Source organism: Amblyomma maculatum, chromosome 9, assembly GCF_055883805.1.
Source record: "Amblyomma maculatum isolate TAMU_Amacu chromosome 9, ASM5588380v1, whole genome shotgun sequence".
Classification (NCBI taxonomy): Eukaryota; Metazoa; Arthropoda; class Arachnida; order Ixodida; family Ixodidae; genus Amblyomma; species Amblyomma maculatum.
The window spans coordinates 61,013,126-61,085,214 of record NC_139352.1 but is presented as its reverse complement, the minus strand read 5'-3'; the positions used below and the strand labels follow the sequence as shown (position 1 = coordinate 61,085,214).

At 44.8% G+C, this 72,089-nt stretch overlaps 1 protein-coding gene across 3 annotated transcripts; it reads left to right on the top strand.

Moving 5' to 3' along the window:
- Positions 1 to 30,928: 30,928 nt before the first annotated feature.
- Positions 30,929 to 68,285, top strand: LOC146179171 (uncharacterized). Of its 3 annotated transcripts, none has more exons than XR_014700699.1 (3): positions 30,929 to 31,174; positions 31,857 to 32,061; positions 32,945 to 33,843. XR_014700699.1 is itself a non-coding variant. In XM_084578854.1 (3 exons), exons 2-3 carry the CDS (start codon positions 31,988 to 31,990, stop codon positions 66,068 to 66,070), a joined length of 1,506 nt encoding a protein of 501 aa, XP_084434980.1. In that variant the 5' UTR covers positions 30,929 to 31,174; positions 31,857 to 31,987; the 3' UTR covers positions 66,071 to 68,285. The 3 variants fall into 3 exon arrangements, 2 of the variants coding, with proteins under 2 accessions (XP_084434980.1, XP_084434979.1); XM_084578854.1 differs by lacking the exon at positions 32,945 to 33,843 and adding an exon at positions 64,639 to 68,285; XM_084578853.1 differs by lacking the exons at positions 30,929 to 31,174; positions 31,857 to 32,061; positions 32,945 to 33,843 and adding exons at positions 60,565 to 61,128; positions 64,639 to 68,285.
- The last annotated feature ends 3,804 nt before the right edge of the window (positions 68,286 to 72,089 follow it).

Here is a 72,089-nt window from a genome sequence, read left to right as displayed (position 1 = left end):
TAGCAGGAATAAACGCTCTTCGATGTTTCGTCTACGCCGCCCAGTTCTTGGATGCCCGAACATGACAGTTTGAGCTTTCCCTTTACTGTCCCCCATAACCATCATCCAATTAGCGCTCAATTCGCTTCCATATCTTAGTTGTTATAAAGCAGGCGCCTCCATGACACCTGCCGGCGGCGCCACCTTGTCTCATCGGCGACCTCGCCTCAAGCGGTACGGGGCATCGAGGTCGAGATTCTTTTCAGCGGAAACATACTTCCCCGGGGATAATTTTTGCGATCCCTTAAACTTAGACTTTGAGAGCATGAGGTGACCACAATAATGGCTCCCGTCAGCGGCTAGATACCCTTTACTATTTACGTTCCCATTCATGCACTTTGCTATTCGTTATAGTAACACTCACTTAATATATGTGCCCCTTTTTATCACATGAGAACTGAAACACATATAGCGATAAGTAGGAAGCTACCACAATATCTGAAAGACCCCAGATATAAAGCCGCGCTTTAACCAAGCCACCTGAATGCCCCTGCGACTCGGCATCCTATGGTTCCGGCTTCGATTCCCGTGTCAAGCTTTCAGCTGATAACTGCCGAGTTGGCAGCGGGACATTCGGGTAGAAATCTATACTATCGCCACGCCTGCATTTCATGTGACCTGCCAAGTGCACATGGCAGAGGCATGTTCATGATTTTTTGCCCACAACGCCCACCGTCGCCACCCACCCTTCGCTTTCCTCCTAAGGCTTCCACCTTCTCTTTTCCGCCACTGCCCACTTCACTTTCCAGACGCCGCAGCAGTACCATTCGCAATGTTTGCAACAGCTTCAAATGTTTTCAGTAGGGTGCCCACCCGTGGCACGGTATACTGAGTGCACTTAATGGTCGTCTTTAAGGGCAGGACGGGATAGCAATAAGAGGTCCTTCAGCACCCCAAAGCTGCTATTCACCAGACTGTCCTCGGCGTCTCCTTTCCGGATGACCATGACGGGTGGCGGAAGGCCAATAGAATCTTACGCCCGAGGTTGGCCACTGTCAACTGTGAGAGGGCGGCTCAGGGGGCGGCCCCTGAGCCGCCCTATCATTGGCTGCCGGTTACGCATTCCGGCGACACCGCTCAAGCCAGGAATAGAACGTAAGAGCCGCGCTCTTTAATGCTAGGATCAATGTGATGAAGAAAAACTATCAATAATGCAACTGTGCAATGTCCCATAGCGAAATGGGTTTTGGTGGATGTGGCTGCAGAGGGCTGAGGTAAATTCTATCACCTGAGGTTCTTTAACGTGCACATATGTCGTACATTAGCGCTCCCCTTTGTTTTTTGCGTCTATCGAAGCATGGCCGCCACGGCCGGGATCAAGTCTGTGTCCGCGGACGAGCAGTCGAGTACTTTAATCAGTGACCCACCATGCTAGATCGGTCATTTGCACTGAATTGATATAGTTACGGCTAGCATATAGAACACTGCAGAACTCGTCCAACAGGTCGAACCAAAAGAAGGAACAGCTGTGATCCCAGACTTCCTTTGCAACATTGGCGAGTGTTCTAACTCATTCGCTTCACTTTACTGAAGTCGATGTGTGTAACTTGTTTCAACTGCTTCCCTTTCTGAAATATCACGTCCACTATTAATGCTTCTTTCAGTTGAGTCTTTTTCTCGCCGATGATATGTTACGGCCATGTACTTGGATATCAAATGTCCTTGGGAACTACATAAAGGTATATCAGCTAAATAAATAGTTGACTGAATGTTCATGCTGTGGCTGCAGTAAGGAAAGCACACGTTTAAAAAGGGAGCCTTACAAAAGTCGCTTCCATACAAAGGCTGAAATAAATTATGAGAAACAGGCAGTTCAAGCAAGACACAACAGGTACATACATAGCATTGCTGTGTTCCAATTATTTTGTCCTGTGCTAATGACCTTTTTTATCCACAGTTCTCAATCTGCCTCGCGTAGTTAAGCTGAAAAGGTCGCTTATGTGTAGGTGCCTAGCTCCCGGCTCCAAAGACGAGGGTGGTGCCGGCCAGGACGTTCCCGCCGCAGCCGCCGCCCTACGGATCGTCTGGAGAGCCTGGAAGACGGCTACCTCCAAGCATGCGGACTTGGCAATGGACCTGGGCCCTGTTCCCAGTGATGCTGTGCTCTTCGCTTTTCACTGCTGGTTCTCGTGCGGTCCACAGCCTTACAACGAAATGCTTTGCAACGTGCCTGTCAAGCACTCTCGGGAGTTCGCGCAGCTGTACGGATGTGCCAAAGGCTCCGGCATGAACCCCGTCAAAATGTGTCCCATCAGCGTATAGTACTACGCGAATTCATTAGGCCTTTCGCCTCCCTCTTAAGGTTACCCCAGGCGATTTATTTTTGTCTTTTTAAGAGGATAAAATGAAATGTGTGTCTGTAGTCTGACGTTTTTCGTGTTATCATGTGCCAAGGACAGTAGGAGCATCTGGTGCATTCAACACCCCATCACAGTCTCAGGTTAAGCATTACCATTAATTTCTTTTATAACACGCTTATCATCTGCGGTTGGCTTGGCTGTGAGAAAACTGAGTGGGTTTCTCCGATGGTAAGGAAGTTACTGAAGAAGGCCCATTAGGGTTACACGGACATTACTGAGGCATGTCCAAATCCTTCTGTGTCAAGAATGGAACATTTACGTGCCCACATGGGTCTCTGGCATTTTCGGTCAAGGACAGCAGTAATATAGGTTCCATGCCGGAAGCGCTTCGATCCTCATACTCAATTATGGCTGGCCACACAGGATTCCAGTAAAAATGACTAAAAGAAAAGAAAAAAAAAACAAACAACGGCTCGCAAAAAAATTCGCAGCCTGTTAGGCGATTGCTTTTTCTTTTTTTTTTTAACCTGTTGTATTTCACCTACGCGCCGAGGCGCAAATATAACCCGCTCGAAGCTATTTCACGTTTTCTATATCATTGCTACTGAAAAACTGATTTAGGGCAGCCGCTGTCTGCAGCCACTGTTTGTGCGAGAAACACCCACGGCGTGTCTGGCGAGTTTGGATGAAGCGGGCAGCAGACGGGGACATAAAAATCCGTCAGGCAGATGTACGGCCATGTGTACGGCCACCTACAATTTTTTGTGTATCGTTCAGGCCCTCATTGTAAAACTAGAGTGGATAGAAGGTGAATTATATTCAGATATGTGGCGCAAAAAAACACAAACACAGGAGAAGATACACAACACACGCGCACACTACCAACTGTAATTAGAATTTGAAAACACTTCCTCTTCTACCCTCAGGCACAATTCATCTTCCTCTTCTTCTCATCTTCCACTTCTTTGCCAAAGGGATAATGGCACTCTCTTCCTCGCAGACCTTAACATCGTCCCAGAAGTGGAAAATGAGAAGAAGAGGAAGATGAATTGTGCCTGAGGGTAGAAGAGGAAGTGTTTTCAAATTCTTATTACAGTTGGTAGTGTGCGCGTGTGTTGTGTATCTTCTCCTGTGTTTGTGTTTTGCGCCACATATCTGAATATGATCGAGCACCAACTAGCCCCTCAAGCCGTTATTTTGAGAAGGTGAATTTGCCGCGCATTAAAATATTAAAATATAATTCTGACCAGAAAAAAAAAACAAACAAAAATATAATGAATTTATGACCGCCGCTCAACCTAACGGTGCAAAAAATGCCGACTTTATTTTTAACACACAAAAAAAAAAAAAATGAAATAGAACAACACGCGGGATCATTTCGTCGTTTTGGTTGTTCGCGTTTCCGCGGATGAGAAAAGGGAACTGGATTGCTGTTTCTTCCTCTAAGTAAAATATTATTTGCGACTACCACCTGAAGGTTAAAGGAGTGCGAAGAAAACTGAAACAGTTAAGAGCGGCGTTTTCAATACAAACGAAAGGAGATCGGTTTTCGCATTGCTGCCATTCAATTAATGCCAAATCTCATTCCACATAATTCAATATCCTATATAACTATACGACTAATCGACTCGTTAGGAAAACCGTTTCGGCGAATATGAGATATCCTCTAACTTGTTCTGCCATGCACCAGTAACAATCCTGCCAGTAACAATCCAGGCGAAAATCGGGGTGAAGTTCGCTGCACGTGGTTTTCAACGACCGACGTTTTCTAGGTCATCGACGTGATGAACAACCAGAAAATATTAAGGCGCGGGGGTCACATATTCCAGGCCCTCGCAACTGCATTATTCCGCGACAACCGCTTGAGGTCGATGACTTCAAGCGGGAAGACGCGGCTAGATTTGTCAGCGTCCGTTCGTGGCAGATTATAAACAGACAGCACGGGAGGTGTGTTTGGGTGTGTCCACAGATGACCCACGTATATCTGCACTAGCTAAGCGAAGTCAGCCCTTCTCTTGACTACTGCCTACAAAGCCACCCTAACACTCTAAAGTAATCTTCCCGAAAATATGCGAGGGAATGTTGGCAACCCCGTCCGGCAAACATACCTCGCTGGGTGGCCGTAAGAGGGATGCGCTGAACGAAGAGGTGTAGTAAGGTCAACGAGGTTTTTCCCGCACTTAGCGTACATCTTGTTGCACGAGCCCTCATTACTCCGCATGGGCATCCATGTGGGTAGCATATGGGCTCACCAGTTTTCCGGCTTCCCCATGGTGGATGCGGGACCTAAAGACGTCTAATGTGCTCGGCTATATTGCCGCATGCAGGGTTTTTCGAGAGTGCAGCTGACATTTACATTGCATCTGCGCTCATGTACTCAACAAGGGACCGATGCGGACTGGATGTAGGAACGGAGTCAGGCTTAGAGCTTGCAACGCGAGTTGGAACCTATGTGGGACGAACTGGTACACTCTGGAGTGGTAAACACGAATATAGATGCAAAGGGAGAACTGTCCGGGGCGATCGGAATGCCTACACAAAGCAGAGATCTACCTGCATGAGAAAAGAATTAGAAGCGAACATGACACCCTTACCAAAATCTGGTATAAAAAAGAAAAAAAGACTTTTCAGGACCAACTCGGCAGAGATGCGCTTTTGCCTTCTATGGTTTACTGCTGCAGCTTCTGGAAAATTGGTCGCCGTCATTGAATCACATGATTTATGGCTCGAAAAGAAAAACATCGCACTGCAGGCGACGGTTGGCCGGTTTTGAGACTTCATTCGCAGGGGGTGCCGAAAGTAAACGAAACCCATTATTAGCTTAAAGCTTCATTTTAATTGCCCTAATTTTTATTCACCATGCATACATACGTGCAGCCTAGTTGTGAGCTTTTGCAAATTGCAAAATGCGCCAATATCCTGCGACGATTACCTCTCATTTACTAGTAGTAAAACATTTTTTTCAATACAGTCCCCTTTTGTTTGTATTCGACGTACGCTGCAGCTAATACACTGATGAATGGGAGCCTTGGAGTAGGCTTGCCTTTAAGGTGTCACGACTATATAACCTATCACTGGAATGGAGGTTGGATTCGGTGCAAGAATCTTAAAATGTTCAATGTGGATACGATTGTCGAAGTCTCCGGGATGCTGCACGAGAGCACTGCACATTTTGCCGAAGTTGCGGGCATCGCTCTTCTGCTGCTGGCGTGTTTAAGGAAACATATGATTTATTAATAAACAGTCGGCTATAGCGATCAGGTAACCTTTATATCCTTTACGTAGGCTTTCAGTAGTAGAATAAAAATGCGGCGGACCTGAAAGGTAGTATCAGCTCTTCAATAACGGCTTACTAATATCTTTCACAAGAAAAATACGAACCAGTTGTAACTTACCGGCACTGATATATGGGCCTGAAGCTTAAGGGTTGAAAACATTTTGAGCATTTGTTCCTGCTTTTGGTTGTTTTGTGGCTTGTTGCTGCCTGTATTAATACTTATGTTGGTGTATGATGCTTCCCACACTCTGACTTAACTACGTCATGGGTTTTTAAGAGACGTGCATTCACTAGGCGAGTCATTATTAAGCATCAAACGCCGAAGCGTCATGGCGGAGTGGCAGCCTCCCTGTCTCGCTCTCCGCTGGTCCGAGTTCAATTTTCATTGCACAATCTGTTTTGTGGACACTTATTGGTACACTCCCTACCTCAGGCCACTCATGAAGCAAGAAATGCTTTCGCCTTAAATCCTGGAAATCGAACTTGGAGACCGTGCATGTGGTTCGGGAAAGGAAACGACCAATGTAGTGGTGGGAGATGCGAATGCATTTATCTGAATGGGTTAAAAGAATCCACACTAGGGATACTATATATAGCTGAAATTAAACTTTTATTGAAGATTGCGATACTCTTTATACGAAAAATTTAAGCGCTGCTGTCCAGGCATCCTGGGTCTGGTAAATGCTGAAATAAAAAAAAAATTGAGAAAGACATGCGCAGTTTCGACCCGCTCTATATTTTCTTACATTTACCTATACTTCAACTGATTTTCACTCCTTTGACAGTTTTTGTTATAAATGAGGCGCTATCAGAACTGCCGCGCGGCTACCTTGACTCGTTGACCTCGCCTGCAGTGGCCTGTGGGTGATTTTCTCGAATTTATTTTCAGCACATATTTCTCTCCCGAAAAATTGTGAGGAACACTTGAATATTTAAAGACGCAATAAACAGGACGAATGCGAAGTAAAACAATAAAACGAAGGTGCTACATCCTGTCGCGTACTGCATGTTCGATTGTACTTTGGGTCTTTAAATATTCAGGAATGAGCCAAAACTATCTAGTCCGACAGACAGTTCACTTAGACGTTAAAAGCTCCGCCGTTAGGATTATGACAAGACCGCGTGATAGCTCCTGTCTGACGCTCGTCTTTCGAATATACCTGTGGATGTCAGTATTTTGCTACTCGCGTATAGTCAGTACTCCTTTAATATGAACTTGTATCATTACACAATTATGCTGATATCCCACATCACTACACACGAACACAACCTACAGTCGTAATGCAATAACGTTACTAGAAACAGAACCCGGCTTACATAAGACATGTTTTAACTAAGCCGTACGAAAGTGTCTGCGTTGTCCATGGCTTGCATGTCTCATAAAGAATTCAATAGCTCTGGATTAAATTTCAGTATCATTTTTTAATTTTTTCACTAGCACCTCGGGTTGTAACTTATTACGCCTCCGTGTCTGCAATCAATTTGACCCCTTAATAGTCGTATATGTCCGAGGCATGCTAGTGATATTTCGAGCGCAACGCCGTCCGGAAACCGACGGCGCGTTTCCGCTTACTGATGTCCTAAATCTGCCGCACTGTTTTTAAGCATCAGCCAACGCAAACAAAGCATGATCCCTCTCCCCTCCAGCGCATTAACATTCTTCGAAGTTTCCCTCCCCATCTTACGTTTCTCTCTTTGGCGGCTGCCCTCCTCACTCTGAAGCCCCTTCCTCTTTCTGATTCAGGTTGTCTTGTATTTCTGCGGAGTGCATTCCTGCGCTCTCACCACAACATCCTGCTGTCACAGTAGTCTCCCCTCGGCTTCTCTTGCGTATCTTCTCACCACAACTTGGGGTGGGCTACCATGAAAGAAGGTCGTGACGTAGGCTGAAGAATACGCATTCAAGGGAATATATTTAAGGGATTCTAACGTTCCTTTAGAGATATTTATTCCTGCTGGTTCCAATGTTTTAAATTTATGAATTAGATGTGAATTAGATATTCATCTTATTTATTTACGAATTAGATTATTTGCGAATCAATTTGTGTATTAGATTATCATATCTAATTCATAAATTTGGAACATTGCAACCAACAGGAATAAATATCTCGAAAGGAGCTTAAGAGTCCCTTAAAAAGATTCCCTCTACACCATAACTATTCGGGAAAGCAATGACACACAGCATTAATTGTACAGTTTATTCGCAGCAGATGTACACTCTATGCCCCTCCGCAATTGCATAAGCTGCAGGTGTTTCTCCAAACACATTTCCTCCTTATCACTTCCTACTTGAGTTGACCTTTAACTGATTTTGTTTTTTTAAGCTAGGTATGGTTCACTGTGCGGTTAGGATTCTGTTGCTTTGTCTTTCCTGTGCGGTTATTATTCTGTAGTTATCCTGAGTCATGCCTAGACATTGTAGTCATTACCACTCATAGCTAAGCATGTTTACTCATTTCCAGTCAGTTACGGCCATTACAAATCGTCGTTGGACATATTCGTCATTCCATAGTCATCTTTACCCATTGTATGACCAATCTATTATTCACTATCATTATTATTTATCTTTTAACTTTATAGATATCCATCGTAAAACATTTATTCATTACCAATCACCATCAATCGTTTTCTTTCCAATTTCCTCCTTATGCATTCGTTATAAGTAAGTGACACATCAGCGCACAGATCCAATGCACACATCCATGCACAAATCCGACGCACAGATCCAGCGCTCAAATCTCGCGCACAACTATCGCGCACGGGATTTTGTTCCATCAGCCTAGAAATGCTATCGCCATAAAATTGGGACACATCTGTCGTCAGTGCCTATTTAAGAACAATTTTCGCCAGTTTTAGGCAGGATTGAAATCCAAATTAAAAACCCCTGGTTGCCAGCCAAACACGCTACAGGCAAGGGTACGCAAGGTACGGGTACGGCTCTATAACAAACGGAGGTTAATGTTCACATCATATGGTTTTTTTTAAACAAAGTGGTATATAACGAATGCATGCTAATGGTTTTTGTGCGCAAGTGTGTGACTGGATGGGACCACTTGTCGCTGTCGAGTCAAATCTTTATCGCGCATCCTATATCTATGATCCCATTTTGACAAAATTCATTGCAGCCAAAAGATCATGAACTAATGATTCATCCACACTTGCTACCCAGTTTAAACAGATAGAGTTCGATGTGCAAGAACGGTTATCTTCCACATCCGCTGAAATATTGACGTTACCGCCGCTTCGGTTTACCTGAACGCATAAAAGTCAATACGATAGAGTACTGTGTGATCTCAGCTACCTCATATGTTACGTCAACGGCAAGACAGCCCCATGTTTGTCGATACAAGGCGTGCCCATCCCAGGCTTTTTGTGCGTCCCGTGTATCGATTCGTCGACTCGGCAACCGCTGAACACCAGAGTCGAGAATGGGGTCAGTATCTCGTTGTCCCGGCAATGCGTCCGGTTAGCTTACGGGCTTCACCGACCGACGGTGAAACTCTGTCGATTTCGTCTCGCTGGTTCTCGGCAAATCGTGCTTTTGTTGCGCCGTTGTCTTGGCCCTGTTTGTTTCAGATCATCACGGGGACCTGAAGGCCGGTAAGTTACCTCGCGTTATGATATTAGACAACTGGACGTTATGACATCAGTCAGCGAGTCAAGGAGAAGCCTATATGGGATAATACTTTTTTAATGTTCTGTATATTGAAACGAATTAGCAGCGATATCTTTTTTCAGTTACAGTAGAAATTTATGTCATAAAGAGTAATTAAATAAAATAAACACTCTCCTAGGCTTTCCTTGGCCTCGCTAGCTGCGGGATTGTTTTACTTGCGTATCCTAACAAGCCCCTAAATTTTCTTTGAATTGATTAACATTATGTATTGGGCGGTATGGCGACCATGGGATGATATATGACAGTACGGTGCAGTGTGTAATGTGTAAAGTTGTATGGCACGCAACGATCGTGCGTGCTTGTCGCAACTGACTGAATCACGACTTTTCGAGAGAAAAATGTGGTGTCATATGTAATCTAATTTTGATATTCTGACAAAATATGAAAGGTCTTTGGCTTCTGTTTCATGTAATCACAATTACTCGAATCGTTGATCAGCAGCAAGCATGTTTTCCCCAAATGCTGAATTTTTCTCGTCCGCCAAACTACACTATCGTATCACACTGGATTAACAAAAAACGCCACTACGATGTAACATTATAGTATGACGGAAACATACAGAATTTATTTACCAAGCGTAGTTACTGCGCCTTAAAAAGGTCTACACATTCAAGATCGCAAAATGGTTCGGTGAAAAATCACATCTCAGCAGCTCCTTCAATGGTAGTACTAGACCAGAATCCTTCAACGCCACGCAGTCCCCTTCATAATCAACATTACCCGTGAAACACTTAAATAATATATTGCATCTCCCACTCACTTTCTTTTATGACAAAATACCCAGGGAGCTGTCAAAACCGGTATCCAGGGGACATCGAAGCAACCCACTTCCCCGCCCCCCTCTGGGTAAACAATTATAGTGGACCGCTCAAAATTCCCAACTCCAACATTAATAAAAATATTCAGAACTCCACATGAATCGAACAAAATATTAAAAAAAGCCATTTCCCTTATATAACTCATGTTGTTAGGCAAAAAGATAATAAATTTAAGACGACATTAGGGAGAAATTGTGGCAAGGGTTATCTCTGTTAAGCAGATTATAGTGAAAAAGCACGGGAAGCTACAGTATGGCGTCATCTGTGAACAGCCAGGTCTAATGTCGGAGGTACAACCGTAGCTTCCATGACCAGCTTTGTTGCAACGGGGACTACACACGTGTTGTGGCGCCATCTGAAAGTCGCCCCGTCAGATGAGGGATGTTTAACCTGGTTATAGTAAACAATCGAGAGCACTCGCCGCGGTAGGTCAGTGATTAAGATGCTCGACTATACTCGAACCATACGGTTCGAATCTCCTCTGATGTTTTTGCGTGCGCGCGCGTGTGTGTGTGTGCGTGCGCGTGTGTGTGTGTGCGCGTGTGCGTGCGTGTGTGTGTGTGTGCGTGCGTGCGTGTGTGTGTGTGTGTGTGTGTGTGTGTGTGTGTGTGTGTGTGTGTGTGTGTGTGTGCGTGCGTGTGTGTGTGTGTGTGTGTGTGTGAAACCAACATCTCAAACAAACAAGAGCTACAGACAGGATTTTCAGTTGGGGGTGATGAGCATATGAGTGCTTGGCACTAATATTTGGATTCAGCATGGCAGCAACAACGATGTAAACTTTAATGTTACGGAATTATAGAACAAGCACTAAAGCTTGTTATTGAAAACAAGTAGCCAAGGGTAGCTATGCTGCCAGGGCTGGCATTGGTCGACCCATACACCATAGATTAGTGACTTCAGTCAAAGGGTCATTTTCACGCTCTAGTTGGACTAATACAACAGAGAAGCAGGTGAATAGCACGCTTGTCTTGAAAGCTAGGAAAGATGCGAGATCCTAAATCGAGCAGGGATCCTCCTATTCGGTTGCCACTAGCTATTCAAGGCTCTCGAATATAGAGCAAGATAAAAATTCTTACTGCAGTCGCACCATGTCACCCGACATAAAAAAAAAAAAACAAGAAAAACATCGCTCGCAAAGTTCATGTGAACTCTCTCCCCACTCTTTTAATCCTGCGGAAGTTTTCGTACAACACAGCTTACTGGTCCATTTTCTAAGAGATCAGGGCAGATACAGAGTCCATCCTGCAATCACATATGACTGGCATTAGCTATCCTTATTTCCCTCGCCCTCATCTCTTTGCTCGCAGTGCTTGGCTTCATTCGGTCGCGGCAGGTGACAAACAGGCCTGATCAAAGCAAGCACTCTTCTTCACGGGGCCTTAGGATTGACCCTCAGTAAATATTTTATCCTTTCTCGTGACGACTAGAAGCAATACGAGAACGCAATATCGGCTCAATATTAGCAACGCTCACACGCGAGCGCAGCATTTTTAGGCCTGACGAGTCCGAGCCCGCTTCTTAATATCTCTTATCCGTGCACACAACAAAAAAGTATGATTGAGTCCTTATTCTTATCTTTATGTAGTCCTTGCTATATTCCCGCGTAATGCAGCCCTATTATTCATAGAACCAATGTCCGTATCAAAGCATCAGTCGAGAGCGCATACATGTTAAAACCAAATCACTCGACGAGCTGTCCTCCATACTTGTGCTTTAAAAAGGACCTGTGCGCACTCCGATGTAAATATGAGGCCCTGTAATCACGGGAGTTTTTATACCAGAAATGATCTAAAGCCTGCAGCAGCTTTTAACTAGACCCACATTATTCTTTGTCATATTAGTCTTGACTTAATTTTGGCTACATTCTTTGTTTTCTTTCCAGCTGCTCTCAAGAAACGCTCGGTCGTGAAACCGGATTATGACACGACTGCTATGGATGGTGTATCTCTTTTCCGCTTCGGCTGCAGCCGTATGTATTGAAGAACTGGATTACGCTTCCTTTAATGTATGCGAGGTGCCGTGGACAGTGCCGAGAGACGCTTACCCGGACCTTCCGGACAACGTCTTCGACACTCTGATGGACTGCCCAAACCACTACCATGGTTGTTCCGACCACCTCCTCAGTTGCGACACGCCAGACAGTTTTGTGGTTACTTGTTCTTGCGCGCAAAACTGTAGAGCTTACGGAGACTGCTGCTGGAACGTTGAATTCTACGATCCTCTGGGTGCCGACATGTCTCAGAGTTCATGCGTACAAGTGGAAAGCAGGCGCTCAGCTCTCCCTGTCTCTCTCAAAATGGTCGTTGGATGTCCGTCGGAATGGCCTGATAATGACGTCAGAAAAAGATGCGAAGAATCAGAGTTGTTTAATGAAGCCTTCTACAGCATTCCGGTGACAGGCAGACACGACGTTACGTACAGGTAAGGAGGGCTGAAACGCGCTTGGAGAAAACTTTTCTCTCTCCCCTCTTGGTTAATTTCAATTGCTCACAATTGTTTTGCGACCAGGTAAGATGCATAAACGTGCTGTATACTACGGTACTTCATATACACGATCACTACACATAACCTTCTCTAACCGAATGAACACGCTCAACAATGTTTATCGAAAACCTCTCTTAATTACCTATCTTTTACTGAGCAGAGACGAAAAAGAAAGTAATGGTGCTGGCCATTTGTGACGGACCGCGCGCGCGCGCGCGCGCACGCACGCACGCACGCACGCACGCACGCACGCACGCACGCACGCACGCACGCACGCACGCACACACACACACACACACACACACACACACACACACACACACACACACACACACACACACACACACACACACACACACACACACACACACACACACACACACACACACACACACACACACACACACACACACACACACACACACACACACACACACACACACACACACACACACACACACACACACACACACACACACACACACACACACACACACACACACACACACACACACACACACACACACACACACACACACACACACACACACACACACACACACACACACACACACACACACACACACACACACACACTTAAAAACTGAAATAAAAAAGTGTAATTTGACGGAAAAGCGTCTTTTTAAAGAGGATGGTAAGTAAATGGCACTTTTTATTATGTCAGGATTCTCACCGGGGGAGGCAAAAGTTAGGATCTGAATCCCCGCCAATGACGTCGTCACGTTGGTACAATGAGATTTTCATGCATGCTTGGAAGACTGGCGTCAAAATCTCATAATTGTTTTTCTGTGCAGACAGTATATATTCTCGCCGAGGGATTAAAATACAATATTTGTTCAAGTTTTTGAGTCAGAGGCGCTTTGAGAAACGGCTGCTGGCATTGTGATCCAAACTCACAAATTACTCATTCTGGACACCTGGCGTGGTTGATCCAAGGAACTGCGTTTTCTTACAGTGCATCGGATCGAGGTGACAAATAGCGGTTACTGTGGTCGCCTTTCACTGCAAGTGAAAGTGGAGACACATTTGCGTACTACGCCATGTTTGTCCGAGCGCAGATGCGGGATCTTGCCGTGCAGTATTGTCCGCAGAATGAATGTGTTTTCAGTCGGACTCACGACTACGCTTCTGATTTAGGTAAAGCTATAGGGTTATATTCATTGTCGAAGTTCACTGAATGCAGTGGTTTTTAATCATGCGAATTAGTCCTAGACCGAATTCATTTAGCTCGTCACAAGACTGCCAGCAGGAGATGGACATATGCATGAGTGATACTGTGGAAAAGAATTGCGTCCCATTATCATGTTTGTTTGTTTCTTTCTTTCTTTCTTTCTTTCTTTCTTTCTTTCTTTCTTTCTTTCTTTCTTTCTTTCTTTCTTTCTTTCTTTCTTTCTTTCTTTCTTTCTTTCTTTCTTTCTTTCTTTCTTTCTAATTCTCCTCTTTCCGCATGAGGTAGCGATGGTTTCTCAGCTGTAAAGCCAGTTGGTAGGCCCGTGCATTTACTTTTCTTCCTTGGCACAGTCGCGACAACAACCGACTGATGAGATAAATATTTATTTCCATTGAACATGGTGGAGACGAGGTAAAAAGCCGCTTTCGCAGCTTGACTGGACCTCGTCCCCTACAAACAGCAGCGTGTCACGCTGTACAAAATACCCAGCCACAACCTAATAAACAGCACAAAAATGTGTGGGCATAACGTATCAAAGACACTTTCTAATGATGACAAAAATAACGCAAGAAGTACGGTGCATACCCAGCCACAATACACAGCCACAACCTAATATACAGCACGAAAGTGTGTGGGCACAACGTATCAAAGACACTTTCTAATGATGCCAAAAATAACGCAGGAAGTACGATGCACAGGCACAGAGGAAATAAAAAAAAAAGAAAATTCTACTCATCTATACATAACATGACAGCTCTGAAAGTGATGGTACAGAAAATAAGTTAATGACACTAAGAAACATGATATAAAAGGAAAATTTATTGAGCATTGTAGTTTTTTAGAAGGAAAATTTATTGAGCATTGTAGTTTTTTAGAAGGAAAATTTATTGAGCATTGTAGTTTTTTAGAAAAAACACAAAAACAGCTTAACAAACAGGGGGTCAGGCATGCTTAAAATTGAATTGAAATGGTTGACAACAGTCATTTGTGTCGCTAGGATCATTAGAACGCAGCACTCTTCACAAAAGTATCTTTAAGGCGTTTCAGGCTCAGCTCGAAGATGTCAATGTACATGTTTAATAAGTGAGGGATATTATAACGTGCAGTTTGCATAGCGACATTTGTGCGGTAGGGATGGATCTTCCAGTGTTCCGGATTTCGCGTGTCATGACGGGAGGTTTCTTTGATAGAAAGTTCTGCTAGGCTCGCTAGAATATTACTGCTGGCTTTGCGTTCTTTTATCAGAGTTGCACATAAATTTAAGCTGTACATATCTTCTATTCGTATTAATGCCAGCTTTAGAAAAAATTCATCAGTGTTGGAATCATACGGCGAGTATGTCATGACTCTAATAATTTTACGTTGTAGCCTGGCAAGTTTTTGTATATTGTTATTTGTAGTCGTTCCCCAGACCATAACGCAGTAGCTTAGGTGGGATAAGAAAAGGGAATTGTACAGAAGGAGCAATATGTGTTTTGGGAGAAAATCTCTGTGTTTAGGATAGGATAGGAAATACGTTAGTTGCTCTAGGAAGGTCTTGTGCTAGTTAGTAGCAGAAGAGGTCCATCTTCCGTCTTCTCACAGGGTCGGTGCCCCTATTCCAGGGCTCCGCTGAGCTTCGCTGCTCGCTGGGCATGCTGGATTAGACCTAGTTGGCAATCCAAATCGCCGCCGGAGAGCCGGCTCTCCCACTGTTCCGCACTCGGGTCTTTGCGAAAGCTATCGTTATTTCTACATTGCCACGTGATGTGGTATAACGAAGGTTTGCTACCACACCATGGGCAGGTTTCCCGATATTGTGACGGGTAAATTTTGCTTAGGATATGCAGGTTAGGGAATGTTCCTGTCTGCAGTCTTCGCCAGTACACTGCCTCTTGTTGTTTTAGATCCCGATGAGGCGGCGGATAGCGGATCCGTACCCCCTTATAGTAGTTCAGAATGTCTGAGTACGTATGGCCGACTCGCTCGGGTAGATCGTCCGATTGGGAGGAAGCTCGGCTCGTGTACCCTCGAGCTACCTGATCGGCGCGTTCGTTCCCCGCTATGTCGGTGTGTCCTGGCACTCAGTAGATGTTGTGTTTGACTATTGATGGGGTCGCGCTCTGGAGGAGCCTGAGCGCCGCACGACCTATGCCGCCGTTCATGTAGTTACGGCACGCTTCTCTCGAATCTGTAAGAATGGTATCTCTGTGTTTTAAAGAACGCCTATCACTGACGCAAGTTTCGACGATACACAATCCACGTGCTTGTCCCAAGACATATTTTCCGAAAATACAACTCCCAGAGTTTTAAATTCGGTAACGATTTCTCTGTTGTTGTTGTTTAGGGTAAGTGCCAGAACTGGTGTAACATGCTTTCCTTTGGAACGAACGATAATAGCTTTTGTTTTTGAGTGATTAACTAATAAATAGTTGTGATCAGCCCATGCACCCAGTTTAGATAACAACGAATTACTTAAAGAAATCAGTTCTTCGCAAGTATCAGCAGTGCAAAAAATACTTGTACCGTCAGCGTAGATTGCAAACTTAGCCCTATCATCGATGCTAACAATGTCATTCAAATATATGTTGAATAAGAAAGGTCCCATAATGCTACCTTGGGGAACCCCAAGGTGTACCTCTGCTTTATACGAAAAAAAAAAAAAACAGTTGACATCAACATACTGAAAACGTTCTGAAAGATATGATTTAATAAGATCAAGTGATTTACCACGAACACCATAAGATGCTAATTTTCCAAAAAGTATATTTCGGTTCAAATAGTCAAAGGCCTTGGTGAAATCTATAAAGATACCTAGTACAAACTTCTTGATTTCCATATTTCTTAGTATGCATTCCTTCTGGTCCAAGAGGGCGAGTTGTGTGGAGCGAAATTACCGGAATTCATACTGAGCATCAGTATTGAAGGCGTGTTTTTCAAAGTAGGATTGAAAACGCACAAGAATTAGCTTTTAAAGTCCCTTAGAAAATACCGGTAAGATCGAAACCGGGCGATAATTATTTAGCCTATTTCGATCAACTTTTTAACGCGGTAGCGTTAAGGAGCTCGTGTCGCAGAAAAGCCGGTGTCGTCGGCGGCGTTGGCCGTGAGCGATAAATTCCGGCATGCACTTCATAAACGGCAAACACAGAAGAACCCCTCCTCGCAATGTGCGGCGCTGCCCCGACACGTGGCGCGCCATTCGCCCCTGACGTTTCGCCGTGCACCCTCACGGGTTGTAAAATCAAGCGTCTTTCCTTTCTTTAGATCACTATCTTCACTCACCCGCTTCTCCCCTTCGGGCCGCGCGGGTACCGGTGCGAGGATGCCCCAATACCCTTGCGTTTAATAAGTTTTCTCGCTCTCTCCCCTTCCAGCATCCAGCGTGCGTCACTCGAACAGTGGTGTTTAGGCGACGCGGCTCCTCTTTCCGCTCACAGCGCGATTGCTAGGTGCAGCGTCTGATGCCGGACGCCTCTGACGTGATCGCTGCGCCGTAGCGCTTCTGCTGGGAAAGCGTCCCCTGCGATGTGTGCCGAGCTGCTTCCGAGGAATCATGCTTCTGCGTGGTGCTCCCAAGCGAGATAGAGGACGATCCCATCAAGGCGTCAGCCCCATGATCGCGTCCGCCTTCATGGCACGTCGCTGCCCGGCTTTCTCCCTCCGAGACACCGAGTTCTTTAGTTCGTTCCGCTTGCTCAGGCGCACGTTTCGTTGCCGCGCCGAACACTGTGTGACTCAAGAGCATACCGAGCGAATGAGTGGGCGGTGCGAACGAGGTGCAATAAGGCTATCGCGTTCCACTCTTGAAGGCGAAGCTTAAGCGTCCTCCAATTTTTTTGTATATGGGTTTAACTTTTGCTAATTGCATATCTTTAGGAAATTTACCAGAGCTGATACATGGGTTAAATATGTAAGCCAAAACTGGAGAGATAATGTCCAGAACAAACTTTACCGGTTTCATTTGAATTCCCTGTGCGTCACACGCACTTGAATTTTTTAGGCGCATAAATACCGCGTACACTTCGTTAGCGTTAGTAGGAGAAAGAAATAAACTACTAGATGACATCGTGCTAATTGAATAGTCACTGCTATGTCTCGGAGAAGGCACTGGAAGATTTGTGAAATGGTCGTTAAAGGAATCAGCTAAAGCAGTGCCGTGTACTATTTTACCGTTTATGGTAAGCTCTTTAATAGAAGCTGGTGTGGGTGACCGGCCAAGGACTTCATTAAGCCTTCTCCACGTAAGCTTGCTGTCGTCTTTAACTGCACTGTACTTGTTTTCTAGATAATACGCCTTACTTTTCCTAATTTCTTTGTTTAGACAGTTTCGATATTTCTTGAACTCTTGAAGCAATGCAGGATCCCGAGTCTTTAAAAACCTACTAAATAAGTCGTTCTTGACTTTAAGTTTCGCCAACAGCTGTTTGGTTATCCAAGGCTTCCTAATATTTTTAGAACGCCGAAATGTTTTGAAAGGGAAGTGCTTCGTGTACAACTGGGTGAACTTCTGCGGAAATAACTGATACGCAGCGTTGGCGTCCGAAGTTCACGTGCTGTTGGCGGCGCTGACTACTTGCTTTGTTCCATTTGAGGTCCGTCTGTGACAACGAAAACTAAACAAGAATAACTACCCCTACACAGAGTAGAGATCTATACAGGCAAATGAATAGTCCTTAAATCCAGCCTCTCGTTTAAAGGGCTGCTAACAATGTTTGCACGTGTAGTTTCTCTCGTGGCACATAATCAGGCACTGTTTCCTTATTTTTCCTTTTTTTTTTCTTTTTCAGAAACGGTTTCTGCGCTTTATGCAACAACGACATTGCAAGCGCCATTTTCTGGAACACTACAAAATATACAGGAGAGCAAAGGTTTATGGTCGACTTTCCAAACAATGTCATAGAACATCCCGAACTCTACCTGAGGTCATGTTTACAAGATGGTTTAACAGAAACATGCCCGCAGCATGCGCCAGAAGATATTGCGCGTAAGTGTATGTTGTACTATGCACCTGTAGAAGACAGGAGTGGGAAAGCATTCAAAAACATCTACTGCGCCATGTGCAATGAAGTTAGCGAGTCCACATTATCATGCCGCAAAACGCGCTATGACAAAGTCAGTTCTATAAAGATTCGTGTGCCTAACTTAGCCGCTATTTTCAAGCTCGTGAAGAGGACGCCAACATGCTTAGCACACTACGATGGCCGCTGCTACATCAGCTCAAAGGCAGATGCGAAACCACTGCACCAAAAAGGCCTGGACGGTTCGCTGATGCCTCTCACATGGAGAGAAGGAGACGAAGATGTGTCTTCTAGAAGCTACGAAGTGGAGCACTACCTTACCGTGATCTGTATCTCCCTGTCCATAGGCTGCCTTCTGCTCAAAATTGTTGTCTTCTGCGCCTACGAGAAGTCGCGGAGTTTTTCTTCAAAGTGTATGCTCTGTTTTGCCCTTACTTTGCTGCTCACCCATGTTTTGTTTCTACTGACCAACTGCACCGAACTTCCATCTATTGGATGCATGTTCGGTGGCGTGCTCATTCACTATGGATTCTTGTCAACGTTTTTCTGGACAAGCGCGCTGTCTTACGACATCTACAGAAGTCTGACATCCGTAAAGCTCTCCTCGACTCGCAACAGTAAGCTAGCCGCGTATGGACTTTTCGCTTGGGGCTCACCACTAGTCATCACCGCCTCAGCTTACACCGTGGACCGAACGGCACCTGGAACAATTCTGTCTCCGAGCTACGGCAATCCCATTTGCTGGATAGGCACCTTCTGGGGCCTCATCGTCTATTTTCTCATTCCTGTAGCGGTGCTCTTACTATGCTGCCTTTTCTTCTACCTGAGATCTGTGTCATATATTCGCCAGACATCTTCTGCTGCCGGGCGGGCGGAACTGCCTCCCAACGCTGTGGAAGAAGTAAGAAGTACAAATCAACGTAACCACGCAGTTCTCTTTATAAGACTTGCCGCGGTTATGTGTTCTCCTTGGATAGTTGCCTTCGTTGGTATTTTCGTCGCCTCCAAGGCCGTTGACTGCATAGTCAACGTTCTTGTTGGTTTGCAGGGTGTCTACATGTTCTTTGCTTTCAAGGATTACCTGTATCTTTTATCGTCTTTGAGGAAACGGGGAATTTCAATATACATAATCAAAAGGGCCAGAACGTTCCAAGAACAGGCGGCTGTCTCAATAAAACCCATAGGACGACTTGCATTTAAGGTTAGAAGTGCATTGAAATTAAGGTGAGCACTCATATACAAAGGCTTAAGAGATACGGTCCGCAAAAAAAAAAAAGGACCTATTTTACACTGTAAAAGAGCGCCTTGAAAACGGCAGACATAGTACTCATGGTGTCAGTGCCGTTGCTGTTGTGTGTTTCTCTGCTGTGCATTTGCATTTAATTACTCTTATCTCGCTCGAAATTTCTGCGTACTTAAATAAATTTATTAATTTAATAATGGCCTCTAAGTCAGAAAATGTATGCAATAAACAAATTGTTGTAAGTCGTCAGTAATAAACAATCACAAGCTCAGCACATGGTGCCATCTGGGAATTGCTGCCAAATAAAGCCCTACAATTGCCTCTTGCTATATTTAGGAAGTGTGTGCATGCCAGCATTCCTGCTTTTTTCTGCAACCGCCTTCGCGAAAGGATCGCTCATATTTGCTTTGTTTCTCAGAATTGTGATCAGCAAAAACCCTTACACGACTGTAGATTTGACAAACGTTTTGTTTTCAAAATTTATAACATTTGTACGAAGTTGTCGAATGCTTTCGATAAGTTTCAGACCTACAGAGCTGCTGGAAGCACTGAATATGCTCTTCTAACTTCGGTATATTTTAGAGATACTGAAAAGTTCACCGGTAAAATAGCCAAGAAAGCAGCCGGCTGTTAACTAAGTCGGCCCACATGCGGAGTAGACGCAAAAGAATTCGACCTTCATTTCGCTTTCGATTCGGGGCTAGCGTTTCAAGGTCCGCCTCCAAGGCAACGCACTAGTACAATGTACAGGGGTACCCCAAAGCACCGTCCTGGGGCCCCTTCTTTTTCTAATATATATAAATGATCTGCCTACTAACATTTCTTCTAACATTCGCACGTTCGCAGACGACTGTGTCATCTATCGCCCTATAAATAACAACGCTGACCTTATGCTTCTTCAGTCTTTCATCCAACGCGTACTAACGTGGTGTAAAACATGATCGATGCCATTGAATGTGAAGAAAACATCTCTCTTATCATTTTATCGACGTCATTTCCAATTATCTTCGTGCTATGTTATCGGTGACACTGAAACCACTCCAGTAACAACATACAAATATTTAGGCATCCACTTTAACACCAGATCTATGCTGGTCTTCTCACGTAACTCACGTCACTAACAAAGCCAATCGTATTCCCGGTTATTTCCGTCGAAACATGCGGCAAGCACCCCCATCAGTAAAATCCCTAGCTTACTTACTACTTATTCGCCCCAATCTAGAGTACGCTTGCACCATCTGGGACCCTCATTACAATACCCTTTCAGCTACTCTTGAAGCAGTACAAAATCGCCCTGTTCGATTCATTTCCTCAGCCTATTCTTATAACGTTAGTATCTCTGAACTAAAACGCAATGCTAACCTGTCAACCTTAGCTAACCGCCGAAAAATGGCTAGTCTATGTTTGTTCCATACAATTTACTACCATCCTTTCCTGAATGCCATTATCAACCCCACCCACCGCATCTCTGACCGCACAAACCACGGGAAGGCTGTCTACCCTCCCTCTGCCCGGACATCTGCACATTTATCATCCTTCTTTGTCAAGTCAGCAACGGATTGGAATGACCTGCCAGATGCTATCGTGGACGACACCGACCCATCATCATTCAGATCAGCAATAGGAAATTTCACGTGCTGAATGTACCACTCCCTCATGTAATACCCCTTCAATGGGGCCTTTGAGGTATTCGTAAATAAATAAATATATTGTTACGTACTTTGTACGCGATGTTACGTACTTTGTACGCACGGGGGGTTTATTTACAGGGATCGGTACAAAGACTGCGGCGAAGCGTACAAACGTTCCTCTGCCCTTGCTCTTTCTTCTTCTTCACCGATCTACCCGACCGCTCTTTTTCATCTACCGTCGACGTTCTACGAAGGCGCGTGACATTTCCCTCCTCGCAGACGAAGCCCGTCGAGCGAGTTACAGAGATCCTCCGGAATGAAATCGCTTGAGGCGGGCTACATGCACCACCTGCGACTGCCGTGACCGTCGACCATTCGCCGTTATGCGTGCTATGACGTAATTCAGGTCATTGATGCGTTCTAACACAACAAACGGTCCGGTGTAGTGTGAAAGCAGTTTTTGACAAAGACCACGCTTACGGAGAGGTGTTCACAACCACACATAGTCACCAGGAGCATAGGAAACTTGTTGGTGTCGGGCGTCATAGCGGTTCTTAGAACGTTCTTGTGAAGATAAAATTCGAACTCTGGCCAGCTGGCGGGCTTCTTCAGCTCTGCAGAGTGTGGTAGCAAGAGAAGGTTCGTCATGAATGAAAAATGGCAGTATGGTGTCGAGGGCACAGCGAGGCGTGCGAGCATAGAGAAGGTAGAAGGGACTGTAGCCTGTTGTCTCATGTTGCGCTGTGTTATATGCATGCGTAATGAACGGTAGAACGCCATCCCAGTCCTTATGGTCTGCAGCGACGTACATAGCCAACATGGTGGTAAGCGTCCTATTAGTTCGTTCTACCACACCGTTCGTTTGGGGATGATATGGCGTGGAGTGGCGAAAACTGCAGGCGCTGAGGCGAAGAAGTTCTTCGATAATGTCCGCTGTGAATAGGCGTCCACGGTCACTAATGATGACTGCAGGAGGGCCGTGCCGAAGAATGACGAGTCGAAGTAAGAAATTTGATACTTCAGACGCAGTAGCGGATGGTATCGCGGCTGTCTCACAGTAGCGGGTTAAATAATCAACGCACACAAGAATCCATCGGTTTCATTTAGAGGACCGTGGAAAAGGTCCAAGAAGGTCAATGCCAACTTGCTCAAACGGGGCTATTGGAGGTGTGACTGGCTGCAGTTTTCCATGTGGGCTTGAAGTCGAAAGCTTAAAGCGCTGACATTGCACACAGCTGGCTACATATCGCTTGATCGTTGAACGCATCTTCGGCCAGTAAAATCGCTGCTGTGTGCGGTGGAGTGTTCGGGCCACTCCCAGGTGACCAGACGTGGCGTCATCATGCGTCATTTCTAGAACTGTGATACGTAGGCTTTCCGGAACGACAAGAAGCATACGTGCTCCCCCAGAGGCGAAATTTTTCTTGTAAAGCACTCCTTCGCGAATGCTAAATGTGTTCTTCATAGGATCGTTGGCGGAATCAAACAGTGAAGTTAATGTTTTGTCTTTGCGTTGCTCGGTTCGGAAAACTCGGAGATCGGGGAAGGTTTGTGCAATTGGAGCCAAATATTAATCGAAATTGTCTGAGTCATTATCAGTCGTTTGAAGCGACAAACGCGAAAGACAGTCAGCATCTGAGTGTTTATGGCCGCTTTTATGCACCACAGTAAAATTAAACTCTTGTAGGCGTAAAGCCCATCGAGCGAGCCGCCCACAGGGGTCACGAAGACTCACGAGCCAGCAAAGGGAATGGTGGTCGGTCACAATCGTGAAAGCATTCCCGTACAGATAGGAACGAAAGCGCTGTACAGCGAAAACAACGGCTAGGCATTCTTGCTCCGTAACCGTGTAATTTTTTTCACATTTACTCAACGAGCGGCTGGCATACGCTATCACGTGCTGATCGCGTCCATGGCGTTGTATAAGTACAGCGCCGATACCGATACCACTTGCGTCAGTGTGTACTTCAATTGGAGCTGATGGGCAGAAGTGGCGGAGGATTGGGCCCGAGGTCAAAAGAAACTTGAGATGACGGAAAGCTGAGTCACATTCGCTGGTCCAATTGAATGGTGTATCTTTATGCAGTAGACTCGTAAGTGGGTAAGCGATGTCTGCAAACCTTGGTATAAAGCGTCGAAAGTACGAGCATAGCCCCAAAAAGCTCTGCAGCTCTTTTACTGATTTGGGCACGGTAAAACTTTTGACGGCTTCAATTTTCTTGGGATCTGGTCGAACACCTTCTTTGTCAACTAAGTGACCGAGGACAATTGTTTCACGATCGCCAAAATGACATTTCTTTGCATTCAGTACGAGACCAGCTCGTTCCATGCAATTAAGTACGATATCCAGATGGCTGTTGTGCTCACTAAATGTTTTGCCAAAAATTACTACGTCGTCCAAATAACATAAACAAATTTGCCACTTTATGTCCACGTAGAATTGTATCCATGAACCGCTCGAATGTGGCAGGTGCATTACATAACCCAAAAGGCATAACGTTAAATTCGTAAAGTCCGTCTGGTGTTACGAATGCCGTTTTTTCTTTATCTGCAATGTGCATGGGGATTTGCCAGTAACCGGATCTCAAGTCAATAGAGGAAAAGTATGAAGGTGAGTGCAGACCGTCAATTACGTCATCTATACGTGGAAGCGGGTAGACATCTTTCTTCGTGACTGAATTTAAACGGCGGTAGTCAACACAAAACCTTCATGTGCCATCTTTCTTTTTAACAAGGATAACTGGAGCTGTCCAAGGACTACAGGACTCTCGAATAATGCCGCGCTTTAGCATGTCTTGAACTTGCTCATCTATTACCTTACGTTCAGTTGCTGAGACTCGATAGGGCTTCTGACGTATTGGAGGGGCGGACCCTGTGTTGATCGTGTGATGAATACGACTGGTAGGCAGTGGCATTGAGTCATCCTTGGCAAAGTCGAACACTGTCACGTGTTTCAGTAGTAGTTCCACTAGAATACGACGCTCAGTTGTAGAAAGAGACTTACTAATCATAGCCGTAACTTGGGTCTCAATGCCTGGTCGCACCTGCTGCTCAGTGACAGAGCTGTTTAACGCCGCGACGGAACCGGATATGCCTTCCTCGAAACAGGCGAGTTTTAGGCCCCGAGGCAACACAGTTGGCTATTCGGAGTGGTTCACTGTCCATAGCTCAGTGCGGCCTTTAGTCACGGGAATGACGCAACGAGGCACAAGGATACTCTTCTTAGAGCAGGTGAATCTCGTAGGTTCTACTATAGCCTCAAAAGATTCGCACTGGTTCCGAATAGAGAAAACCCGCACGAATGCTGCAGATAACGCTGGCACAATTGTGTCTTCTTCCACAGCAAATGCTCCAAAATCAGGTGTCGAGTCATCCACAAGAACCGAAAGTAGTGAAGGATTCAAAGCAATCTCTCCCGTACCACAGTCTAAAGTTGCACCACACTCTTGCAGAAAATCAATCCCAAGAATCACATCATGCGTAGACCGAGGCAGTACTGCAAATTCTACTATAAACTTGAGGCCGCCAATAACAACATCCGAAGCACACACACCAAGAGGAACTAAAGGTTCACCACCGACACCACGGAATAACACTGCACGGTCACCACTGAACATTACTTTTCTACCTAAACGGTTCTTAAAACTCAAACTCATAACAGATACTGTAGCACCAGTGTCCACAAGAGCCATTGTTTTCACACCATCAACAAACATTTCCAATTTGTTCTTTAACATAAACACGGGCAGAGGTATGGACGTCATCGACTCGCCGGCGGCCTCACCTCCATCGGCCGCGCCCCCTAGTTTCCCGGAGGCGGAGGGGTAGAACGACGTCGAGGGGAAGGTGACCTGCGCGGGCGCTGGGGTGGCGGCGTCACACTACGATCAGATGCAGGAGATGAATTCCGCAAATGTGTCGAATGGTGTGAGTCCCCAGTAGGCATAGTCGGGGATCGTTGTTGTTCGGTGTGCAGCCGTCCGTGAATGTTCGCGTGGGGTCGGTAATCTTGTACAGTTGGAAAACGACGGCGGCAGTATCTAGCGATATGCCCCGCAATGCCACACCTGTAGCACACAGGTTGAGGGCGCCAGCGATCAGCATAAGAGTCCTCACTAACAAAGTCGCGACGTTGGTTGTAGCGAGGCTCTCGCTGCGGACGAACCACATTTTCAGAGTAGGCGGGCCTCTTTTCCATCGGCTGGTGATCATAACGTTGAGTATAGCTGCGCTGATCGTCCATATGCGAAGCGCCGCTAGGTTGAACCTACGGAGTGGACAGGGCGGCAACATTTGCCTGCGGTGCACAACTATGCCGCACATAATCTTCACTACAGATGGCGTCCCTAGATCTTGACAATTCCTCGCGTACAATCTCTCGTATCATATCAGCCATGGAAACTGAAGGACAGGCTTCAGCACTGGCTACAGAGGTGACATTGGCCAGTCTTCCGAATTTAGGTGTAATTCGTCGCAGCTTGAGAGCCTCAAATGTTCTACAATGCTTTATAACATCAGCGGTGGTGCTCAGGTTCTCTTTGCTAATAAGAAAATTATAAACGTCTTCCGCTATTCCTTTCAGGAGGTGACCGACTTTGTCTTCTTCAAGCATAGTGGGGTTGACGAGTCTGCATAGCTTTAAGATGGCTTCGATATATGCAGTACAAGTTTCTCCGGGTACTTGTGCCCGGTGAAACAAAGTTTGTTCAGCGCGCTTCTTCTTTGCAGGTTCATCTCCAAAATTTTTCTTGATTTCGCTGGTAAAGATAGCCCATGTACTTAATGAATCCTCGTGATTATCGAACCAGTCAAAGGCAGTGGCGGCAAGGAAGAACACCACATTAGCCAGCTTAGTAGCGGCGGTCCAGTGATTGTATTTACTCACTCTTTCGTAGTGCTTCAACCACTCATCAACGTCCTCCTCAGGTTTTCCGGAAAAAGTACGCGGCTCTCGATAATGGGGCCAGTTGTTCGCCGTGGATGGTCCTGGCTGCTCGGTACTGCCGTCTTCAGCCATGTCTGATGGCATTGGTGGTAGGCCAGCAAGTCTACGGCTTCTTCGGTAGATGAAACGCTCCGCGGTCGCTACCCAAGCACCTCTCACCAAGATGTTACGTACTTTGTACGCGATGTTACGTACTTTGTACGCACGGGGGGTTTATTTACAGGGATCGGTACAAAGAGGACTGCGGCGAAGCGTACAAACGTTCCTCTGCCCTTGCTCTTTGTTCTTCTTCACCGATCTACCCGACCGCTCTTTTTCATCTTCCGTCGACGTTCTACGAAGGCGCGTGACAATATAAATAAATAAATAAATAAAATTTCGGGACCAATTAGCACTGCTTAAGAAGGTAATGTGATAGCCATGTGTTTGGATCTATTGCGCAGAGCCCAGCCGCGGTGGCTCAGTGGTCAGGGCGCTAGATCGCTGAACCCGACGACACGGGATCAAATCCTGGCCGTGCAGCCGCTTTTCGATGAGGTAGTGCGTGACGTCAGTGTAGTGCGTGATGTCAGTGCATGCTGAATTTGATGACGATAACATGCAGTGTGGAGTGCGTAAGAGCGTAATGCAATCAAGCCGAGTTGAACGGCTGCAGCGGTATACCTACGAGGTTCCGCACTCTCTCCCTACCAGATTACTTGCTTATCACGCCAACTTCGTGTTTTTTTTTTGTTTGAGAATGTCAGGAAGGATCGCACAGGCGATGCTACGCAGTACAAGCCGGGCCCAGTAGGACCGTTGCACTGTCGCCGTCGTCTGCTCGAAAACTCCTGCACGACTGTGACGTCATCAAGCACAGTACTGGGCGAAAAAAATTCCTGTCTGGCAGCGAGAGTCGCAGGTCTCGGAGAGGTATCTTTAAATTTACTTTGCGGGAGAACTAAAGCGTCTTCACTGCGCTTTTCGGAACATGTAATCTTGACGTTGAGAAGAACGTCCGATGCAAATTTCGTTGATATCTGTGAGCATCGAGAGATCGCCGGAGTTGACCTCTAAGACCCGATCAGACTAATCGTTAAATAACATTCATGCCGAGCAGCGAACGGTTTTGAAAGTTGTCTTTTAAGACACTAGAAACATGACCACTGTCCGATGGTTCATCGTCTCGGTATTGGACATGCAATGTCAGAAAGCCAGTTGTTGTTGTGGCTGTAGGAAGAAGGAAAAGAAAATGCACGGGCCTGCTACTGGCTTTTGTAGCTGAGCCACCTCCGCTGCCTCGTGCAGACAGAAGAGATTCATTGATTGATTGATTTATAGGAAGGGAAATGCGCGGTAACTGTCTCACTTGTTTTCTGTGGACACCTCAACCGCGCCGTAAGGGAAGGGAAGAGGAGCCTTGTGGAGGGCTTCGGAGTAATTTCGACCCCCTGGGGATCTTTAACGTGCACTGACATCGCACAGCACACGGACGCCTTTTCGTTTCGCCTCCATCGAAACGCAGCCGCCGAGGTCGGGTTCGAAGAGGCAGAAGAGAAAATAGAGAAGAAAGAAAAGGAAGAGGGAGAGAAAGACGCGCCCCGCAACAATAGCCGTCGTCCACCACCGAAACGGTGGCGGGTGCAATGACGGCCTACAATAGATAAAAATTCTGTGGCAGGCTAGCCCCCGCCGCAAGTGGCGGTGACCTACTTGTCCCAGCCCCATCAGGGGAGCCAGAGTGCCCGCTGCAGATATATGCTACCATGATCACAATTTCATAGGATGCGAGTGTTGTAAAAAAAAAAAAATATTGATGCCTACGCTCTAAATTTTGGTTCCACATAAACGTGGCCGCTACATAAATCACTTTTTGTACCACGGCGGCTGCGTTTCGATGGAGGCGAAACGAAGTGGCGTCCGTGTGCTGTGCGATGTCAGCGCACGTTAAAGATCCCCAGGTGGTCGAAATTACTCCGTAGCCCTCCACTACAGCTCCCCTTTCTCACTTTCCACTTTCACTCCCACCTTCATCCCTTCCTTTAGGGCGCGGTTCAGGTGTCCACAGAGCAAGTGTGACAGATACATCTTCTTTCCTGTAAGCCAATTATTATTATTAAGATAATTTATCAGGAACCAGACGCTATCAGGTTGCTCTGTGTGGAACGCTGCACTTATGTCGCGTCTCTGGCCCTCTCTTTAACTGGAACGAGCGCATTTTAATTGGAACATACTCTATTTAAATGGAATAGTCGTTTTTCCAACTTCAGCGCGTTCCACTTACCTGCAACGCGTTCGAAACACTGTGGGGTTCCAGACAAACCCGACGATGTCGAAAAAGAAACAGTTGATACCACTGGAAAATTTCCACTCGTTTTTTCCCTCAGAGCAGTTGGCACCATTTGGAATATGGACCATGCCCACTGGCGCAACAAAAGGAGCAAACACAATTGGGAATTTCCCATTTTAATCCAGATGTCGTTTTTTGACTGGGTGGCTACAGTAGAGCACAAAACGTGTTTACCATTACACAGCGCACTGCATACATTTGATTCCAAGTTTGACATTTTTTATTATTAGCTTGACATTTAGAGCAAATACATTTGCATAATATTTTACACTGACGAGGGCTATAGCAAAGGAGATGAAAATATTAGGTTTGATTTGGATTTCTTCTTTTTATCTTGATTATTGGTACCATTCTAATTCCGTACACTGATGTCGTATATGTCTCGTATATTCTGGGGCTGCAGATTTTTATTACATAAATTTTATTTTTATTTTTTCCGCCTGTTCGTAACCGGAAAAGGAACTCTGCTTTTAGAGAAGCCGCTTCGAGTGCTGAATTTAAAAAAAAAAAAAAAAAAAAAAACGTTTTCGTCTTCCAATATTACTGTCAGACGACCCGCAATGCTGTGATGATTGAATGTCGAAGAAGGCCAAGTAAATATAAATAATTCAAAGAGAATTGAGGGACAGAATATTCGTGCACATAATTTCATGCACTAAAGAAATGATGTTTGGCGGTTGGCCACTAACATTTGAGGGTCACCATTGAATTGCCAATATTAAATGTAGGTTGAACACTCATCATCATCAGCCTGAGTATACCCACTGCAGGGCGAAGGCCTCTCCCATATTTCTCCACTTAACCCGGTTCTGTGCTAGCTGCATCCACTTGACCCCTGCGAACTTTCTTGATCTCATCCGCCCACCTAACTTTCTGCCGTCCCCTGCTACGCTTTCCTTCCCTTGGAATCCAGTTTGTTATCCTAAGCGACCATCGGTTATCCTCTCTTCGCACTACATGTCCTGCCCATGTCCATTTCTTCTTCTTAATTTCTACTAGAATGTCGTTGAATGTGTTGAACACTATTTTTGGTTAAATTCGGACGAGGTCAAATTTCCGGTGTCCATGCGGCCGAATTTTTAGGATGCGGGCAAACTCCCTGATGACACGTTCTGCGGAAAGATTCTGCATATAAGGTCCGTTATACTAACAAATTAAAATAATTAAAATAATAAAAAGCATTGCATGGGCGCCGCTCATGTCATCGCCAGGGTTCGGTATATATGCGCGCAGACTCTGTAGAGCCATGGCATCTGCGGTCAGCTGCGAACACGCTGCCGGAGCTAACCGCGGAGACAACGGCACAGCACACCGGTGCCATTTACGTTTCGCCTCTATTTGCGACTGGGTTCGAACATTAATTGGTACTCCGGTTGAGGCACTCTGAGAGTTGTGTACGACGCCCTCAATATCACATTCGCCGCAGCGGCGATCTTTCTCAACATCGATAAGGCTAAAGCAAGCCGCCGCGTGCGTGGGTGGAAATGAAACCCTCCATTTTACAGGCCAAGGTGCTTTATTGCTGACACTCATAAGCAAAACCAAATAAAATTATTTGGCGCAATACGCCGGCGAGAACATGGAATTTCTCTATTCCACAAGTTCCTGCTCAGCACGCTGCGCAAACGAACGCTTGGTAACACGTTTTTGCAACCGTGTGATTCACGCTACAAGCACATGCGTGCCAGTCACCTTACCTATCGTACGTGAGTGAGCCTCGGCTTCGAAAAAGCTCGTCACGACGCTTGCCACATAAAGTTCAATCTCCCTAAGCACACTAAACATTCAGCATACCTGCCACTATCAGGTAGACATGACCGTGCGCTTTGTTCCGTGACGCCGAGCCCGAGCTTCGCCGAAGTTTGCAAGATAGCGAACGAAACTGGACAGTTCACACGCAGTATACGCATCAGCAGGAGGGCGACACGCGCGTGATAACGAAAGCGGCGCGAAGCGCTTCATCACGATAAGCAGTGGGCACGTTCCCGATGGCCACGAATCAGGGCGTCTTGTCAACCACGCGACTTCGTTTTGTTGCGCTCCTCAGTGCTCTTCCTTTCTTGTCGCACCTAAATCAGAAGAAAGCTCACTGATTTCGAAGCTCCGTTAAAATGAACTATTGCGACTTCGACACCCAGTTCCTATGGTTCAGAAGGCAGCGGATAATTGATGTCAGAAACGAATGAAGAACACGCAAGGTTTGTGCCTCCACGACACCCTGCAGCCGGCCTAGTGCCTAGGTAAGTGCTGACTGCTTGAAAACGTTGGGCTTTGTTTGAAATCGCGATGGCTCGTCACAAACAGATAGTATCGTTTCCCTAACTGGCGCAAACCAAGACTTCTTGCACACATTCATGATATGCTGTGGGATGCAAGTCGGTCTGTGATTTTTGCTCGTTGTTACAAACTTTTCGCAAAGGCAGCCTTACAGAAAGCGCAGTCTGTGCTGTAAGCATTGAACTAAAGGCTACCGGATGCAAATGCGCAGATTCTGTCCTGGTCGCGGCGGCCGCTTTTCGATGGAGGCAAAAATCATGCCTCCCATGCGCTGCGCGAAGTCAGTTAAACCCCTCATGGTACAAATGCACCGAGATGCCCACAAAGGCATCCCCCATAGCCTGTGTCCCGCTGCTGAGTTAATCCATATAAGAGAAAAAGAACACCGAATTGTGCAGACATATTACCTATGCTGTTGGGCTCATTTTACTCTGATTAACTTACTATTGGGTCTTTAGGATCAAAGTTGTACCCTGTTAGGATCTTAGTCTATTTTTGAATTGGTCATTCTTATACCACTCAAGTACAAAGTGTCATCTCCTTGGTAACTCCTGATATTAGTCGATAAGTGATATTATGTACTTGCGTGCATGTGGTTGTGGTTATGTATGTACAGTTTCAAAGCTGTTTTATATCTCGTTACAGTCCGTTACCCTAACATCATTCTTCAAAGAATGTATTGGCCAAGTTTGGCAACGAAGTGGGTAACGAAGAGGTCGCTGCACTGAATGACACACATGCATGGGGCTTCAAACGCACCGTAGAACGGTTGACCAATGCAACATTGCCCTTGGAACGGTGTATTTTATGAGGACACTCGCCTACGTAGCATGGAACTTTACCAGGCGAGGTAAGTAATTTTTGAGCGATAGCTTATATAACTTGTTCGGCCGAAAAGCCATCGGCGTTGTAGTTGTCGGCAACGCTTGTCGGAAATAACCGGGGGCTGCGTTGAAAAAAAAAAAAATGTATCGTAGTAATTTATCGTTGTATTGAGTAATGGTTGATTGTTTTGTGATAAGCAATGGCGATTTAATGAAATCATTATAATGAAAAAATTAAGAAAATTAAAAAGTTATCATATTGAAAGGGATTGTTCAATTGTGTCGAAATGCCCAAAATAAAACGCGATGATTGATGATGGTAATCATGAATATTTGTACTGTCTAATTGATTAACAAAATAATTGAAAAAGATGTATTCGAAGCTGTCAAGTTGTCAAAATGTTCATAATGAGAAGCCAATACTTAATGATGCTAAACGAAAAAAATTAGTGTGTTTAATTAATTGTTATAGCTGAAGAAATGAAACCTTTAAAAAATAGGGATCAAAGTTGTTCAATATGCTTACAATGAAAAGGCAATGCTTCATTATGCTAATGAAGAAAGTTTAGTGCGTAATCGATGAAACAACCAATTTAATTATTCAAATTCGAAACATTGCTCATAATGTCAAATTGCGCAGAATGGATAGCTAATGGAATTCCTGATGCTAAGTATCGATGGACAAAAATTAATAATATATAATAAGAAACAAAATTTATGAAGTACAAAAAAGAAAGGTACACAATTATGAAATATTGTTTGCTAAATGGAGACTTGTTGTAAACATGGCCAATAGGTGATAGCAGAGAGGTGTATGTTCTGCTGTGAGTAATGAATAAATATTTCTACTAGAGAACGAAGGATTCAAAAGTTGGTACATTGCTGTTTATGATTATTGTTCGATTTCAGCTTACTTTTGAGCTAAAACTTCGTTTTGAGACTACGGTGGACATACTGGAAGCCAAGCTCATCGAAGGGAATCAAAAGCTACAGTTTGAAGACTTCTTTTTGACAGCTACCTTTGCCCCAGGAGAGCTGCGTTCCAATGATGGTGGTGCAACTATCGCTCGCAGAAACATACGCGGCTTGGGTTTGTTCCATGTTTACGACAGTTCTTTCTGGCTACGAAAACATGCTTATTGAAGTTCAACAGGGGAGAGTTTTGGCCAGTTGGTTCGAGACATATTTTGGGGGTGGGGTGAACAGTGTTTGTTTGTGTCGCGGTTCCTGTTTCCCCCGCTAATACGCTTCTTGAAATAGAAGAGTGATTGACTGCTTACAGTGCTCTAAAACAAATTCCATAATTGGAAAATTTTGAGGAAAAGAAATGCAGATTGTGGGAAACATGGCATGAAACCACAACTCACTCAATTGGGCCCATTGATACCGTATTGCAGGTACTTTGCGCTGTCCCGGACGCGTGAACCTAAAGGTTTAATTTTGTCGCAATTGCATCACTGTTATGTTTTTTTTTCTTCGCATTTTCACAGGTAATAATCATACGGGTGCCAGATAGGCAATATAGTGTAACTACGAGCGAGTGCATTTCTCCTTGCGAAATGCCACTTTAGTGATCCGGTGTTATATTAAGAAGATAATTGTCATCAATCACAGTGTGCTTTGGAAACACAATGTTCACTACTTCATATATCAGTTAAGGTCAACCTGCTCGTCCGCTTGAACTTCAACATGCCAGTGGTCACAGTGTGGCTATGTAGCTTAACCGTGGTACCACCTACGATGATCAGTTCAGTCGTTCAGTCGTGTCCGACTCTTCGTGACCCTAAGGACCATGTCACGCCACGCTTTCCGATCTCTCACTATCTTCCTAACATCCCATAACTTCATCTGCAGTGCCTCGAGGATGCCATCTAACCATCGCGTTCGCTGCCTACCCCTTCTCCGGCGACCCTCAACCTTTCCCAATATCAAATCTTTCTCCAGCGACTCCTATCTTCTCATCAGATGACCAAAGTAGCTGAGCTTTAATTTTAGAATTTGACCCTCCAATGAGCAGTCAGGGTTTATAGGCGACAATATCGACTGATTTGATCTTCTGGCAGTCCAAGGAACTCTCAAGAGTTTCCGCCAGCACCACAATTCAAACGCGTCAATTCTTCGGCGGTCAGCCTTCTTCACAGTCCAACTCTCGCATCCATACGTCACAACTGGAAATACCATAGCACGAGTTATACGGATCTTGGTTGGCAGTCTAATGTCTCTGCTCTTTATTAGGCGGTCAAGGCTAGCCCCATGGCTCTCTTTCCCAGAAGCAGGCGTCTCCTAATTTCATGGCTGCAGTCTCCTTCCGGGGTAACCTTGGAGGCCAAGAAGAGAAAACCTGTCACAGCTTCCACTTCTTGTCCCTTGATGCTCCAGGACCTGATAGGGCAAGACGCCATGATCTTTGTATTTTTAATATTCAGTTTAAGCCAAGGCTTCTCACTCTCTCCTTGTACGCGCATCAGAAGTCTCTTGAGTTCCACTTCACTTTCTGCCATTAAATTGGTACCTATGATGATATTGATGATATTGATATCAATATCACCTATGATGATACCACCACTTAACCCTTGACATTTGAGAGTTGGCCCTCGACTTTTCACGTCAGATGCACCCTCTGGTGTTCTGTCTTGTAGTTGACGACGTCATCGACTCCGTAGTATCTGCAATCGAATCGCTGCAAACCGATGTGCGCCCATGTCTAAACCTAAGCTCAACAAAAGCCAAGCCAAGCAAAACTACGCTTTCGCTTCACCTGGCTAGGTTTAGCAAGGTTAAACTTAAGCCAATTTTGGGGAACAACGCAGGCGCGTTTGCTCGTCCTTCTCTATGTTCTCAAACCGATGCCACTGTTGCTTCCTTCCACATCAGGCACACTGCAGGGCACGATAAGCGTCAAGACAACATTTTAGTGTCTTGTAAGTCTATGCAGATGGAAACGTTGAACGTTGAATTTTGACCAGCCTTAAGGAAGAAGACACGCCTTTGTTCGTTACATCACCATTTACTTGATGTTTGAGCTGTACTTCCATTCGGGTTGGGCACAGACTGTGGGTGCACATCAACGCCGGCTTGATAACGCCGGCACTGCTCCGAATAATTACCAAAAATGGCACCACTCCGGCAATGTACAGGGATTCTCGCGCCACAGGAAAACTGACTGTTAACGTCTAGAGATCCGCGTGGAGACAGTTTGCCGCTCTCAGTACGAGGCGCATCTTACAAAAAGGCAGCAGAGCAGGCAACAAAACAGAAGCACACAGAGACATAAGGACAATGCTGCACTGACAACTATATTGATCTGAACACGCACATCTGTTGTTGTTGTTGTTGTTCTCCTCTAATGTGATGGCACATACCCACACAGGGGGATCGGCCAAGAATTGGGGTGCAGAGATATTAGATTTTGAGATGTCTAACTACATCGCAAAAATAAAAAAATAAATGCTAGGGAATAGAGAAAGAAATGTCAATATGATAAACCAAAATATAAAAGAGTAAATACTAACGCACGCAGTAGGAGAATAGTAATATTTATATGTACAGATTGAAACTTCAAAGCATATTAGCAAGGTAGACGTTTTGTTTCTATTAAGAAGTTTTGAATGGCGTTGAAAACATACCTGTGGCTGTACCCAAGCATGGTAGCACCGAACGATAATAAGATCTGGTTGCTCAGATTAGGTCCCAGCTGTTGCATTGGCTTCTCCAAATACCGTCTTCTCATCATGGTGAAACTGCGGCAAAAAGGCAAGAAATGTTCTATTGCTTCCGGTTCCCCGCAGAATGCGCAGACGGGAGAAAGCGCCAAACCAGACCTGTGCATATAGAAATTTAGGGGCGGAATACGACAGCGTAGCCTTGTTAGAGAGACCTCAGTCTGCCTTGATTGACATGATTTCCTATTCCAGGAATACTTGAGATGCAGGTAGTCATCCGATGATAAAATAGATCCAGACTGCGTGCTTAATAAGGCACGCCGCCGAAATCGTGCTGCTGTTATGTACGCTGTTGCCGGGAGGATGGGCAATACAGGGCCATTCAGAGATTCTTTAGCTAGTCTGTCAGAAACCTCATTGGCTGTCACATTGGTGTGTCCTGGTACCCACACTATATGCATGAGGCTCAAATGTGAGGGGAGCAATGAAAGAAAGGTGTTTAAAATTGGCGTCCATATTCGAAGAAAGCGACAAGCACAAGGAATAAGAGTCTGTAATTACAGCCACTGTTGAGTATGTTGGGTCTAGTTTGCGCAGAGCAAGCACCACCGCTAGCAACTCCGCCTGGAAAATTGGAGTAAAATTCAGAAGACGGACTGAAAAAGCCCAGTCTAAAAGCGGACAGTATATTCCAACGCCGGCTTTTTCATTAAATTGAGAAGCATCCGTTGCTATCGTTATGCTAACGGTAAGACTTTGTAAATGATCTTCTAATAATCCATTTAAAATGTGAGGTGATAAGTGTTTTGCATTATTTCGGAAAATGTCATCATAGACAATTTGAACCGACGATGTACTTACTTTTGTTGGAAGGATGTTAGAAAGGACTACGTGCAAAGGTTGTAACAGATTTTGCACTAGAATTACCTGCGGGGTATGAAACCGAGGCCATCCGACTCCAAAAAAGGAGTCTGGCTCGCAACAAAAAATTGATATGGAGCGGTGGAATTGTGATTCATATATTTTTAGATACGTCTGGACAGTCAAGAATTGTAATCTAGTTAACAACGGTGGTATTCCGGCTTCAAGGTATAATACATTATTAGCCACAAATTTGTGGAGCCCAAGGCATAATCTAAGCGCTTCCCGCTCTAAAAGAACAAGCGGACGAATTTTGTAAGCAGGTGAACCAGAAAATAACACAGATCCAAATTCTATAATTGGTCAGACATACATAACATAAATCATTAAAAGTGCGTCTCGCCGCATCCCGGACCTTGAATTGCTTAACCTGCGCAGCATACCCACAGCACGTGCCCCCTTCGCTGCAGCATGTTCAATGTGATCCCTCCATGCCAGATGGTCATCGTAAATCACCCCTAGATATTTCAAAGACTTAACTTGAGGAATCATTTCCTGCTTAAATGTTAGAGAAAGATTTACCGGATCCTGAATTTGGAAAACAAGGAATGCGCACTTTTTAACGTTTAATGTAAATCTCAAGTCACATAACCAATTTTGAAGGGAGCTTAGGTACGATTGCAGGCGCCTGTTGAGGGATTGAATGTCAGGTGCAGCCGTAAAGAATGCGATGTGATCCGCATAGACATACGTGCGAACCTCCTGATGAGTGGGAATTGAACTCATTAAGATGTTAAAGAGCACGGGCGAGAGAACTGCCCCTTGAGGGACACCTCTGGTTTGTTGATATTTGCCAGAATGCACTCCATTCAATGAACAGTAAAATTGTCTGTTTTGTAGGAATGTAGATATCCAATCAATTAAGTATTGTGGAAAACGTAGAGATTCTAATCTGTGCAATAAAATTCGGGGCTCTACACTATCATAAGCCTTCTCTATATCGAGAGTCACCAATGCAGCATGCATTTTTTTGTGCCGCGCAAGAAGAATTCGACTCTCAAGGTCGGTATGTGCATTTCATATTGAAAATTTTGCTCGAAATCCGATTTGACAGGGACTAAGAATACGTTTTTGTTCGACAAATTCGGTAACCCGTTTGAGTACGATCCTTTCAATTAATTTTACCAAGTTTGATGTTAAAGATATTGGTCTGATATTGTTCAAAGTATAGCCACCACCATTATGTTTCCGTAAAGGAATCACTTTGGCTAGTTTCCAGTCACCAAGTATCCAAGAATGAATAATTGAATAGTTTACCAATTCTAACAAGGAATTTGGAGACACCTCAAAGAGGATCTTTAACATTTTTGACGTTACTCCATCAGGGCCAGGCGCAGCAGTTGGCAATGCCATTACAATCGAAGAAAGCTGGGAAAATGTAATTTTAGGGACATCCTTAACCGTATATACTGGGCCTACAAACATAGGGGATTTGGGAAGTGTTGACAAAAAATGCTTTTCTAATCCTTTAGCGATGTTTTCTGCTGTTTTAAGAGCTTCTTTAGGAGTCGAAACACATGAGGGTAAATTTTCTGAGATAGGAATCTTTTTCCGTGATTTTAAAAACCTGAAAAGTGCACGTTGGTTATTAGATTGTGAAAGGTAATTGAAATACTCAGTATCATAATTGTCTTTCGCTTGTGCGACTGTGCGTTTAAATGCAGCTGCAAAAAATTTATAATCATGCCAATTTTTGGGGCACTGGTTGTGAAGGAGCTTCTTCCATGCAGCCTTTCTTCTTCTATAATCGCGCGAACAATCTGCATTCCACCATTTTGTTGATGTATTGCCTTTAGATGCACCTACTAAGAATTCGCACTTCTTACGACAGGATGCAATAGCCTGGCATAATGTTTGCGATTTGAACTCTTCCATCTCCTCAGCCACTGACTCAAGAGACGAACTCAAAAATGAGTGAAACTGGTTATAATTTACGTATGATCTCAACTGAGATGTCGGCGGAGTTAAGTGGCAGTTAACCCCAAAAACAATAGGTATATGGTCGCTAGAGGTGCCACCATCAATTGTCGACCAATTTAGTATAGAAACACTAGTGTTGAAAAAAGTTAAATCTATCACAGATTGACTGTGAGCACGAACAAAAGTTGGTAAGCCAGAATTCATGCAGTTAAGGTTATTGTCTGAAAGCCAATCCCACAGACGCTTGCCGCAGGGATCCGTCTTGTAACCCCACGAAACATGGTGCGAATTAAAATCTCCAGCCAAAATAACCGAATTTTGACAATCAACTAGTAGGTGGTCTAGAGATCTGGTGTCATGAACACCATGAGGGAAATAAACATTCGCTAATGTAAACGGACTGAACCCTGGAATTTCAAAATCTAAAGCCAATAATTCAGAATCTAAAGTAGAATATTGAAAAGAAATCTTAGCCCTATGACAAAATTTTGAAGAAACTAGAATTAGTAATCCACCACCTCTTGACTGCCGATCTTGTCGGAATGATCGATAATTTTGTAAGTGAAAATGTTTTTCAGTTGTAAGCCAAGTTTCTTGCAAAACGATTATTACTGGATTATGTTTTAAAGAAAGATAAACTAAATTTGTAGTAGCTGAAAGAAGAGATCTACGGTTCCACTGAAGAACTTTTAACTCTTCTATGGTTATGTAATTCGGGCAGCAGCAACAGCCTGACCCAAAATGTGTTTCTTTGGTTTAGAGCCTAGCTCTTGCTTTTTTTTTATTTTGCTTGTGGGCGAGGTGATGACGGGTTTGACAACGGGGATCCACTGCGTTTTAGAATTCGCGTATCTGTCTCTCCCATATCTGCATCATGAGCCTCGTCTGACTTGTGGGAATTTTGCATAGTTGATGCGGAAAGAGACTCATTTTGCGAACAAGACATTGCAGCTAATGAGTGCTGCAGCACTGATAGTGAATGCCCAGGGGCCATAGGAGAAACCATAGCAGTTTGCACAGTCTGAGAAATGTGAGCTGCCAGAACGTTGGATATGCATTCTGTGACTGTTGTCACAATCCTATCCACCATTTTGGTCATGGTTGCTTCCACAGCAGTTATTATGGTTTTAGACATCGTGGAATCTAATGATGCTCCTGAAAGGGCTGACACACCTGCATACCCATGAGCTCTCTCTTTAATTTCTTGAATTGCCTCACGCCTCGAGCAACGTTTGCGGTCAATAATCTCCAGAATTTTCATTTCATGCGGTCTAGAAGGACATTCCAAAGAATTTGCTGAGTGAAGTCCGCCGCAAAGACAACATTTGACAATTTGATCAGAGCATAAGTGTGCTTTATGGGCATCACCGCATTTGCAACACCGCAAAGTGGATTTGCAACCGCCTGCAGTATGGCCATAACGCCAGCAGTTGTTGTTGCACTGCAGAGGCTTTGATGGGAGGGGATCTACTCTGAATATTAAAGGCCACGCTTTAATCTCCGATGGACAGACTGTGCCTGCAAATGTAGCAATAACCGATTCTGTCGGCACACGAACATTATTGACCTCCCAGCTACAGCGATAGACCGCAACAACGCCTGCCGCGGAAAGAAGGTCAAGGGTTTCTTGTGGACTTAATAAGGAATATACACCTCGGACTAGACCTTTTGTGCAGGCCAGGTGTGAAGGGATAAAACTGCTTACCTGATGAGAGGCAAAAGTAGAGCATTTTAGCAGGTCCTTTATACATGACAGGTCTGGCGAACGGCAAAGAATCCCACCGCGACCAAATTGGCGCACCTCGGCTATTCCTTCGTAGAAGGAAGTGGTTTCCTGAAGGGCAGCTTGAACAGCTCCTGGGTTGTTCATTTTAATGGTGCCCCCATCCTTAGGTACGAGTGCCACAGGTATGTTGCGGACACCGGAGCTCTGAAAAGCTTTCAAGGGCAGATCATCGGTCAGGAGGAAGCCGACCAAGGGGAGCGCCCTTGGCCGGGGGACTGCGTCGACGTTACCTTAAATTGACAACGTCACCGCGTGCGTTAGTCAACAGAGAACAAAAGAAGCACAGGGGAAAGACAAAACCAGGACCAGCAACCCAATACTTAGCCGATCGTCAAGTGAGCTGCGCTGGGGGCTCACTCACTCCCTATACTTTGCCTCTGCAACTAACTTCTTCCTTAACTTTAACGCCCTGCCGGTAAGCGTAAAAAATCTATTTCCATTTTCAACAGTACCACCGAAGGCGAATGCTTTTTGCAGCCAATTTCCGTGAATTTGACAGTGTTACGCTGCGCCAGTTGGACTAAAAGCGAATATAAAGAAAGACCACAGGTACAAAAAAAAGTCGCGGAAAGTGGAGTGGGAGCGGCCATCGTGAGCAGTTTCTATAAACAGAGATGTTCTGCCTACAGTAAACGCTGGCAGTGAAAAAGCTGACAATATTACCACTTCTACGTTTAAATACTCGGCCTCTTTTTACTTGCCAGGCAAAAAAGATCACGCAATGCCGATTTCTTGACCAGTTGCAAAAAAAAAAAAAAATCCCAACTGTCAAGCATTGACTCAGTTGTTAAACACAGACCCGCTTACCACTAAATACTAATGAATAAGCCCCCAAACCGAAACGTTCTGCGCGTATGAAGAAAGCACTACGAGTGTGTACAGGCTAAGATCTTGCCATTGTAAATAAATTATTGTATAGTTTGGACTGCGTTGTCTTTGTAATTTCGACATGATTACAAGCATGGCATTCAAGTGTATATAGATTGCTAAAAAAATTGCTCAAAGGGGTTTTGTCTATGGCTGTCAATTCAAGTGAGCATCTCGGCGCTTGGCGTTGGAGCAGGCATGATGAGTCGATCTTATGAACCATAAATAAGCGCCAGCGGCTCAGAAGTCAACATGCTCGCGCACAAGGCGACCATGACTGCATCCTTCCAATTACCCAATTCTGAACCCCATTTCTCTGTTTGCAAAATTCATTTTGACTATTCCAAGACATTTATTCAAACTGATGTTTAGACATCAATAAATTTTAGGGCTCTGCGTTGTCTCCAAAGCCAGCCAGGAAGGTCCTTTCAAACAGATGGAGCACGAATATGTTTGATAATTGTATGCTTTTTATTCGCATGCTGCGTTTGGACGCAGATTGTTTTCTCCCCTTTTTGCGAATTCGCATCCAGGAAACTTTGCTGGGGCACAAATACAAAAAAAAGAAGAAAAAAAACTAGCGACAGGAACCATCAATGCTTTTGTGTGCTTTTTTCTTTAGTGTAACTTTCCGCAGTGTCTTAGCAATACTTTCACAGTGTCGCAAATCGTATTGCACGCAGCCAGAGCCAGGGATGTGAAGGGCCGGAGGCGCGCGCGCGCCGAATGGAGCGTCCTCGCTGCTTTCCGCAATAGAGACTTTTAGTTTAGCGCTACCGTTTGCAGCTACCGCCTACCGCTACCGCGCGAGTGACAGTACGCATGCGCAATGGAGCGTCCTCGCTGCTTTCCGCAATAGAGACTTTTAGTTTAGCGCTACCGTTTACAGCTACCGCCTACCGCTACCGCGCGAGTGACAGTACGCATGCGCAGATCACCCTGATGCCGACAGATGGCGCCACATTCCTGGCGCGACATTCCTGTGCAGGCGCAATCACTGTTCCTGAAGCTCTGGGGTTCAGAGGTAACAGTGGCCGGGTGAATAAACCGGCGATGGAAACTAGCAAAAAACGACTGGAAGATTGGTGGCTTAAATGCAGAGAAGTAACATAATGTTAGTAATGTAGGAACAAAATTTAATAAATAGAATGATGGTTTAGTTAACCATTCTAAATCAATAATTAAGATATAGGGAGAAAAATGAGCATGATAGCTACTGCTACCACCCCGTTTCAAAGGGGACGCTCCTATATTCCATCTATCCATCCAGTCAAATATCGGCGGACGCCGCACGCGGGGACCAATCAGTGCGTGCTGTGCTGACGGTGCGCGGTAGCGGTAGACGGCAGCGGTAAGCTGCAGCGCTAAACTCAGTCTCTAATGACACCCTATCCGTCCGAATGGGACGGCCGCAGCAAAAAACCGCTGCGCGCTTAGATCTTGCTGGCGGCCGCGAGAAATAACAAGGAATAGCGCAAAACTGGCAAATGAACGCAGTGAAGCCAGCTATTTAAAATATTAAATTCAGTTAAGTAGCCCTGCGGCGGTGCTGACTTCATGTTCGTAATTCATCCCAGCCATGTACGGGCCATTTTAGCGAACTAAACCCAGCGCCAAAGTTGAGACAAAATACGTATTGGCCATAAAAGGGGCTCCGTTTTTAATCAGCCTGTAAGAAATAACAAATTCTCCCTCCCTTCACGATTGAATCACTTGTCGCTGTTTAAGAGCTGGGCACTTGCAGTTTCTGCACCCAAAGTTGCCTTGTCTTTAGGCTGTTAGTAAATATGGAAAGCAATAGAATGAATGATACCTCCCAGATTTTCCGTATCGTTGACGTGATGAAAGGAAGCAGTAGTGCTGCCGAGCTTCCTTTTGATTGGCAGGTGGCAAAGGAGAGGAAGAAAATGCATTTCCCCAGTCAGGGAAGAGAAAAAAAAGAAGGAAGGACAAGAACCGAGAAGGATTAAGAAGGATGATCCGGCGCAGCTTATACTGCCCGTATCAGAGTAACCTATATATATATATATATATATATATATATATATATATATATATATATATATATATATATATATATTGTAGTAATCCCGATCGCCGAAGAGGTAGACGAAGTGGAGCCGGAGCCTTGTTGGCACTGCACTGTTGATTCGAACGCTACCCCCGTCGCTTTGGTTTGCGGACGTTGCTTACGGTCTTGGTACCCCAATAAACACCTTACACTTGGTGGAGGTGCGGGGTACCAAGATCGTGTCATCTATGCTTCCAACCCTTTTCCCTGCCCAACGGCTGTTCTTCGCGGGGAGTGCCTCGGCTACATTGAAGAGCTGGACCCTGATCGCACTTACATGTTCTCCGAACCTGAAGTTTTTCCTCACGTCGCTGCCCTGACGTCATGTGCTGTTACGAGTGATGAGCTTCCTGTCGACGCCCTTCATCGAGCTATCGCGACCGACCTTCCGTCCGCCCAACGGGACCAAATAGTCGCCCTCCTTCAGCGCTTCAGTGCATGTTTTGACGTGTCCCAGCTTTCCTTGGGCCGCGCCTTGACCGTTTCTCATCCAATTGACACTGGTCCTCATGCTCCCCTGCGGCAGCGACCATATCGCGTGTCGCCCACTGAGCGCCGCGTCATTCGTGACAATGTCGCCGATATGCTTCAACGGGGCGTCATACGACCATCTAATAGCCCTTGGGCCTCCCCCGTAGTGTTGGTGACGAAGAAAGGTGGCACAATCCGCTTCTGTGTGGACTACCGGCGTCTGAATAAGATAACCCGCAAAGATGTTTACCCACTACCACGAATTGATGACGCGCTAGATTGTTTGCAAGGAGCGGAGTTCTTTTCGTCCCTAGATTTACGCTCTGGCTATTGGCAAATACCGATGGCTTCCACTGACCGCCCGGAAACAGCCTTCATCACTCCCGATGGCTTGTATGAATTCAATGTGATGCCGTTCGGACTGTGCAATGCCCCCGCCACCTTCGAGAGAATGATGGATAACATTCTCAGTGGGCTCAAATGGGAAACGTGTCTTTGTTATCTAGATGACATTGTCGTTTTCTCGAAAGATTTCCCTTCCCACCTTCTGCGCCTTCAGCGTGTCCTTACGTGCCTTACTAAAGCCGGCCTACAGCTCAACTTGAAGAAATGTCACTTTGCCGCTACCAAGCTCACAATACTTGATCATGTCATATCCAAGGACGGCGTTCTACCGGATCCTACCAAACTTCGTACCGTCGCAGACTTCCCCAAGCCCACAACCTTGAAAGAACTTCGCAGTTTTATCTGTCTATGTTCGTATTTCTGCCGTTTTATCCGCAACTTCGCCATTATCATCGCCTCTTTAATGCAACTTCTCGCCGGAGGCCCGAATCTCTCCTCTTGGTCACCAGCCTGTGATGCTGCGTTCAGTACACTACGCCGTGTACTGGTCTCTCCCCCTATACTCCGCCATTTTGACCCTGCCTGCTCGACCGAAATACACACTGATGCAAGCGGCGTAGGTCTGGGCGCTGTTCTTGCTCAACGGAGAACCAGGCTCAACAAAAGCATAACCGGGACCCTACAAATCCAGCGCCTTCATATCCCTCAGGTGCCCTCGTTTGGCTCTGGGTGCCTTCCTCTGCACCCGGCCTCTCATCCAAACTCTTATCGTGCTATCATGGACCTTGCCGCATTCTCGAACAATCTTCTCCCGTCAATTACGTAGTAGAGCCCTTGAACCCATCTCCAGATCATCGCCGCCGCGGCCGAGAAACTGTACATGTCGACCGCCTCAAGCCGTATTATGATCCCCCTACCCTTTTCTCACCATGAGTCGCCAGGATGGCTCCTTTTCCGCCGGGGGGTATTGTAGTAATCCCGATAGCCATCAGCTCGCGCGCCAACCCGAAGAGGTAGACGAAGTGGAGCCGGAGCCTTGTTGGCACTGCACTGTTGATTCGAACGCTACCCCCGTCGCTTTGTTTTGCGGACGTTGCTTACGGTCTTGGTACCCCAATAAACACCTTACAATATATATTGTCACGTACAAAAGGTGATTGAGGATATCAAGAATATCAAGGGGTTAGCTCCGATACAACAGCGGTGCTGTTGTATCGGAGCTGTCTATGTGGCTAGGTGGCAATGCCACCTAGCGTTGCCAGGTGGCGCATGACTGAGTGAAGGACGACGAAGTGTCGCTTGTGGGTTTTGCGTCTGTGCTGCTCACCGCTGTTGTATCGGAGCTAACCCCTTGATATTCTTGATATCCTCAATCACCTTGTACGTGACTATATATATATATATATATATATATATATATATATATATATATATATATATATATATATATATATATATATATATATATATAATCAAACCCTCTCCCCCCCCCCCCTTCTTGCTTTTCTGTGTGTTCACATCGATAGCGTGGGAATATGGGCTAGAGAAATAAAAGCATTACTCGGGACTTTAGCGACTAAAGTAGTAAAAGGCGAATGCCTGAGAAATCTCTTGTCTAGCGTTCCTGCCATCTGCAATCCCACAATTGAACGCGCGCCAAGGAACGCCACGCGACAACCGCCGCAAAAGCGGGACACACTTTGTCCACGACAGTATGAGCCATTAAAGGCTTTCGTCTTAATATTTTATTAGGCAGACAAACCAGGCAGACATCATCGACAGCTCCCTTGACGGTGAAGCTGTGGCAGCTTCTTTGAAACTCGTGCCGTTTTTGGTTATAGCCGTCCAACAGCTGACACAAAAATAGCAACGCGAACCCGCGATTTCAGCGAAATCTGTGAACTTGGTCTAATGGCCGCCGAAACTAGGTCAACATGACAACGTACCGATATTGTTATCGGGGGGGTGTCTTTCGGCCGGATATTGTCGTCGCGTACCGCCAGCTGTCGTGTAGTGTCGCAAAACAGCTACACAAGAAGCTGGATATCGCGCCGCGGTTGCTGCACCACCTTAGGACTCCGGAGGCTCCGGCTCGACGTCTGAGTGAGCAAGCACGCGTTGGCAGCTGGAGCCTTGTCTGTACGATTTCCCTCCCCAAAAAGGAGGTTCTTAGAATCCCGAATATATTCATTTTATATATATATATATATATATATATATATATATATATATATATATAGTGTCACTTAAAATGTAATTCCTTTCTCTCTATCCACTTTCACTCCCACCTTAATCCCTTCCCTTACGGCGCGGTTCAGGTGTCTACGGAGCAAGGGTGGCAGATACTGAGCATTTTCCTTCCTGTGAACCAATTATTATTATTATTATTTTAAGCTACCACCAGCCTTGCCAAAGGCGAATGCATAAACATTGAGAAAGCATTGGATATCGCATACGATAAAATGTAACAAAATTCAACAAATACTAAATGGATTTTCTGATGCCTATTCCTTAGGGGAAAGCCACAAGCAATAGTATGAATACAAACAAGCACACTGATTTATTTATTTTTATACTTTTAGTCTACAATGCAACACTTCTTTAGTACCTGATATTTATGAAGTACTGAGGATTGTGTTTAGGGGATCTCAGTGAAAATCAAAAATGATGTTGCTTTTTGAATTTGGGTCAAATTTGTCTATTTTTTTATATTTTTTAATATGGGCCAAATTCGAAGTAATGTGGAGAAAAAGAAAGACCTACAAAACGTTTGCCAGAATAAGGAACATGGGCTGGCGCAATGGAGAAAATAAATTACAAGGGCTAAAACTTATTGCGCAGTGGCAAATTGTTGGGCAAAATACTGCCAATTTCACTACAAGCAGTCAGTTCTATATAGTGATACTGATAATTCTTAAGGTATACTTTTAATGAAAATTGAAGAGCTTTTTTTTTTTTTTTATTGGAATCAGTTGTCCTTTCTGGTATCAAAATTCTAGTCGAATTCGTTGCTTTGCGGAGAAAACACCTAATGATTTAGAGCCTCACATTATGCCTGAAATTATAAACATAACTTGCATTATAAAGGCAAAAAGTTTTAGTGACAACAACGACAATGCTTCGTGCCATAATTGAGGACAGAAAATCTGCGATTTTGCCGTGCTCGCTCCTGGTGCAACGTTTGCGATTTTTTACTAAAAAACAACTGCGACAAAAAAAAAAAAATAGTCTTTAATATCTCTCTTAAATGTAAATGTTTCTGTACGCTTATTATAAAGAACAATCTACGGACAAAGTTCAGTGCGCGAGCAGCAAGGCTACAAATTCGCAACTTTTTGGAATGGCAAAAACTGCGTTTTCCACCTCTATTGATTTTTTCTTAGAAACCTACAGCGTATCTCGAAAATATAAGGCTCCTTCCTTTGTGTCGAGACATTTCCCACCACATATAAAATCTTCTTTAAAAAAAAAAAAGAAATGTAATGACACCTCGATTATCGTTCTGATCTAAACACGCACATATATAATCATTAGCTAGATTATGCCCTCTGCAGGACGGAAGTTTCTCCCATATTACTTCATTTAACCTGGTTTTGTGCTAGCTGAATCCGCCTGAATCCGCCTGAACCCTGCGAACTTCTTAACGTCATCCGTCCGCCTAACTTTCTGCATCCCCTGATACACATGCCTGCTCTTAGAACCCAGTTTGTTACTCTTCGCGACCATCGGTTGCCCTCTCTTCGTACTACATGACCTGTCCATACCTATTCTCCTTGATTCCCACTAGGATGCAAATAATACGAGTTATTTCTCTGACCAAGTCTGCACGGTTCCCATCTCTTAACGTTACGCCTAACACTTTCAGTTTAATAGCTCTGCCTTGACCTCAGCTTAAATAGAACTCTTTTCGTTAGCCTTCACGTTTGAGTCTCACGTGAGTACAGGTAAGATGCAACTGTTATATAGTTTTCTCTTGAGCGATGGCGGTAAGCTGCTAGTCATAATCTGCGAGTATATATATACCCGCCGGGGTGGCTCAGTGGTTACGGCGCTCGACTACTGTTCCCAAAGACGCGGGCTCGAATCCGGCCTCGGCGGCAGCTTTTCGATGGAGGCGAAAGGCAAGGCGCCCGTGTGCGTCAGTGCACGTTAAAAGAACCCCAGGTGGTCTAAATTACCGGAGTCCTCAACTACGGCGTCTCTCATAGCCTGAGTTTCTTTGGGACGTTAAACCCCACAAACCGACCAAACAAACCTATATATATATATATATATATATATATAAAATTTAATGAAGCTCACAGTCTACAAGTCCAAGGCAAACGTTGGGGATAATACTTTTTTTTATGTTTTTGCTTTTCGTATTGACAAGAAGTAGTGTTACGATGATTTGAGGACTAACGATTATTAAATGAAAACGCACACGCACGCACGCACGCACGCACGCACGCACGCACGCACGCACGCACACACACACACACACACACACACACACACACACACACACACACACACACACACACACACACACACACACACACACACACACACACACACACACACACACACACACACACACACACACACACACACACACACACACACACACACACACACACACACACACACACACACACACACACACACACACACACACACACACACACACACACACACACACGCTATATATATATATATATATATACTCGCTTTCTTTTGAGCCTGGAAAGAAAGATACACGGGAGACTTTCTTTATCGCAATTAATGAAATGGGGGTTTCTGAAGGTGCTCTACAACTTTCCAATTCACATTTCTGGTCTAAGATGAATATCTAAAAATCAGAAAAATTAACATAATTAGCTCATTAAGTAATTGCAAAACAAAAAAATTGCCTGTAGTGCGCAAGGAGGCTGGCAGTTGCATGCAACTGCCACATTGACCTACCTAAAATATATTATTTTGTAACCCTTGGTTCAAGTTAGCTGGGACACCCGGTATATATATATATATATATATATATATATATATATATATATATATATATATATATATATATATATATATATATATATATATATATATATATATATATATATATATATATATATATATATATATATATTGGAAGCAGGTGGGGGGCTAGAACCAACAACTGAAGTTGCCTTTGATGCACACTAACCTAGCTGAATTATCTTATCCTGTCGCATTGAAAACGTGCAAGAGTAATTGCTGGCCACTAAGCTTTTTTTCCTTCAAAATGGAGCTAGATCCAAGAACGCTCCTTCTGGATATCAAGCTCGTCTGCGCGATCCATCACGCGTCTGCATCTGCACAGGTCGGCCAGTGTGACCTGAGCCTGACAAGCATTCACGCATGCAAATGGGCCCCATGGGAGTGTTTCTATGTTTCTGCTGAGTCCAATGGGACCCCCTCCTCCACCACTTCCTATATACGTGGAGATACAAGGACTAATGGTTGAGGAGCAAATGGAGTGGAAATAAAAGTAAACATTGTAAAATGCGGTTTCTGAGACACTTATTTTTGCGATGGAATGAGCACGGATTCGACCTTTCAACGATGCTTGGCAGCTAGATCGAGTCTGCGAACCAGCTAAGAAACTAAAATCACTGCCCTTTAAGGCGACGCGATCTGAAGAACGTGCGATAAGCTGTCGAGTGATAGGAGCCCGGTGTTAGCACAGTCTTGAAGTACTCTGACGGTAAGACGTCCCAATATTTGCACAGCCCGGGCAAAACTTCGGTTGGCCAACATAGCCTATCCATCGTCCCGGTGTCCATTGAATGTCAGATGTCACATATTTGCGTCTTAAGATTGATTTATGCAGTCCATTTTCTCTTTGTACTGGTGATGCTGGCACTTCGAACACATGCTTAAGGAACACATCACGGTAATACGTCATCCATTTTCTCTCTCTTTCTCTGACACTGCAGCATTCGTGAGCCTCTTTAGCAATTCGTTCAGGCAATATCTGTCGGCTCCTTTCCTGGACTTGGAGGATAAGGTTGGTATAGATGAAGAGCATTGGACGCAGACACTTGTGGCTGTTTGGAGGAGGGCTTGCTGAAGGGTGTGTTATCAGGCTGATCTTCAAGGAAACTTTATGTCGTGAGCAGAAAGCTCACTATCTGCACGCTTCTTTGGACACGCTTTTATCCTGTAGTCATTATATTTCTTACGAACTCCGCTCTAGTAACAGTATTGGCAGGCACAGTGAACGAACTCTACTGTAGGTGTCCACTAAGTCAAGTCGTAGCCCGTCTGACAGAAGGCAGAGTAAGGTAAGGGGTTTAAAGTGCATTGTCTCAACTGTTCCATCCAACAGTGATGTTAATGTAAGAGGTTTTTAGGGTAGCTGGCTGTGGCCTTGACAAACCAGTCGCTCTACATATGAATGATTCGTAGAGGTTCTTGCTCAAATTTTTGATACAAAATAGAAGGATAGAACAGATTTACATAGTGCAATGCCCACTCGCTGCAGCGGTAATTCACACATTTATTTGTTTCATTTTTAGAGCAAGCTGAAAGGGAACCATGGATGGAAGCATGGAGGCATGAACTCTGGTTTGTTTGCGGTCTAAGGCACTTTGTATACAACTATCATGATGCGACTCTAAGAATTAATATTTTATAGTGTCCGCACAATTTGAGACGGAGTGTTCCCGTTCCCGTTGTCGCCAGTTTGAGATTCAAAACCCTGTGTTTGCAATTACTAAGTGGTGTGAAAGACTCTAAAAAAAATTGCCGGCGATTATACGCTGCTTCCTAATGCGAAGATAATAAAATTAAATTACCAACACTAAGAAACTCCCCACCTGTGGTACGACGCAGGACGAACACTGTTGCCCCAAGTTCTCATTCCCTTCGCTTTTAATTGAAAAGCATTAGTTGTACCATTACAAAAAAAAAAAAAAAACGGTGGTAGCGCGCGTGCTGTGCTTTTAAGATAGTTCAAATGATCCAATGGATAGGAGGAAAATAAGGCGTGGTCTTCAAGCAGCCGCATGACACATGTAGCAAACCGAGTATCCAAGTCGACCCGTTCGCGGTTGAGGTCCGCCCCACTTAAAAAAGTAATCTATATATATATTCAGTTCAGTTCAGTCGTTCAGTCGTGTACGACTATTCGTGACTCTATGGACCATGTCACACCACGCTTTCCGGTCTCTCACTATCTTTCTAACATCACATAACTTCATCTGCAGTGCCTCCAGGATGCCATCTAACCATCGCGTTCGCTGCCTACCCCTTCTCCGGCGACCCTCAACCTTTCCCCACATCAAATCTTTCTCCAGCGACTCCTCTCGTCTCATCAGATGACCAAAGTAGCTGAGCTTTAACTCTAGAGTTTGACCCTCCAATGAGCAGTCAGGGTTTATGGTCGACAATATCGACTGATTTGATCTTCTGGCAGTCCAAGGAACTCTCAAGAGCCAGCACCACAATTCAAACGCGTCAATTCTTCGGCGGTCAGCCTTTCTCACAGTCCAACTCTCGCATCCATACATCACAACTGGAAAGACCATAGCTCGAGTTATACGGATCTTGGTTGGCAGACTAATGTCTCTGCTCTTTACTAGGCGGTCAAGGCTAACCATTGCTCTCTTTCCCAGAAGCAGGCGTCTCCTAATTTTATGGCTGCAGTCTCCTTCCGAGGTAATCTTGGAGCCCAAGAAGAGAAAATCTGTCACAGCTTCCACTTCTTGTCCATTGATGCTCCAGGACTTGATAGGGCTAGACGCCATGATCTTTGTCTTTTTTATGTTCAGTTTAAGCCCAAACTTCTCACTCTTTTCTTGAACGTGCATCAGAAGTCTATATATATATATATATATATATATATATATATATATATATATTGTTACGATGAAATAGCAAAGGGGTGTTTATTTACAGTGATATGGCAGTGGGATAAGGTGAAGCCTACTAGCCCCAGGCACCAACGCTTCGTCTTCTTCTTCTTCTTCACCATCACCATCCCTCATCGTCGTCATTAGCGTGACATTTCCCCCCTACTCAGACGAAGCCCTCTGGGCGTGTTCGTGAGTCGTGCGAGGCTGACACGGCTTCAAGCGGGCAACATGACACAGTTCGGTTTTGGCAGACCGGCGACCCGATGTTGTCAGGCGGGCTATCCCATAAGTTAAATCACTAAGGCGTTTGATAACCACATATGGGCCGTCATAATGGGCCAAGAGTTTTTGATGTAGGCCACGGCGCCGAATTGGACGCCATAGCCAGACTAAATCACCTACAGAGTACGTGACCCGCCGGTGACTGGAATCGTATCGCACTTTGGAACGTTCTTGTGAAGCACCAGACCGTAATCGGGCGATTCTCCGAGCTTCTTCGGCGAGACAGAGGGTCTCAGCCAGGCAGGGGTCTTCACGGCTTGTGAAGGGCAGGATAGTATCCAGAGAGTAGCGTGGCGGTCTGGCGTAAAGCAGAAAAAATGGACTGTATCCAGTCGTCTCATGCGTGGCGGTATTAAACGCATACGTGATGAAGGGCAGTATGGTGTCCCAGTTCTTATGCCCTGCGTCCACATACATGGCTAGCATGTTGATAAGCGTTCTGTTGACGCGCTCAGTCAAGCCATTTGTCTGGGGATGGTATGGCGTCGAGTGTCGGAAAGTTACGGAGCATAAACGCATGAGCTCTTCAATAACATCAGCAGTGAATTGTCGGCCCCGGTCAGTGATGACAATTCGTGGCGGCCCGTGTCGTAAGATGACTGAGTGCAGCAAGAAAAGCGACACCTGATGCGCCGTAGCAGATGGAAGAGCGGCGGTTTCACAGTAACGTGTGAGATAGTCCACGCAGATTACAATCCAGCGATTTCCATCCACGGACTTCGGAAACGGACCTACGAGGTCAATGCCTACTTGATCAAACGGGGCTGTCGGGGTCTTCACAGGGTGCAGCAAGCCAGACGGAGTTGCAGTTGGACGTTTGTGGCGTTGACATTGCTTGCAACTGGCAACGTATTGTTCAACCGTCGAGCGCATTCTGGGCCAGTAAAATCTTTCTTGAGCACGGTGGAGTGTTCTAACCGATCCCAAATGCCCAGAAGTTGGATTATCATGCATAACACGCAATACGTCCGTGCACAACGTCTTGGGAACTACGAGTAGGTATCGCTGGCCGACAGGCGAATAACTCTTTTTCCATAGGAGGCCATCATGCACACAAAAACGGCTTGTAGGTACGTTGGCTTGGGCAAAGAGAGGCTGCAGACTGGTATCATTTTGCTGTTCCGTTTTGAAAACATTCGTGTCGGGGAACGCTGGCTCGAGGGTCGATATATAATTGTCGAAATCGTCGCTTTCAGGTCCAGTCGTGGCCATTGGCATCCTAGAAAGACAATCTGCGTCTGCATGACGCCTCCCGCTTTTGTAAACCACGGCAAAGTCATATTCCTGTAACCGGAGGGCCCAGCGTGCGAGGCGACCACATGGGTCTCGAAGGTTCCGCAACCAACAGAGTGAATGATGGTCAGTTACGATAGTAAACGAACGTCCGTACAAATATGAACGGAAACGCTGCACAGCGAAAACTACAGCTAGGCATTCCTGTTCGGTGACTGTGTAGTTTCGCTCCGGCTTGCTCAGGGTACGACTTGCGTACGCGATAACATGCTCTCGTTCATTGTGCCGTTGGACAAGGACTGCACCAAGACCGATTCCACTAGCGTCCGTGTGTACTTCTGTCATTGCAGTAGGATCGAAGTGACGTAAGATGGGTTTCGATATTAAAAGAAACTTCAGTTGACGGAATGACGCGTCGCAGTCTGGTGTCCAGTTAAAAGTAGAGTTTTTGTGGAGAAGGCACGTCAATGGGTAAGCAACGTCAGCAAAGCGATGTATAAAGCGTCTAAAATACGAGCACAACCCTAGAAAACTGCGCAACTCCTTCACTGTCTGCGGGGGTTTAAAAGACTCAACAGCGGCAGTTTTCTGGGGATCCGGCATTACACCATCACCATTGACAAGGTGTCCTAGCACCAGCGCTTGGCGCTCTCCAAAGCGGCACTTTTTGGAGTTCAGAATTAGGGCGGCGTTGTGCAGGCAATTCAAGACACGTACTAGACGGTCATTGTGTTCTTGGAAGGATTTCCCAAATATCACGACATCGTCGAGATAGCAAAGACAAATGTCCCATTTTAAGCCGCGCAAAACTGTGTCCATAAAGCGTTCGAATGTAGCTGGCGCATTACACAGCCCGAATGGCATAACATTAAACTCATAAAGGCCATCTGGCGTTACGAAGGCTGTTTTTTTCTTATCTGCAGGGTCCATTGGAATTTGCCAGTAGCCAGATCTGAGATCAAGACAAGAAAAATAGGACGCACCAGGCACCAACGCTTCGTCTTCTTCTTCTTCTTCACCATCACCATCCCTCATCGTCGTCATTAGCGTGACAATATATAAAATTCGCTAGCACAGTATGACGGCTATGTTATGGAATAACTTTTCCGGTGCTTCGTATCTAAATAGTGATGCAAATGTTCATCATAGGGCGTTGAGATGGGTGTCATATATGATTTCTTGTTGGTTATACTGATCCATATATTGTGAAGGTCCAGGACAAGATAGCCTAAAGAAAGTTAGGAAGATGCCGGAACCATCAAATCGCTTGTCTTCAAGCTTCACTCTGGTACCCTTCCTCTAAAAACGTGGCTCAATGATAAAGGTATATTTTTAACTTGGACCCTCAACTGCGCAATCTGTAAAAAAACCACAGACCACCAATAACGTTTGTATGGACTGCTGTGATCCTGTTTTTCACTGAGATATATTGCAAAGAACCGTAAGGAAAGAACTACCCATTAATACTTACGGCATCTGCTTTCTATCCGTGCGAAGTGACGAGGTCCAGTACGACATGATGCTGGGCATCCACAGCATCACATCATCAAGAAAACTCGGATAGCATTTAGGCATGCGGAAGATAATGTATGCTCTGTCGGGAATAAATTCATTGAAATTGTAACGTTTCTTAGAGATCTTCTCCGTAGTCGGCCTGAGCAGTCTCATTGGATGGATGTGGTCGAAAGATTGATAAATATGAAAACGTTTTAATACATCGTTTTAGCCCAAGGTAGGATAGTGATTTTTATGGCTGTGTTTACTTTGTTGACTGGCACTTCAGAAAACATAACCGTAATGCCGAAGTGGTTAGGGCGCCCGACTACTGCGCCCTAGGATGCGGGATGGAATCCCAGCCGCGGCGGCCGCTCTTTGATGGAGGCGAAAAGCAAGACGCCCGTGCACTGTGCGATGCCAGTGCACGTTAAAGAACTCAGTGTGGTCAAACTTTCTTTTTGCCGTTGATGAAAAAATGTACAATAAGCTTGTCGAGCATTCGATATGACCGATGGGCTGCATTTTCGAGGATTTTGATAAAAATCTCCACGACGATATGCTGCATTCCTCCGAACTGACTCTGTAGTGCAATGACTCCTAGTTTGGACATCTGTTATCAAAATGCCCGAAGTCCTCGGTGTAAAGGAGCTAATTTTTTTTTCTAACGTTTTGGCCTGTTGTTACACCGCTGTAGTAGTTACCGAAACCCGGCTGTCAAGTGATATCCTTTCCAGCGATTTCTTTACTAATATTTACTCCGTTTTTCGAAGCGACCACCATGAAACAGGACCCAAACAAAGCGGAGGGGAAGCGTTCAATTCTACTTGCCGCTCTCTGCACTGTGTTCGACTTTCCAATCCGGAAACCGTTAAACAATGTGTGTGGCTTGCGCTCACTTTAAATTGACGTGGAAAACTTTTACTGGCAGCTTTCTGCATTCCTCCTAATCTGCCTCCTCCTACCTACGATGACATTTTTCTCTCAATCGAACATGTTATAACTTTCGCAGCAAACACAAACTATTTTAGGCGATTTTAATACTCAGTTATCTACTAACTCATTGACCTCTTCTCACAACAATCTTTGTATAGGAAATAAGTGCAACATGCTACCTGATTTTATAGCTTTTAACTCTATTCATTAACACAATTTCATTGAAAACTGCTTTTGAAACTGTTTGAGTCTCGAGCTCCAACATACCACTGACTCGTTTAAGCCTATCCTTCTAGATACTACTTCGGTCTCTGCCTCACGTTTTACTAATTCAGATCGGGCGGGGACCGACATAGACGCACGGGGCGACTATGTCGGTCTCTTCACTTTCTTCTCTTCTGTCGACTGGTCTCTTTTGAACGAAATTAGTGATGCCGACGAACAAGTCAGTCCCTTCACTAAAATAGTTCTTAATGGTGTGCGTCAGCACATACCTCTGCATAAGCCTACTCGTAGCAAGTTTCCTTTCCGATTTTCCGGGGAACTAAGAACGGCAATAAAACTTAAGGAACGTGCCATCGTAAAGCGAAATGCTCTTGGTTTGACAATTGGGCAGATGAGTTTCACCTCTTGCGTTCCATTTGCAAACGTTTATACAAACGGGACTATGATTCTAATCTTGAGTCCTTAGACAGGAGGGCCTCGAATTTTCCTAGTGAGTCCTGGCGATACGTTCGCAACCATTCTAATACATCGGATTTACGTATCAACTTCTCCATCAGGACCTCTGTCAAGCTTGCGAGCTTTTAGTCCTGTCCCCTTCTCTAATATAGAGAAAATAAAAGGCTGATTGATTGATTGATTGATTGATTGAGCTTAGTTGATTCTCACGGGTGTGAAATTCGGGATGTTGCCGACAGTTTTGCTCAAAACTTTTCCTCCGTGTACAAATCTCCACATTACGATTCCGTAAGCCTCCCATCTTGTGCATCAACTAATTTCGTTCTTTTTGACGAGAAGTTGATAACTGCGAGTTTTAAGCGTCTGAGACAATTTTGTTTCCTGGTCCTCACGGCATTCCAGCGGCAATAATAAAAGCCTTCAATTTGTACCAGTATCAGCAGTTTTATTTAATAACTTTATGAAAAATTCTGCCTCTCCTCGCGTGTGGAAAATGGCACATGTGTTTCCTGTCTTCAAGTCCGGAAACCAATCTGATGTTTCCAACTATTGTCCGATTTCTCTTCTATATGCAACTTCTTAACTTTTTGAATTAACTTTGCAAAACGTACTCTCCTTCCATCTCAAACATGTCATCATTCCCAACCAACATGGCTCCATATCGGGTCGCTCTACTTCTACCAGCCTAGTCACTTTTATGACGTATGCCTCTGCAGCAGTCCTTCAGAGAGTTCAGGTTGACACTGTGTACTGTGATATGAGAAAAGCGAGGTTGTTACTCACTCACTACTTCTTGAAAAGCTCGTACTCTCCGGCGTCGAAGTCTCACTCGTAGCCCTCCTAGGCAACTATCTCCTTGATCGCTCCTTCTTTGTCAGTGTCAATGGACAGACTTCCTTCGTTTATCCTGCAACCAGTGGAGTTCTTCAAGGTTCTCTATTAGGCCAGCTTTTTTTCTCTCTTTAATAATTCTCATTTGTGCTGATGATATAAAAATATTCAAGATAATACATTCTTTTCAAGATTGCTTGTTGTTGCACTCCGACATATCTGCTTTCTCTAATTGGTGCGCGAAAAATGGTCTTACCCTCACTTCTTCCAAAACTAGGGTTGTCTCTACTCGTAAAATGCATAGCTTTCTCTACCCTTATTCTGTGAATTCTGTGCTGTTAGGCAGGGTTGATGAAATTAATGAGCTTGGTTTACTTTTTGACCACACCCTTAGCTTCTCTTCTCATACTAAACGCAGTGCTCAGCGGGCTATGCCCGCACGTGGTTTCGTCTGCAGGCTTTCGAGAGAGTTCTGTGCCCTACTCCTGTTCTTAAAGCTGTACCTGCCCCCATGCTTGCCGCTTTTGGAGTACGCGTCGGTTGCTTGGAATGGCACTTGCAAATCGAACTGTGACAAGGTCGACTGAGTACAGCGAAAGGTTTTACGGATATATCAATATCGCTTTCCTTGTGGAACTTACTCCTTTAGCTTACCACATCTGCCTTCTCTTAACTGCCGTCGTATCAGGGTAGATATAATTTTCCTCTACACTCCTTCACGGCCACATTATGTGCCCTCAGCTCATAGCCTATATCATACTGCGCGTTCCGCGAAAGAGCATGAGGGAATTCAGACCATATCAAGTTTCTTCGCTTCTGCTTTCCCGCTTCCATCAGGACTGAATGCAGAATTTGTTTAATTCTTTCTGTCCTCACCTTGACATTTACAAAAACTCACTCTCTTCATTTATATTGGATTATATTCGCAAGCGTTGTACTCTAAACATTATGTATCACATATAACTTCTCCTTTCTAGCCTGTATTTACTTCAGTTTTGCTTTTCTCCTGTTCAATACTCCCTTATATTTAACTGTTTTAAAACTTTATATTCGAAACTTACTGTCCAGCGTTCAATAGCATTTCTTTATTGCATTTTTCTGTATTTATAGCTTGTCTTTCAGGTAGCACACATTTGCTGCGCCTGGAATAGTTGTTTATTTTATGTATATTTTCTTATTACTATACTCAACGACTGTTGTTTGGTCTTTTACTCTATTTATTGTTATATAGTGATGTGCTCTACAAAAAAATGCTAACTGATTTCATTCTCTCCCTGACTCTTTGTCAATGTTTCGTTTGATCTCGGTTCTTTTTTTTTTGTGTGTGTGTGTTCTATATGTGTGTGTAAAACGTGCGTGTGCATTTGTTGTTCTTATTTGGGCTGCAGCACAAAGATCACATGGTTGTTCCTGCGCACATAACTAAAGGTTGATTGATTGATAATTATTATTACTATTCGAGCTATATGCGAAGCAATGCTTTTACAGAGTTCTCAGTCTATAGCTCTCATCACATGGTAAGTTCATAATATAAGCAGATGATACTAGCATGTCTTTCCCATGCGTTTCAAGCACTGATCTTCCAGGTAGAACGAGAGGAAGATGATTATACGGTATGAAAGAACCCTGAACAAGAGTAGAGGGGAGGGAAGCCTCAGCTCGCAGGTCGAGCCAACGTTTCGACAAGTGGACTTGTCTTCGTCTGGGCAGAGCGATCATCACTAGCAGGGGTTTAAATACGCTTTTGCTACCGAAGAAGCACAGCTGGGGAGGGGGAAAGAGGAGGGTGGATGAGAAAAAAGTATGTCAAGGAGCGAAAAAAAAAAAATGTTTCTTCAGTATATATTTATCAGCCTGGAACGGGTAATCCTGTGGTCTGAAAAAAAAAAAATAAAAAGGTGAAGCAGCAGGAGCAGCTTACAATGCGGGGTCTATGATTAGTCAACATCTAAACCAGGTTCGGTGCAGACACACCTTTCTTGAAAAGGGACAGTCATTCCAAAGGGTCCTGATAAAGAATACAACTGCAGGGGAACAATTGCAATTCAAGCTATATAATAGAACTTGAAATGAAATTAACGCTTACGCCTTAAGCAACTATTTGCAAAATAACGTTAATACAACTAAAGCTGGGTTGTTTCACCCCCGCCATAAACATTTTGAGCTACCCTTGATAGAACTAGACAGTACCAGGATAGAATTTGTGCTTTCTTATAAAACATTAGGCGTATAATTTAGAGACGATGCGTCGTAGAACGACCATATCGGTTACTTAATATGCAAGCTTTCTAGAACAGTTGGTATCATGCGTCGTCATTAATTTAATTTTCCTATGACTGTTAACATGCTACTTTATGACTTTTTGTTCTGCTTATAATTAACTACGGATGTCTCGCATGGGCCACAACAACAGCTTAAAATAATAACAAACTTACTGTTCTAGAAAAACGGGTCGTACACATTGCATGTAATTTTGCATATTTTTATCCCACCGCTGGCCGTTTTCAGACGCACAACATTATACCAATAAAATCTATATACAACTATAGGCTGTGCTTGGAATACAAACTTGGAATAATGAAAAACGGTGACACCCTGATCGGACTCGCAAGGTTAGAACAAAACAAAACATTGTATAATGTCCGCGAAGCAAAGCCTTGGAATGTTCAGAAATTCTGTACCACTTATGGCCAACAACCGATGCTGTACTCGTTACCGACACTTTTAAACGAACTGTACGGCCTTGATAATCTTGTTCGGCCATCAATGACTTTCAAGCAACTCCGCGAAGTGTTAATTCATATTGTAGTTTCTGGTTGCTAATGCCATTTCGCCTACTCGTGTCCAGTCATTGTTTGATTACCTCCTTCCCCTTAATCCTCTTGGGTATTCCTCTTCTAATATAGGCATAACATGGAGAAGGGGTATTCGTTGTTCTTTTTTTTTTTTTAAGTTACATATAATCATTTAAGGTTTTTTTTTTTCTACCGGCCTACTTTTGTTACCGTCAATGCTGCTTTCCAAAGAAGAAGCTTTTCCCCTGACTTTCTCGCAACTACTGGTCGCAAATAAAATTTGAATATGGCATGATCGTCTATGCGTTTTGTTTCCATCGATACGTATTTTTCTCTGGGCTCTTTTTCTGCGCAGATCCTGGCTTTCAATGCACTTCCGGAATATTGAGCAATGATGCAGATTTCACGAAAGGTGTGGTTCGTCTCACTTTGGACAGCGGCGTATGTCTCAGCGTGGGAAATTGCTGTTGGCAATATCCGCCCCTTGAACTGGACAATGGTTGCGAGCGATCACCAGGACCTCCCGCCCAGCGCCTTACCGAACCTTTTGCAGTGCCCCGAAAACTTTCATGAATGCTCGGATGACCCTAAGTTCCCGAGAATGTTCCAGCTACCCGGACCCCTTTTTCGCTTTCTTCGGAACGATGAATTTCTGGTAACTTGTTCGTGTGCACCAAACTGCAAAGTCTTTGGTGACTGCTGCTGGAACGTCCACCTGTCTGAACTGTCGGAGGCTGACATTCCGCGAATTGGATGCGTACAAGTCGAAAGCCGCAGCACAGTAAGACCTCTTCCTCTGAAAATGGTCGTTGGATGTCCGCCAGAATGGACAGAGAAGGACATCAGACGAAAATGCGAAGAATCTGAATCCTTCCGTAGTATTTTCTACCGTATTCCTGTGATTGGCACCAACCACGTTATATATAGGTAAGAATCCTTGTTGCTGACTCGAAAACAGACTCTTTTAGAACGGGAGCTTTAATTCTCACATGCCGAACCTGGAGGTCATGTCCTTTCGGGGAATGACCTCAGATAAAGGACGAGGAACTGGCGCCACTCGCTTCTCTACCGCACGTGTGGCGCGCAGTGTCGGCTACTTCTACTTCTGGTTCGCTTGTTCCCTACTTCGCACACCTCCCAAACTTATTCGTACAGGTACATATGTCCACAAATACGCAGCATTGCCTGAAACAATGAAACAGCCTTCCAGTCTCTTTCCCTCCACTGCCCTCTCTGCCGATCTGGCTCGCCTCCTGAAATCTCGTCTACACCTTTTTGCCTAGAACAATGTTGCCAGGGTGTGGTCTACTTGGGGTTCGCAGATAGATACGAAGCAGACACGCGCTGCATTTTTGTGACGCTCGCAGACAGCCATGGAGGAGTTACTCTACCGTAAACCGTGTCTGACCATGCTTAATCGAGCTTACGCTCTCTAAGCTAGTTTCATCCGGAATGAACCACAACAGTTGCTTTATTCAAATCCCAGTCTCCAACACATCGCCGTTATTTGGGGAGGATTATACAGCATTGGTGAAACTGCAGTGCCTGTTTTGCAACGTCCGAGGAAACGAGACCCTGTAAAAGGATGCTCACCTGTGGTCCTATCCACAGATCTCCGTTATTCGCAACAAAGTAAAAGAAACGATAGCAGCACTGTCAGTCTGAGCACCTTACAATCCAGCCTACATGCCGACACCAGTATGTTCGCATTACTGTATCGCCACTGAAACTTTAGGAGAAAAAATTGCCGACAATTACGTTACTTCCTAATGCGAAATTTGAGCGCAGCTCATCAGCTGTTTCACCTTTTCGATAGGCTGAGGCAAAGATTTCGAGCAAGACACGTATGTACAATTAAAGACGTTTTTTTTTATTTTGCACACGTATTCCTTCAAGAAACACTCCACTAACAGTTTTTGGATATCATGAAAGAAGCTTTGTGGTCGGAAAAATGAAGAGAGCAATTAAGTTATCGGGAGGTTGCGGGAGACAGCGCGTGAGCCCATAGGAACGTTGCGCGACGAAAATATAGCTGCGACTGACTGATGGCGCTGACGCCGCTAGCGAGTGAAGAAAACGTGCCTGTGCGTTTCGTCTTGGGATGCACGCGCCGTGATCCGCTGATAGCGAGCCGGCATTTCGGCAACCGGAGAGCACCCTCGCCGCCACACAGGAAAAGGGGGTGGGCGGATGGGGGGGGGGGGGGGGGTATACGCAGCCGTATGTAAAAGTACTGGAATATATACGTATATATATCACAGTGCTGCTTAAAGAAAGTAACAAAATTCTAATAACGAAAGGTGTTAGGCAAGGAGTCACCATCTCCCCAGTGCTATTCACAGCTTGCTTAGAGGAAGTACTCAGACTTGAAATGGGAGCAGTTAGGGATAAGGGTTGATGGAGAATACCTCAGCAATCTGTGATTCCCTGATAACAATGCGTTGCTAAGCAACTCGGGGGATGAAATGCAAATAATTATTGATGACCTAGACAGGAAAAGCAGACAGGTAGGCTTGAAAATAAATATGCAGAAGACCAAAGTAATGTTCGAAAACCTCGGGAAGGAATAGCAGTTTACAGTAAGTAGCAAAGCAGTGGAAGTGGTGGGCGAATGTGTCTACTTAGGGCAGGCAGTAACCGCAGATACAGGCTATGAAAGAGAAATAACTAGGAATACAAATTGGGATGGAGCGCATTTGGCAAATACTCGCAGACTATGGCTTGCATCTCACCTATGGGCCTAAAACGTGGAGGCTAAAGAAAATGATTCTACCTAAGTTGAGGACAACGCAGAGGATTATGGAACGAGAAACGTAGGTGCAACATTACAAGTTAGGAGGCGTGCACAGCGGGTCAGAGAAATAACTCAGGTTAATAAAATTGTGGTGGAAATTAAGAAGTGGGCATAAGTAGGGTATGTATTGCGAAGACAGGATAACTGATGGTCGCTGAAGGTAGCAAATTTCATTGTAAGTGAAGTAAAGCGTAGCAGAGGGAGGCAGAAAGTTCGATGGGCGGACGAGGTTAAGACGTTAGCAGGGCTTAATTGGATGCAGCAAGCACAGGACCGGGTTAATTGGAAGAACATGGCAGAAGTCTTCACATTGCAGTGGGGGTATAGTCCGGCTGACAATGATGATGAAGTATAGTGAAACATAAGCCATTTGTCGTGGTGGTTTTCAGATGGTGACACATCTACAGTTGAAACTGCAGTTCCCGAGATTTCATAATATAATCATTTCAACAGCCATACCCAATGAAACGTTTTTTTCGTTACTAGAACATGAAACCCGTTCTTGTCTCATGCACATTTACAAATTTTACTAATCCTTTCGATGGTTAGAGTTACAGGGGAAGTGGAGGATGTTTTGCGCAGCTCACTACGGGAGCTATACAGCTTTGTATCATAGGCTTGACGTTCATGGTCGCCGAGGACAAAATAATTTCGGTCATATAGGGAGGCCGGAGGACTGGTCGCCGTTCCGCTGAACTCTTGTCAACCAACTTTCCGACCATTGAGGCAATTTCGTGACCAGGTTGGCTGGTAGCATTGGCGTGCGCTGACGTTTAGGCTAGTTTTGCATCGGGACGACATCCCTGGAAGCTGGCATTCGGAAAATACGCTGATCACGTGACACGGCCAACTGGCCTAGGTAGTCCGGATTCAAAAGCTTTTACGAATGATAAGAAAAGCGACAAGCTGATTGTGCTGCGTCTAAGAAAACCTTCAGAGACAAAATTGCTTCAAAAGGTATTGTATTTCACTCGTGAACTGGTTTAAGATTCTCAACAATTTTCTCATCAAATATATCCATGTCCCCGCCGAAAAAGTACAAGAACTCACAAAGGGTAGTGACGAATCCGAATATAACAGAAAAAAGAGTAAAATATGTGTGCAGGCAAAAAGAAGTTAATCCATGCTTTTTTGGGGGTCAGGCTTGTTTTCATCTCTACGAATATTATTTACAGCGCGATCAACATTACGCTTGACTAAAAGCAGCGGTGTCGCATTCTCCGCCTATCAGCCTTATGTGACATCAGCCTTGCAACCGCTGTTGAGTTGACAACGAACCCGGCAATGAAGTCCAACCTATTCCATCGACAGCTGGCGGATTGAAAGTCACCGCAATCAGTCTGGGCAAACTTTATTGGATTGCCTAGGCAGTTGTTCATGGCAAGCGACACTAAAACATCTACATCGTGATGTGTCATGATAGAATTGTCGTTTATATGAGCTCCGCGATTCGTTCTATTCACATAGTTCTCTTTTTTGGAAACTACCACAGCGTACCTTCGATTGTAAAATTTGCGATAGTCTACGAAGCAATGCATTTTGATACGGCTAGGCTTAAGTCACAACGCATGCTGTCTTTGCCGGCATATGTTTCGAGGCACTCACTCAAATTTACATTTCGTTCTGCTTTTTTCTTCTTTCAGGAACGGCTTCTGCGCCCTCTGCAACAATGACGCTGCCAATGCGACTTTCTGGAACACCACAAGGTATCAAGCGGAGAATAAAACAATGGTGGACATTCCAGGCGAAATATTAGATAAGCAGGCATTTTACATGAGGTCATGCACGACAAACAATTTCACCACAACATGCACACAAGACAACGCCAGAGATTGGAGGCTTAAATGCAACATGTACTATGCACCTGTGGAAGACTATACTGGCGTGGAATTCAAGAACGTATACTGTGCCATGTGCAATGGAGCTAACCTGTCTGCGCTATCCTGCAGTCCAGAACGCGTGGAAAATATAGAAGATATGGGCGGAAAACGTGACCCACCTAATTTGGCAGCAATTTTTAAGCCTGTGAAAAGGACACCCACCTGCTTCGCCGAATACAGTGGCCGCTGCTACATTAAACACGAGGCGGATAAGAAAGAGCCATCTCCATGGGTCAACTTGGAAAACACGCCTACGACGCCCCCGCAGGGCCACGAGGATGATGAGGATGAACTTTCCAGACGCTACGACGTTGAACACTACCTCACCGTGGTCTGCATGTCCCTCTCTATAGGCTGCCTTCTGCTCAAGATTGTTGCCTTCTGCGCCTATAAGAATTCGCGCAATTTCTCGTCCAAGTGCACGCTTTGTCTCGCCTTTACACTGCTGTTCACACATATTTTGTTTCTAATTACTAACTGCATTAAACTTTCGTCTATTGGATGCGTGGTGGGTGGCGTGCTCACTCACTACGGATTCCTGTCGACATTTTGCTGGACGTGCACTCTGTCCTACGACATCAGCAAGAATCTGACCGCCATAAAGCTTTCTTCAAGACAGAACAGTAAGCTGGCCGTGTATGGACTCTTCACGTGGGGCTTGCCTCTCGTCATCACTGCTTCAGCTTACACCGTGGACCGAACGGCGCCTGGCACGGCCTTGTCACCAGGCTATGGCAATCCCATTTGCTGGATAGGGACGTTCTGGAGTCTCATCCTCTATTTTCTCATACCTGTAGCGGTGCTCTTGCTCTGCTGTTTTTTTTTCTACTTCAGATCGGTGTCGTATATTCGCCAGACATCCTCTGCTGCCGGTTCAGGACCAAGAGAACTGTCGCCAAATGCCGCTGAGGAAGTAAGAAGCACGCAACAGCGCAACCACGCAGCTCTTTTTGTAAGGCTTGCCATGATCATGTGTTCGCCTTGGATCGTCGCGTTTGTGGGTACCTTTGTTGTGTCCCAAGTTGTCGACTGCATTGTCAATGTTCTGGTGGGTTTGCAAGGCGCCTATTTGTTTTTCGCTTTCAAGGATTACCAGCATTTTCTATCATCGTTGCGGAAACGAGGCATTTCATTGTACCCATTCAAAGGCTCTCGAACATCCGAAGAGCAAATGTCTTCGCCAAAGAAAAATTGAAGGTTACAAGCTCAGGGTTTCAAGGTTACAAGCTCGTTGAACTTCAGACTTACTGTCATGAATGAAGGTTCTGGAACGCGGACTCACTATAAAAAATTCTAAAGTGGATTCGCGGCGGAAACGTATTTCTCCAACGCATTCTCATCCAACACATTTTTGTCTGTGATGGTACATAGAGAGTAAACGAAAAATATAATAATAATTCTTTCGCTATCTATCCTAGCAGCTAAAGTTCGACCATTTCTAAGTTGCGCGTTTAAGGAGGTTATAAAAAACTGCTGGAGTGGAAGTCGCCTAACCCTCCAATGGGCTCGGGTGAAGCCTGCGGCGGCCATCTTGAGGTAGGCAAGAATCGGCTTGCTAAGCTTTGGGGAGCGCTGTTCGCTGGCGTTACCAGTGTGTCTCAAGTGTTTAAATAATTTTTAAGTTCTGATGCAATGCTGTGGGCTATACGATGAGCCATACTGGATTCGAACTCCCTGAATTTTTAAATACCTCGACGATATCCGAGTACTGGGCTGTTTTTTAGCACTACTCAGTGCACTGCAATTAATTGCAAGTCCTAATTAAACGTAGTGAATTAATAACTGCTATTAAACGGACTTTACGCACATCAGCTAGTTATACATCATTAGATGGCTGACGTCGAGCATAATTGCACTGGTATAGTTCTAGGTCCTAATTAATTACTGCTAATTAGCTAATTCTGTATCAGAATAAAATTCATGCTGTAGCTACAAGTTGTATATCGGTTGGCAGCTAATGCCGAGTATAATTTCACTGCACTGACAGCAAGTCATAAATAATTGGCGATAATTAGTAATTGTGATTAAAAATTGAAGTTATTCTATACTTTGAAGTCACATGTCGCAGCCTAGCTTATATCGAATACGGTTGTATAAACTAATGTCATTGCACTGCATTAAGGTTCTAACTTCTGATGATTAGTGATTACGATCCAAACTTAACATTACGCTACAACGTCAGATTATACATCGCTGAAATGATCTTGAAGAATAAAATCCAAAGTCAAACGGTAAACAACGCAGAAGTCAGCAAAACATAGCTAATGTGCGTCTAATTCCATTTAGCCGAGTTAGACGGCCAATTTCTTTTCATTTTAGCGTGCCCATTATGCAGTTTCCTCGATCGGGATTGGACTCATGACCTGTGAATTAAGAGGTGCATACCTTGGCCAAGGCTCACTGCAGCTGGAGTTAAAGCTCCCTTTAATGCTTAAGATATACCTAGCTCCGCCCGCAAGTAGAAAATAATATGCATGCATAACAATACGAATTTCTTTATATACTTTAATGTATACTATTGAGATGCAGAAGCGAAAAGTCACGTAAATTGTAAAAATAAAGGTAATTCAAGCATGAGAAATAACAATGCATGTAACGAACCTGAGTAACAATTGAATTCAGTATTTTAAATAGAAGCAAGGGGAGAAACATAGCTTCCGATACTTCACAAAAATAAACTCGTGCTGCTGTAAATAATAAAACTAACCATCACACTGATACAGCCACTTTATAAAAGCTTGAAAGCAGGAGGTGCTATCTAAGGATCCAGGAGGAACATTAATACTGGCGGTTTGTACCACTACAGAACTTTGCCAACAACATGAATGCAAACATAAAACCGTTTATATTTGGTAAACAGAACTAGCTGAAACATATTTATGATTGAAATAGCAAGTTGATGTAATACTCGCAAATAACAAAGTCAATAAATTATTAAATTCCAGGAAGTGCTACTCTGCTTAAGTGTAAAGAAGACATTATTTCTTCGGAGTACATTATTCACCAATATTCCCATCGATTGGATGAAGCCGCAAACCTATATGCGAAATCATGGTCACACTCATCTTTTTTTTCCAACTATGAACAATGACACCAGTCAAGGTTAACGTCATGATCCTGATGCTGCATAGGGAAATTTTTTTGGTTCCTAAATAAGGTAAGCCATGAAAGGACGTACCTCAGTTTGTCATTTCTACTAAACATATTCCACTGTTTTGTTATGCAATGAATCCTGATTTTACATAGAGCTACTATACAAAGCTTGTAGGCATGCTTGCCTAAAGATCGTAGTCACAACCACCTTCGTTTCCCGTAGAGGCTGAGGCTGATAAAACTTTATTCACAACAAGTGGGAGAAATAGGGGAAGTCATCTAGCGTGCCGTAGGCCGTGGAGACTAGAACTATTGAACCACGAGCCATCACAACTTGAATGCCAGCTTAGGTATGAATTTACGTCCATCTTGGATAATATCCGGCAATAAGCAACTAATCGCGCACCTCTGGCCTATACGAGACCCGTCACGCACAGCGAAGTCCTGGAAGCGGAGCTGGCAGACCGTTCGCCCGCCTATCAGGGGGACACGCAAAGCTACAGACAGAAATATGAACGCCGAAGACAGTCCTGGCGTACAAGTGGTGAGCTGTTGTGCGAAGAAGGCGCGGAGCAAGCTTCCGTACGTGGAAGGTTCCGGCAGCGCAGCGGCCGTGACGGCTACAGGATCACACGGCATAGGGAGCGGCCGAGCTTTCTCCCGCCAAATTTGATGGCACAAACTCTAGAAGAAAAACTGGGCATTCAGCTCACTCATCTTAAAACGATATACAGGGTAGTGTGGCGCTGATTTAACTGCTCGTGGTCGCCAGCTGTTGAAGCGCTTGATGAGACGTGATAAGATCGAGAGTATGCGCCTGCTAACGTAGACATTTTGACGGCGGTGGCGTTGTGTGGAGCTGTAAACGACATGTCAACAACAAAACATCTTGATTATTTCGCTCTGCATTGACAACGTTGCACCACCCAGAAAGTAGTCGGCTGATGTTCTATTTAGGTCCTCTAGATGTATCCAGGAAATATTTGCCGATATTCAATTAATTGCCGCACGGAACAGTGCACACGGCGTCTATCTCGTTTCAGTCGAGCACACAAACCAGAAGAGCACTCAGAATATCAGTGTTCGTGGTAGAAACAACAGTGTTATTTTTAAAGCCGTAAAGTCTGGCCCTTAATTACTCTGCGCGCACTTATTCTAAAACCTCAATTATGGGGAAGGCCATAGGTCAGCGACAAGCGTATTGTATTTTGCATTGTTTAAGAAATAAAGTGTTGTTTTCATCGACGTGGAACAAGGCTGCAATGTGATCGTTCAAATGCGTTTATAGTTGTGCATTACACCTGTTGGGGAAAAAGCACGATTGCCCATGAGTCTACGCTTAAATTAAAATATTGATTACATAGAAAATAGGACAACTTCTGTCATTTAACGTGGCCAGGCAGAAATAAGGCGAAATGACTTAAAATGTCGGCCTAAGAAAAACAAAACTCATAGCCTTCGAAGTATGGCATTTTCTTCTGCGAAAGTGTCTTTTGCTCTGCTTTCTATAGGTTGAGATGCTACCGTGGTACTCATCATCATCATCATCAGCAGCAGCAGTAGCAGCAGCAGCTGCAGTAGTAGTATAATCCGGCTGATGACGATAATGATCATCCCAAAGAGTAGTGACGAAGCACGTAATCGCCGTGGTACTCACGTGGTAGTCCAAAATTTTTCCACCACAGTGATTTCGTGCAATATACCACATATCCAAAACGGCTTTACTTGATTCTCTATAGCCTTAATGCGAATCTTATTAAAATTAGGCTACAAGAAGTTCTATACAAGTAGAAAACTAACTCTGTCAAGTTATATGAAGGGTGAGAAAACTTTAGGCATTACTTAGTTTGCGAGGTTTACCGTCTCAAACGACTCAGGCTATGAGAGATGCCGTAGTTGAGGCCTCTGGAAATTTCGACCACCAAACCAGCGCTAATGTGTTCCAGTATTGGGGATAGTCGCATTTGATAAGGTTTTTTTACAATTCATACTTGTTTCAGTTGGCTCAAATAAAAGTTTATTAGTTAGTTGTTGTACATAACGACACAATGTTTCACTCACAATTCGGACCGCCTCTAATACACTAGGACGAAAGACAAGATACAAAATATTTTCTTTCTTTAGATACTAATAAAAGCATGGCATGAGTAATTTTATCTTGGCTGTGCAACCGTAACTCATGGATATGTGGCCAGCAAGTATTAGCAAGGGTTGCACTGAAGCCAATAAATGGTAGGCCCCAGTAGGGTGTAAGGCCATCATATCCAAAGCCAAAACCCCGATCCAGCTGCCGAAATCTTTTTCGTTTTTGCAGCTTCTTGTGGCGTTCCCGAAGATAAATATAAGCTCAATAAGCAACACAAAACACCAACAAATATAGCAATAATTCCGAAAATTTCTGACTCGCTGAACCTGGTCTGTTCGAAGAAGCCGAACCTACGAACCCTTGTGTTCCTCAAACGTTCGGAATTAGGCCCTCCAAGATCTTCCGATAGCTGGTTCACGCAGGTTTGCATAGACGTCAGTATGTCGTCGAACGCATGAGGATCAAACACCTCCGTACGGTTGACATAGTTTCCTGATGGAACTTCGCCACTCTCCACGGCAGCAGCGTTGGTCGAAGTGTCTATGACGGTGGTGCATCCGGAATGCATATAATGCCGGGGCAACTCTCTGCGGAGCACGCTCTCGCCGCACCGGGGACAGGCGACGGCGTGGAAAGCGCACTTCCTCTCAAAGTGCTCCAGGAGCTCTCCAGCGGGGCCCACGAAGTCGCAGCCGCGCTCAGCGTTCCAGCAGTTCACCTTTGACCGAGGGGAAGGGTACAGGAAAACAATGGCAGGGGTTATCTCTGTTAGCCGATTACAGTGCGAAAGCACAGGAAGCTGCAGTTTCAGCTGTACACGTGGCGCCACCTAGGAGCCTGCGCGTAAAATGGCACAGGTTTAACCATGGTTTCCGAGATACAACTCCGGTGAACCGGCGCGCTTGATCGTAAAGGCCATGGGATGACGGCACAATCTTGAAGCCGCCGCGCGGAATGGCGTATAGATTACATTGGTTAAACCTGCTATAACGGGCGAGTGGGTAAGGTGTTCGGTTAGTTAACTCTAGTACCTGGGTTCGAACCCTATAGCGGCTCGAATTCGCTCCGATGGTTCTTTGTAGTGTAAAAACACTACAAGAGTTCATGGCCATTAATTTTCAGTCATAGGTTTCATCATTCTCTCTTTTGATCCGCCGGGAGACTTGCACGTGCTAGCCACCATACTGGACTTAGTTTGAATTACCCATACGAGGCCACGTGATTGCGACCTCATTAAATAGTTTTGCCAGTGAGAGTGACGACACAGACAAGATCGGACAAGATCCTTTGGTGGTGGTGGTGAGCATACTCGTACGTGTTGTTGCACTAATCATCTAAGGTAGGCTGCTGTTTCGCAGTTTCGCGCAGTGGCTAATAGATCTGTCCTTCATATACCTTATTCATTTCTGACCTAAGACAAATGTGCGTGAAAATATTACAAGGGTTCAACACTGCTGAACCAAATATTGAGCGAAAGCATTAGTTGCGGGTGACCGAGCGTTCTTCTTCTTCTTCTTCTCTTTTTCTTCTTCCTCAGCCCACATATAAAGCCCCGCTTTAACCAAGCCGTATGAACGAGACTGAGTGGCCCATAGGAGTAACGTGAATGCCAGGCTCCTAGCAGGCTGATTCTGACATAACCGTACCACGTGAAACGAGAGGCCCAAGTTGGCAGCTCCTGCCAGCCCACACCCTAGTGTCACGCGTGGGGTGTGACGTCACAACGTCACGTGGGTAAGATGTACGTGGCTACCGCCGCGCTACGCTGAAGGCTCGAAACCTAGAGTAGTATTGCTTTCGCAATAAAAAGACATTAGACTGAAGTGTGTATTGAGGCCGTCTAATGACCTTGCATTGAATAGAATATCAGACGTCTAAATCACAAACGGGGATCATTATTATGAGCACTGTGTACGCCCCGTGACGGCATGCATAAATGTGCAGAAATATTTAGCTAAAGAAAAAATGTCTGGAGCTGTAATATTATCTCCAGTGGAGATACTCAGAAAGCACGAGTGAGGACTTCCACTGGGGG

What these genes read in the sequence shown, in the direction of transcription:
- LOC146179171 (XM_084578853.1), top strand. Translation starts at nt 60,593, where the DNA reads ATGATGCAGATTTCACGAAAGGTGTGGTTCGTCTCACTTTGGACAGCG. An exon ending in ACCAACCACGTTATATATAG is followed by an intron (nt 61,129 to 64,638) that starts GTAAGAATCCTT and finishes TTCTTCTTTCAG; the next exon opens with GAACGGCTTCTGCGCCCTCT.